The 72,089-nt window shown below is 37.2% G+C and overlaps 4 protein-coding genes across 4 annotated transcripts; all 4 read right to left on the bottom strand.

Annotated features, from left to right (window-relative positions):
- Positions 1 to 6,603: 6,603 nt before the first annotated feature.
- Positions 6,604 to 13,236, bottom strand: LOC136251688 (synaptotagmin-like protein 4). The gene is made up of 8 exons (XM_066044133.1): positions 13,085 to 13,236; positions 12,813 to 13,028; positions 10,164 to 10,650; positions 9,564 to 9,854; positions 9,193 to 9,353; positions 8,636 to 9,098; positions 7,596 to 7,741; positions 6,604 to 7,111 (listed from the first exon to the last, which is right to left on the bottom strand). The coding sequence occupies exons 1-8, from the start codon at positions 13,192 to 13,194 to the stop codon at positions 6,766 to 6,768; spliced, it is 2,220 nt and encodes a 739-aa protein (XP_065900205.1). The 5' UTR covers positions 13,195 to 13,236; the 3' UTR covers positions 6,604 to 6,765.
- Positions 13,237 to 25,128: 11,892 nt separating this feature from the next.
- Positions 25,129 to 29,844, bottom strand: LOC136251835 (synaptotagmin-like protein 2). The gene is made up of 7 exons (XM_066044241.1): positions 29,840 to 29,844; positions 29,625 to 29,724; positions 29,409 to 29,570; positions 28,060 to 28,167; positions 27,645 to 27,962; positions 27,170 to 27,312; positions 25,129 to 25,500 (listed from the first exon to the last, which is right to left on the bottom strand). The coding sequence occupies exons 1-7, from the start codon at positions 29,842 to 29,844 to the stop codon at positions 25,305 to 25,307; spliced, it is 1,032 nt and encodes a 343-aa protein (XP_065900313.1). The 3' UTR covers positions 25,129 to 25,304.
- Positions 29,845 to 34,338: 4,494 nt separating this feature from the next.
- Positions 34,339 to 46,642, bottom strand: LOC136249175 (synaptotagmin-like protein 4). The gene is made up of 8 exons (XM_066041124.1): positions 46,502 to 46,642; positions 43,456 to 43,668; positions 37,956 to 38,436; positions 37,348 to 37,638; positions 36,983 to 37,143; positions 36,426 to 36,888; positions 35,391 to 35,536; positions 34,339 to 34,907 (listed from the first exon to the last, which is right to left on the bottom strand). The coding sequence occupies exons 1-8, from the start codon at positions 46,609 to 46,611 to the stop codon at positions 34,562 to 34,564; spliced, it is 2,211 nt and encodes a 736-aa protein (XP_065897196.1). The 5' UTR covers positions 46,612 to 46,642; the 3' UTR covers positions 34,339 to 34,561.
- Positions 46,643 to 63,060: 16,418 nt separating this feature from the next.
- LOC136249176 (synaptotagmin-like protein 4) lies at positions 63,061 to 70,362 on the bottom strand. Its single transcript, XM_066041125.1, has 8 exons — positions 70,223 to 70,362; positions 69,951 to 70,160; positions 66,646 to 67,126; positions 66,046 to 66,336; positions 65,675 to 65,835; positions 65,118 to 65,580; positions 64,086 to 64,231; positions 63,061 to 63,601 (listed from the first exon to the last, which is right to left on the bottom strand). The coding sequence occupies exons 1-8, from the start codon at positions 70,330 to 70,332 to the stop codon at positions 63,256 to 63,258; spliced, it is 2,208 nt and encodes a 735-aa protein (XP_065897197.1). The 5' UTR covers positions 70,333 to 70,362; the 3' UTR covers positions 63,061 to 63,255.
- Between the last annotated feature and the right edge of the window lie 1,727 nt (positions 70,363 to 72,089).

Raw genomic sequence — 72,089 nt, 5'->3', positions numbered from 1 at the left:
GTAAATTACAGCCACTCAGAGACTTCAAACCTCAACTTAGATAACTACAAAGTGATACACATGCATTCATTTATGCCCTGCAACATGCTTTACATTATTATAGGTAAAGATGTCTAATATGGGTCATGACTTATGTGGCAAGAATGATTTACTATCCTCTAATGTATACGTATTGGTAGCTAATTTATATTTAACTGTTTCGGCACACAGCAAGCCTGTTTTAAAGACTTCCAAACACTGTGTCTGTCACTGGAGGTTTATTCACCAGACATCTGGAACCTATAAATGACAACAGTCGTAGGACTGCTGTGCAGGACCACTTCAGAATGGGAAAATGTAAAGGTTCACATACTGCCAAAGTACAACTATTACACAATGTTGACACAACATGAGTCATGAACAAATAGAGAATTGTTTATATATAAGAAATGTACATATAATGTCACTTTCTCCACAGTCTCATAGTCACTATTGTAGAATGACTGTGGGTTTGGATTTCATCTTGGATACTTGACTCATCAGTTACATATATACACCATATACATAGGTATGGATCATAATTCCTTTCTATATAGCTCTTTAGGATATTTAGTTACCTTCTCATTTGCTTTTAAAACATTAAATTCTTGTACAACTAATCTATCGATCAATCTCTACCATGCCAATGTATCGGTCCTCCTGATTGTCTGAAATGACCTCACTTAGAACAATGCAAATTGCAGCTAACAGTCATGCATGTATACACAAGTCGTAATGAGCTTCTACTAGTGTTCTAAAATGCTCAGTGAAAACAACGTCTAAGCCAAAACAGCCAAGCTTTAAAAGCCAGGGTGAAAAATAATATGAAATCAATTGTGACGGTCAAGAAATGGCTGTAATGATGAAAGGAATTAACATCATTTTAGCCATTCTTGGCCGCCACCTTTGATTTCACATATTTTTCACTTGGGTGCTACACCATGGCTTGGCTGTTTGGGTTTAATTAGATATCACTTCTTTTGTAATAGCATACACTGGAGTCTAGCTTTAAAGCTTCCTTTTTAATTGTTTTTTTTTATAAAGATGTGCATTTGACTAAATGTGTAATTTTAAAACTTTTTTTGTATGTACATATACATATACATAATTTATTGTTTTTCAACGGGACTTATTTGTGGCTAAACTTGCTACATGGTGACTTGATTGTAGCTGAACTCTCTACATGGTGACTTGATTGTATATACGTAGCTGATCTCTCTATAGGGTGACTTGTTTGTAGCTGAACTCACTATTCAGTGACTTGATTGTAGCTGATCTCTCTATGAGGTGACTTGTAATTTGACATGGTGAATTTTTGTAGCTGAACTGCCTACATGGTGACATGTTATGACTGAACTCTTTATAGCATGGCCTGAGCTCTCTAGGTTAACTTGTCGTGTATTTTAACTCTCTACAGGGTGGTTTGTTTAAAGCTGAACTCTCTACATGGTGATATAATTGAACTCTCTACAAGTTGACATTTTTATAGCTGAACTCTCTACAGGATGGCTTGCTACTTACTGAATATTCTTCTAACAGGGTGACTGCACTATTGGAGTATCTCGATTGAGCATATGTGGTTTTCACAGTATAAAACTCAGTGGTTATTATCATTATCATATTTGTATAGAACTCAATGTACAAATTAATTAGATTATTTGTCCTTGAAAATTTTGTCCTAACTACTGATATTGGTAGACTGTTTGTTCCACATACCAATTGTTGCTGGGAAAAATAAGTATTTGCAACAATCAACCCTGGTGGCTGGCTGGATGAACTTATAGGAATGGCCTTGGGAGATGTTGTTGTTTTTAGGGTTGGAGTATGTTAGGGGCAAGTTTTGCTGGATATAGACAAGTCCATGAATTATTTTGTACATCATCATCACTTTTAGCTGGTTTCTTCTGTCATATAAGGTGGACCAATGAAGTTGCTGTAACATACTTGTAACTCTCTGGTATTTTGAATAACAGTTAACAGAAAATCTAGCTGCTCTCCTCTGTATACAGTTCAATAAGTTGTTTGTCATTCTTACACAGTGTGGTTCCCAGATAGTACATGCATATTCTACTTATGAGACTTTTGTAAAGTGAGCTCTTTTTTGGACAAGCATTGAAGTTTTGCATTGGTTTTATTCTAAAGCTATTCTACAATGATTATTCCACCTATGCACCAATTTCAGCTCATTCTTATAAGTAGTGTGTGGCACTTAAGTGTTCTTTATTAACAAAATTCGATTGTGCGATTGTTACACACTGTTGGTATTTGCATTGTATCTCCATAGTCTTTACCTTAAAAGGCACTCCCACAATGGTTACTCTAACTACAGATTACTCAAAGCAGTTTACCCTGTAGGTGTGACTGAAGTTTGATACTATTCAGTTTACATGAGTAATTGGTCATAACTCCGTGAATCTTGATTGAACTTTCACCAAAATTGGTACTGAGATTTTCTTTAATAGCTCTTTTAAGTATGCTAAACTTCAGCTTGGTTAGAGTGCACATTTGTGTTTTATGGTGGATTTTGCAAAGTGTGAGAAAAAGTAGAAGAAAAAATTAATTATGACGACAAGCCAAAACTTTGGCCACTTGTATCTTGGAAATAGCTTGGGCAAATTTGTTCAAATTTGGTATGTGGATTCCCCTACCTGGCAGGCATGTCTATATACAGTAAATATATTAAGAGATCATGGAGCTACATATGTGTGAACATCACATTTCTTTCTTCCTATATATCAATATACAGTGTTGGGAGTAACGCGTTACTTATGTAACGCGTTACGTAATATTATTACTTTTGTGGTAACAAAGTAATATAACGAAATACGCTATGAAAACAGGTAATATAACGCAAGATACTTTACTTACAAACGTAACGCGTTACCTAAGTAATATAATTACTGTAACGAGTCTAATATGACGTAAGGCTACTACAATGAGATAACTTGTTTCTCATCAACCGCCCGCATCAAATTTTCTTGTGTACATGTGAACTCATTATTGCAGATTCAGACATTACTCGTGAGTTTTTTCACTATTGTGCTGGTTCCAATGCTTTCTAGAGCATCAACAACCACTGAGGCACCATCAGTGAGTGCTATATGAGAATATTAGCATTAGTACCGTGACCTACCCTATGTCTACGAATGGGTTATCATCTCTAAGAGTCATAGTAGCTCTAGTGTTTCTTTTGTTACAAGCCTGCAGCAGCCCCTCCCCTAATAGACTAATCAGCCTGCAGATGCTAGCTAACACGGCATCGGAAGCTTCTGCTTGCTGCTGCTACTGAAGATATGCCACCGGTGGGGTCTATTCTACGGAATGGAACGGAACGGAACGGAACGGAACGATGGACTAAACTGCGGAACGGAATGCTTTCTCAGATTGAAGCTTGCAGCTTACCGTTGCTGTACAAGTTATCAGTGGCACTTCCAGCAGGTAATCAAACGTACCCCAAGAAAGATAAAAACGAATTTAAGGATCGATTGTGGGTTCTTGTTGGTTGTCATTAGTAACGAAGTAATAATTGTGGGAATAGCTGACTCAGTGTGTTCATCTTCGGATATATCAAGTAGGGAACTTAATGCATGACTTGTTTTTACTAGTATGTGGGTTATTTTTACTTACTTGACTTTAGAATGTACAGTCTGAGGCCCAGCCTTTCTAATCGGCATAAATCAGTATGTGTATAGCTACACTACAAAGGAAACAAGTATGGTGACAAGCTGAATCAACTCAGTCTAAGCAGAATCTAAAGGAATTTTGTGCAGTGTGTGAGGAGCAAACATTCAGATACCTCAAGGAGGCTATATTGTGTGAACATCAATGATTCATTAACAGAGTAGTGGACTATTGTCAGATATCTCAGCCTGAGTACTGAGTTGAATTCTGGATGGGGTCTATTTTATAGAATGGAATGCTTCCTGAATCAACTTGCAGCTTGGCTAGCTGCTATCATTGCTGAAATTGCATTTTATCAGTGGAACCTCCAGGAAAATGGAATAGGATAATTATAAAACATTAATTAAGTGATTGTTTAGGTAATCATGACTTTATTCAGTCTAATAAACAGAATATATGGTTGATTGAGTGAGGTATCACTTTCAGAATGTTCAGACGACCAGTGATGAGATGCATGGATTCATCAAATTTTTGTTGTGGTTGGAGACATTAAATATCCAACAGCAAACTGACTGTATAATATTAATTCACTTTATATTTTCTCAATTTTGAGCCTGTATACAAATAATTGAATTTTCCTTGTCAATAAAAATCTTAGAATAAGATGGGAGAGAAACTTATCTTTGTTTACCTATATTGTACAACCAAGAATTCGTAATGCTGATTTGTATGGGGGAGAGTGTCTAAGTCTCAGTATGGCCTGTACAAACACCCTGCGTAAAGTTCACTTTTCATCAAATCAACACCTTTACTGGGGGATAGAAAACTGTTGATTAGTGTTGCTGAAGAAGGTAAAGCCTTTGTTCTGAAATAAGGCCGAGGTGTTACTTTAAGCAGGGTGTTTGGTGAATGCATTCAAGTTAGACACTCTCCACCTTATTATGAACTCTTGGTACAACTTCAAAGGAAAATGAAGAAAACATACAGATGAATCAATAAAATCACTACAGTAAGGTGAATTACAGACTAGTGAGATCTTGGTTAATTAATGACAGTGGTTGGAGATTAAGTGTGGTAGCTTCTTGCTCTTGAATATGTTGCAAAGTGGAAGTACAAATCAAAATGGGATATCAATTTCATTATGAAAAATTTGTATACATAAATAATCTAGCATTACTATTTCATTTGTCCTCCACTTAAACATGCTACAACAGTACTAGTGTCAGTACATTGGCAGTGAGTCTACCTTGAAATCTCAACTCTAGAGTAGATCCAACACAGAACAGCCCGCACTGTAACAAATACATGTGATCCCATTGTAATTTCATGCATCAGCTGGACTGGGAATCACTTGAAAATAGACGAACAAATTTAACCTGTTTTGTTTGAAGTGAAGCATGTGAAATGTTACACTTAAGAAATCCTAGGATTCTTAGGTGGTATGTAATTAATGTGAGTGTTCCATTTCAGGTCTGACTACTGAGATACATTGAAATTACACACATCCTGGTCCAAATCACGTTTGCCTGGTGGCTACGGGCATGGTTTCACATGCGGCTTATAATAGAGATTTGGCTGATCTTGGAGTTTTGGCATTTAGCCTGATTCAAGGCTAGCAGTCAGACACATCCTTGAATTGTGCAACAGATAAAATCAGCTCACTATTGAATACGGCATTAGTCCACTGCACCAGCTGTTAATATATAAATAACTCCATGCATACACTTCAGTGATGTTTGCAGAATATACCCTCCTTGCGGTCTGCCAAAATATTTGCTCCTCACACACTGCACAAAATTCTTCAAGTTTTAATTCAGCTGGCTCTTTCCTGTTACCAGTATCTTCCTGCTTGCTTTATTTATACACTGACTTATGACTTGAAAGACCGGCCCAGACTGTTTTCTATAGTCTAAATAAGAAAAACAGCTCACATAAAGTTCCCTTCCGTATGGATGAACATCACTGATACAGCTCATCCCACAATAATACTTCGTTACTAATGACAACCAACAAAAACCCACAATCGATTCGTTAATTCTTTTTATCTTATGTTTAATCACCCACTGGAGATGCCACTGCTAACTTATAAGGGAAGTTTCAGCAATGGTAAGTTGCAAGCTTCAATTTGAGAAAGCGTTCCGTTCCGTGGTTTAGTCCATCATTCCGTTCCGTTCCGTTCCGTTCCGTTCCGTAGAATAGTCCCCACCTATGCCACCCCAAGACTGCATGGTGAAGGTATACTAACTACTGTGGAGTTCTCTTAAAGGACTCTCTGATTTAGAAAGCCTTGTTATTACTGTGGTGAAGAAGCTGAAGTATATTTGAATTCTGAACTGCACGCCAAACACCTAAAATTCTAAAATAAAAAGGTAGACCATTATTATTGGTTTTGTCATAGATTCTCTAGTGTAGCTATAGTAGTAGCTACATTAAACTTCTGCAATTTATATGACTTAAAAAATAATGAGATAACCCTCCCGCCCGCATGTGTGATTCTATGAGAAGCTGATGAGAAACAAGTAATCTCATTGTAGTGGCCTAATATTATTACTAAAAGTAACGAAGTTACTAATCTCGTTGGTAATCCTCTGAGTAACGCCTAACCACAACAAAGTAACGAGGCCTACTGAATGAAGCTTATTCTACTTTTAACCAAGATTTGCACATTGTCCAACAACGCAATCATGTCATGTGATGAGGTGGTAGTTTCACACGTGACAGCTTAAGGCTGTGGACACAAAGTAATATAATATGTAATATTATTACAGTTACTTTATTTTATGGGTAATATGTAACTGTAACTAAATAGTTCTGTTGCAAGTAATATGTAATATGTAACTAGTTACTTTTAAATACTGTCAATATATGCACAGTGTGGCGGGCATGCCAGTTTCTTGGGCCACACTACATACCGTGTGTCTTGGTATTCAAATAAAAATATATTATAATTGTTCAGTCCTAAATATCACCTTACAAATTTACTAAAACACTTTTAATCTGTTTCTGTAGCACAATGTGACAACATGCAGACATATACACATACATAAGTACAATTTAGAAAATAAATTATGGCAGAGTAATGTTGTATTTATATCTTGTACGTATATAAAATGTCTTTTATAAATTTTAAACTTTTTGCGGTTTATTCAATAATCGTAGTGGATGCCATTCATCAATCCATTCTTTGGGACGAGTCATCATCATCTCCCATTGGCTAACTTCATTCCCAACACTATCCATCCACTTATTCTTATTACCAGCATGTGGTTTGGGTCCAAGTCTAATGCCACCTACAAATTCATTAGTGTTACGATGTGGTTCCCATATAGAGATCTCTAGCACTCTATCATATGATAACTTCACTTCCGTCACTTCGTCAAACTGGAACTTGGCATTGTAAAGTGAGTTCTCATCATTATGAATAACTAATGGTGACTTTAACTTCTGGTGTTTTCCCTTAGGCAGTAGAGTGCTGTAAAGAGAACAATACATAATATGCACACAGTGATGCAGGATATAGCTAGCTACTTTTAAGGGGAATATTTTGTGTGTTTACTTTGTGAAATCCTTTCCAGGTACTCATGCAATGATGGATCCCACATATACATGGGACAAATATTTCCTTTTCCACTTCCATAGCTACAGTTCTTTGAGCGGCGGCATACGTGCATGTGTGGTTCTGTACAAATTGCAAACTGTGTCTATCTTAAAAATTGGCACATTAATATATTATAATAATACTGATCACTGACTACATTTTAATATTGTAGCTGTAATTGAGCGTACAACTTTTCTCCCTGATCACTTATACCTAGCTTGGACTGGGTATAGCCCTCCCCTGGCCGATATGTCCCCTGATTATAATATATACAAGTCACAACATAATGAAAGAATGAATACTTCAATTCTAGTTATAGACTACTATCATAACATGGGAACAAACAATTATTACTAACCAGACTACAAATGATCCATTATCATAACGTGTCTTTAACCTGCTAGCCTGCCTGATCCAAACTTTGAGCTTCCCTGACTTGTCAGCTATTTCAGGTACAAATTGTAACATCACTCTCAATTCTCCAATGTGCACTGGTGTATCAACCTGTAACAACAGTACAATAGTACATAATACAAACACCATGCACTAACGATACGTTGGTAGGTGTGTATCAGTTATACAGGCGTACATGGTGTAATTGAACATAAACTGATTGTTGTGTGATCTATTAGAATATTATACCATTAAACTTTTACTTTATGACCTGACATTTTATGAAGCCATTTCAAATTGCATGGCAGGAGTAATCCAACTAATGCTACCAATGGGTTGCCTAGAAGTTAACTCTTAGAATTCCTCTCAAACTACATGAGGCTGTAGTAGCTGGTTTTTGGGGGCCACCTATCTTGGGTATTGTATTGGCCTGGTAAGGACCTCAGGAAACAGTGGTACACAAGTGGATGGCCTTGAACAACTGGGTGAACCTTTTCTATGTTGATTCTACTGCTTTCCAGCCATTAAGGAGCCTGTAATTAGTCATCTCTATCCACTTAAGTCCATCTGTTGCTCACCCAACCACATTCCACTCCAGCATGAGCCGTAAACACTCATAATGTTAATAAACTCCTCAAAATTTCTATCTTATTTGTTAGTAAACTCTACAGGTAGCTACTGTCACAGGAAATGATCTGAAGGGTAGCAATTCCATATGTGTATATGCTCTACCCTTGGCAAATTATAATAATAACCTGAAATCTTAAAACTATTTTATTTATTTTTATTTCACAACCTCTGATACGCAATTCAAGAAAATCCAGTACACAACTCTAACTTTGATGTATCAAACTTGTCAGTAGTCAAAGTTTTGGTGGTATGATTGTTGCACATTTATAGCATGCATACTCTGGTACATTTGTTTTGATTAGTGCCTAGGCAGGTACTACAGTTGTGATTTGCTGCACATGTAGTAATGATATATTATATAGAACGACAACTTACCAGTTGTCTGCTGCTGTACACCACCATACTGGTGTTATCAGAATCAGATCCACCACTAGGAGGAGTCTTAGTAACAGTCTTGAAAGAGTTTTGTACTGTCACTTCCTGTTGTGATGTCACTCCCATGGGTAGTGGATCCATGCTGTGTCTCAGTATGTGTAATTGTTCCACACATTGACCGGGGGTGTTGACAACACTCATCCAATGTGATAACTCATTTTCTGAACTATCCATGTAACTTAACTGCTTTTTGTGATTGGGAGGTGGTCCCAACCTTAGGCCACCAATGAAATAATAGTGTTTGGTGTTTGTTGAATTCCACACTGTCAGTTCAATCACTCTATTTTTACTAAGGTCTTCCAGCTTTAGGTGATCAAACACAATTTGTTCATTCCATTCTGGATCACTACTATCCTTCAACACTTTGGTCTTGAACTTCTTTTTGTGGTCTGGTAGAAGATGACTACAGCAGGAAGATTAGGAATTTTAATCATGTATTGTATTACTCATTACTCTAGCCATTTACTACTCACTATACTAGTCAGTAAACTACTTACCATTTCACTACAGGGTTACAGGTCGATTCAGTTTGCAGCAGATTATGACCACCAATAATGGTGACCACAAGATCTCCCATCTGTTTTTTGTAATTGGTAATGTTGAACTGTAGTGACACCTTTAACTGTCCACAATCTGTTAACCGACTGGTATCATGCCTCTATATGACAAAGCATTAAAGATAGTATATTGTGATTGGTTAGTGTATGATGTGTATTAGTTATGTGTACATCTGTGTGTACCCCATCAGTGAGTATACTTACTAAACACTTTTTGTCATCATGCAGGCAGACTAAGACTATATATGGTCTGTGAGTTTGAAACACAATACGCTTGTTTGTTACCAACATTGTACTCAAAAAACTCTTACAGTTAAGCTTCTCAATGAAGAAGTCACATTCACACGATTCCTCAAGGTGTTTTGCTTAGTTAAAGCTCTGAAATCATCATCATCCAATTCAAATGAAGCTTTAATTTCACATTCTTGAGGAAACATAAGATTAATAGTTTCTCCTCCATCATGGTTGCTACTGGGGTATACCAGGATTGGTTTAGGTTGATTAGAAGTATTCCTCTCTTGATCATCATCATCACTGGTCTCACTATAATCCTCAGAACTACTACTTGAGTCCTCATTGTCTGCAGTAATCTCAGTAACACCCTGGAACAATGTATTTATGTGCACAAGATGAAAATTTTATGATGCTAAATGTGAATCACATGCATGTGGTCTGAAGCTCCCACTTATCTCAGGTCACTGAAATTCTTAAACTATATATAAGTGGAACCTTAAACACACTATCTCAAGCTCCTAGTTTAGCTATATCTCTAGCTCTCATTTGTGCTCTAACTCCCAGCACATTCAGTGTGTGACAACTAAAACAAGAATCAGAATAATCGTACTCAGACTACATAGTAGTTTTCCCATTACTCATGGTCACATATAGCTAACACAAAACTGCAAGCTTACATGATCATTATCATCATTATCATCATCTAGGGTGTCAACTGGATTCATAATAGCTAAGAAAGATTGTGTAATGATTTTTATGCTGGGTTTTTCTTTGAATGTCAACTTCTTGGACGATTGTGAGTGTGTACATGTTACAGGTTGCATTTGTTGTTGCTGTTGTTGTTGCTCTGCTCCTTCTTTCTTTTGACTATGCTGACAATTTTGTTGACAAGTCTCTTGTTTATTACTGTTGGAAAAAGCTACAAAGTTTGCAGTATCACCATTGTCTTTTCTTTTTTCTTCACTTTCCTTGCCTGTTTCTAATTGTTGAAACATTTCTGGGTTCTGATAGTCCTGTCCTGTTTCTTCTTTTTGTAGTAGGCAGTTTTGTTGTTTGCAGTGAAATTGTTGTTCCATTTCACCATCTCTTGTTCTGAAGGACACACACAACACACTAAATGGATCAAGGGAGACATCCAACATCTTCTCATTGATGTGCAACTCCCTATAAATGACATATAAGTATACACAATAGCACAATATATTGCATAGTTTAGGACATTATATAGCTTACTATTACATAAAACTTATATGAATTATACTATATAGCTATATATATAATTATAGTGAAACTACACATCAAAGACCATGCGCACTTTTTTTGAGCCCATGCAGCTTTACAACTTGAGGGGTACATGTGCATGCAGCGCTGCACAAGTCTGTTTGAAGTGCTTTCCATTAGCCATAAAGAGGTTTCACATTAAATAGCCCAATACCACAATACAAAATATGTGACTGGGCCTGCGAAAATAGGGCATGTGGGCACAAACTACACCCTATGACATAACATCTCATATCTCAGTACTGGAATAGAATATCTTCCTTGTTTCACCACCTTTTAGCTATTCCCTTGTTTTACTACTTTTTTTTCTTTGATCCCTAATCCAACCTAAAACTCCTAATTTTCCTAATTTTCATTCTGTAACTTTTATTTTGAAGCCAACTAAATCTTTAATAAGTACTGAAACTTTCATGGCCATACCACAATGGAATTCAAAGTTATGTCACATTTAAGTTGGAAAAAGTAGTCAATTTTTATGTGCCCACATGCCTTATTTTCGCAGGCCCTGTGACATATGTTGACATGCCATAACAGAAACAGGGACAGTAAATTCACCATGGTCAAACAATCATTATCGTCAGACATTATAACATACTAGCTATATGGTAGCAGAATAATGAAATACACACTCCACCTGTATGCAAATGCCAAGTTTCAGTTTAATGCTGTATGTGCACCCTGTGATGTCACTTGAAACCATTTTATAGGATCAGAAAATAGACTAGCTACTACATATGAGTCTATAGAACTAATAAATAAACCAACTCAGTAAATCCATTGGTGTATGGTGTCTTAGTATGATTCTTCAGTCATTGCAGGGACTTAGCAGGAGACCAACAATACTTATACACTGACTGAAGCAAAATTTAGGAACATATTATAGTATAGACAGCAAAATATATAACTAAGCAGTAAACACTAGTAATATGCACATGTAAACAAAAGTTTAGAAGATGGTAAAATAACAAAATACAATGAATGTCAATAACTTAACACATTTTATTTGGTTTCTACAGCTAAATCTTGTGTGACTGATCTATACTTAGGCCCCCACCCAAAAAGAAAAATGAGCTTCAAGTTTTTATAACTTCTACAGGCTGAGACCATAGTTATTACATAATGCAGCATGTAGGGCACAGGGAGAGTGGAGCAGGCCAAAGTGTGCCGGAGGGAGCCAATTATGGCAACGCAGCTTACATATATTATAGCAAGGTAGTGCGAGTTTGAAGCCATCAACGGCTATTTTGGGGATTTGGGGCATGCCCCAGATATTTTAGAGCTCTAAGATATCAGATTTCTACACCTAAGCCATAGCTTCATATAGCTATATGTGACTGTTCTATTGGACTTAGAGAGATTTTGAGGTAGTTGGCACAATAGTATTACGCTTGTGCAAATTATGCTGCTTAAATTTCATTGGCTATATAGCTACTGGCATGCGCGAGTCATGTATCAAGCCATGCAACCTCAAAACCTCTGTATACAGGTTGCTTGATACACGATTACGTCGCGCATGTGCAGTAACTAGCCAATGAAATGTAATCAGCGTATTTGAATTTCATGAAGAGTAAATTTCATTGGATCTGTTCAGTGCACATGTGTGAAACGATCGTGCCAATATTATCAAGCAACCTCAAGACCTCTGATTTGATTTGATTATATATTTTTTTCTCTGTACAAACATTGCTCCCCTCCCCCGTTTCCACTCCCTATACACCGGTTTTCTTTGTTCTTGCAACAGTGTTCGTGAAGCGATTCCACGCATGCGTACGTGTTATTGAGTGTACAGGGAAAATATGGCGTCTAGTGCAACTACAAAGCGAGATAATGCTACGAATAATGAAAAGGCTGCTGTAACAACGACGATTCAACAACTGTTTCCTCTGCTGGTGGTTGTATTAGACGCAATATTTGCCCTGTACACTCACTGTCATGTACGCATGCGTGAAATCGCTTTCACGAACTCTGTTGCAAGGACAAAGAAAACCGGTGTAGACTATATGCTAGCCTAGTGCCAGGACGCATGGCATGCCATGCTGGCTTACATTCGGTCGTTGCAAAGTTTACAAATCCACTGATTATTGTCCGAGCGATGGATCTGGTCACGTTTGCATATCCACTGGGAGCAGGTTGGGCACATCTTCCCGGAGTCGAATATCCAGCAAAACAGGACACCACAGCAAGCGCAGATTGTCCTACTACTAGCGTGACTTCTCCTACACTTCAGCGTGAGGCTTGCGATAATATCATCACGTAGTTTCCTACAGGCAGAATATACATGATGTATCTACTAGCTACAAGGTAATCCAACACATACTGGATACGCCTTTCTTCTTCCTTTTGAAGCTTGAGATCTTCTTCGATCACGGAAAGGATCGCTTCTTCCTCCTTTTCAGAGAGGAACGACAACTGGACTATCTGAGACATGAGTGATCATATGAGCTCGAGTATGAGCTCCACGTTGTAACGAATTATCTTACTCTTTACCTCAAACTAGCTATTATATATAGCTATATCTCGCCTTAAATCAGCTAACATGGCATGATTTCTTTTGGTTTCAATTCCTGTGTTTGAACACTTTCGTCCGCGTTACAAGTTCCCAAGTTTTGTGACGTAAAGATATCGCTCTGGCGCGCGGCGCGGACGGAAGACAAACGGAACTGAACTGAATCAACAGTATGCACTTACGCACTTACAGTATGCACTTACGCACTTACAGTATGTACTTATACTCGTGTTTCAGAGGCTTTTCCTGAGATTTCCCTTTGGGTGTTAGCTATAACCAACCTGCTGAGCTGCATGAGTTTTGGTCTATGTAATCTGTTGTCTAGCTAGTACTGAGTAGCTAGCTATAAAGGGAAATTTTATTAGTGATTAGCTATAATATTATATTATGCTATGCAACTGAAAAGCATACTATAGTTATAACTTACATATAAATTTAAAATATTCTACATTTGACTTGATGATGTGTTAATTAAAGATTCCGGATGATCATTGAATTGTTGAAGTGAAAAAGGAGTAGTGGTAGGAGTTGATTCTGGTGGGAAGTAGTAAAAATCTCAGTCAGTGCCTTCTTGCATTACGTATAGATGGTCGAGGGAAAGGAATGTCAATTGTGTGAATTTCTACTAAATTATGCAGTCTTGTACAAAAATATATAGCTATCTTAAAATCAACATTTTCGTATATTATTAAAGATAAACCTCATGCACTGATTTCAGGCTGCATATACAGCTATAGTAAAGGTCAGCTTGATGAAACTGAGCTTCTAATAAGGATATTCTTCACCATTCACTGAACAGCATCATGGATCCAGCTACAGCTTCTGAAGATTTTTTTCATTCAGTTGGTGAGCTTTTATTGGAACAAAGAATCAAAAGCCACCACTACAAATTTTTGACTTGTAGCTGCTGTTTCAATCTCTTCTCAGTTCAAGAATATCAGTATTCATTATATTAAATATTACCCTGCTAGCTCACCAGTAAACTCAAACTATTCTTGTACTTAATTCAGCAGTACCGGTACTTATTCTTATTTTTCTTCTTTTCTTGCCATCTGTGGCTGTGTGTGACTGAGGAGGACTCACTTATTCAACAATGGCTCCTCTCTCTAAGCCTCATGCAGGATTGGTATATTGCCTATACATAGCTATTTTTCCTGCTGGAAGAATGTCGCAATTGTTTTTAAGTGAATAGATAGATGTGCTGTTATGTCAATTGTAGTAACCCAATCAAGAAGTGATTAGGAAAACATTGCCAGGGTACTCATTCTACCACTAGGACAACATGATGTGTATAATTGAGTGCTCAAGTGTTTGTCCAGATAGTAACATATGTACCTGTTTATACTGTAACATTATAAATAGCAAATTTTCCTGTCCAACAGACTTTTCTGGTTTCAAATGCTAGCTGAGGAGGACATGCTGACAGTAGTCAAATAATTAGAACTAGTGGTTTTCTTGGCAACCTCATCCATTGAGCATGCACTTGCAGACTGAGGATTTAATTTACTGGGTATTTAGGACTAATCACATGGAACAATATTCCTAGCTCTATTCCTGCAAGAAGTTTGTATAGCTACATCTTTGAAAAGTAGATATCATAGAAACTTTCTAATATTATAGAATTCATAGATATGCATGGGTGTACGTATATTATATGACATCATCGAAAATATGTTGGTGGTGTGTGCAGTGCTGTGTTACTGTAACAGCTCAGTGTCATTATAATCACTAAATATTTTGTGACTGAATTTTTATGATTATACATTGCCACAAGTCTCTTCTGCAAGCTCATCATATGTGATTGTCCACACAATAACTTGAATGTTACTATACATACTAACAGGATGGATTCTTACATGATATTTTGCCACATTCCTTTTGTTGGTAAAAACAGCACATTTTATATTGCACATTCCTTTTATATTTTCTGATGAACTCAACATAAAATATCATTGGTTTTCTGTAAAGTGTCATTGATGAACACTGATGAACTCTACTTATTGGCTTAAGTTTCAGGTGATTGATTGATTGATTTAATTGATTGATTGATTGTGTACTAGGATAGGCAGCTTGAGCTGATGTTATCTCAGGGAACTGAAACATCACATGCAGCTCCTGAAAAATCTATGTACATATATACATGTTTATTAACTGTAGTGTAAAGTAAAACCATGACATAACAATCTGGTAGAGAACATATATTATGACTTCATGGGAAAATATTATTTTTCCAATCACGGATGGTCTTAGGGAAAAAACTCTTCTGATAGTAAGTTGCTGTACTATATGTGGTGATAGCAGGTGTAATGAGCAGAAGTAAGGGGTGGTAGTATTGTGGCATGTCAATGAAGGTGGCTTTGTTTACAAGATTATAAAGACTTCGTTAGTCTGCCTTGTAGGTAACATTGTTCTAGTGAAGGCCATTTCAGTACAGATATCATTTCAGATACACTATACTTATCAATTGATAGTCAGTCCTCCATAACCCATCTAGCAACTCTTCGTTGAATTTTTATCAATCAAAATATTGTTGGTAGCTAGGGATCCCAAATTATTGCAGCATATTTAAAAAACTGGTCTTACAAGGATAAAGTAGGTTCTTTAACGTCCTTGGTGCACTTGTGATGATTGTGTTCTCTACAGAGTAATTAGATTTCCTGAAGACCACCTTACCTTACAACGGGACTTAGTACAGAGTTGGCAGATGAAGTTAATGACTACCTTGGTGTCTGGTTCCACAGTTCCATGACATACATGGTCCAATCATATCCAACTAAAGTGAATAAAGCAACCAAAGTCCTAAACTGTGTATCGCATCTTTAATATACAGTAGAAACATAAGAGGCCCAAGAACAATGCCTTGGGGCACTCCTGACAGAACTTAGATTTGCATCCTTCAACAGAAACTCTTTGTGTTCTGGAGGTAAGCCATTTGGTAATCCATTTATGGGTGTTAGATATTGTATACCATAATGCATGGGTGAGTTTATGTACCAAACAGCACTAAATCGACTAGATAATGAGAATCCATTACTTTTGAAATGTCATCAACAAGAAGTATGTTGGGTGTTACATGTTGATTAGGATTAATAACATTGTGGGTGTTTAAATGGTCCATGATCGAATGAAATATGATGTACTCCATACCTTTACAGCAGACAACAGTTAGTGACATTGGTCACTAATAATTGGCGGGATTACTTTTGCTCCTTTTTCTTAAATACTGGAATAAAGCCACTCAGATGGTAAGAAACCCAAATTAAGTGACTAAGTGAATATCACTTGTAATACTGGAGCTACTTGTTCTGCACTATTTTGAGGATCCATGTGGGTATATCATCTGGGCCAGCAGCCTTACCAGGCTTGAGGCTATTTAGTAGGGTTTCAATGCCACTGGTGTTAAGTGTTATGTTGGGCATACTGGCTGGAAGATATTACAGGAATGTTGTTATCTTTCTGGTGAACACTAAGAAAAAGTATCCTTCGAGTGTTTACACTTTAGATGTCGATGTAGTTTTAAGCTGTTATTAACTTCAAGTGGTGCTACTGACTGGAAAGTTTTACAAGATCTCTTTACTAGTGACCAAAATTATTTGTAAGGAATTATCATCATTGACAATAATTTTCATGCCTGATGTGCTTGCTTTAGAGCTTTATTGTGTGAAGTCTTGTACTGCATCCAGTCAGAAGGGGATTGTGTACATCTAGTAACCTTGTTGTATAATCTCTTTCGTTTCCTCATTTGAGCTTTAATGTTTTTGTTCATCCATGACAGGTCTTTGTATGGGTTGATGGTTTTATGGGGAACATGTAAACCAACTATGTGCAATAAAATGTTTTTTAAAGTCGTTCTCAATTATTTTCAACAGAATATTGATAGGGATCTTGAGAGAATAAAAATTATTCATTTCTTCTAAGATTCTATTGATTGATGCTACTGAGTGCTGTGGTATCGATAAACTTTCCTCAGCTGTTTTGCTGTGGAGTACACTTTGATTTTGAAGGTGACTGCTTCGTGATCAGAACTATACTTGGCACATCATTGATTAGGTCAGGATGTGTAGTGAGAACTCAGTCTATAATATACGATTGTTCCTGGTCACTTGAGTAACAAATTGTTCTAGTCCGGCCAGAGTCATTAACTTCAATAAACAAATTAACCATAGGTGGGGCTTGACTGTATACATCAATAGCAGGGAAGTTGAAGTCACCAGCAATGATGAGGTCTGGATTATGAATAGATATTTGATCCAGGATATGTCACAATATATAAAAGCCATGTAGGAGTTGCAAACCCCAGAAGTTGACTTGGTGGCATAGCTACAAGTCTTGAATGTAAAGACTGCTTGGTCTTGCATACAGGATACTATAGTTCCTTTAGTAGGGCCCAGGCACTTTTAGATACATCACTTTGCCAGGCATCATTCATGTTAGCAACCAGCAGCTTCTCCAAGTGGAACTCCTTCTATATCGTTTCTGACAATGAGTGAACAAAGGAAAGTAACTGAAATATGATGAAACCTTGCTGAAAGCGCCATCATATACTGCTCAAGACTGGAATGTTTTATCCTACAAAAATGGCAGAGCGGTTGCTATAGCTAAATGAGAGAATTCAGCAACTCGCAACTAAATAATTATATTCTGAATGATTTTACCAGTGACTATCAACAACAACCAAACTTTTACCAGTTATGTATCAATATGAAATCTCTGACATACTTCATCAAATCTTGGCCTTGAAAAATCCAACTGTCAGTTTGACATTAGTTAACACTAGAGTGAGTTACATTACCTTTTTCTCTGGAACTACTTTACTTGCTAAAGCTCAGTAATTAAAACACACACTATCTTTGAACAATGCCACAAGACATTCTCAGTTATTTCAATAGAATTCCTCACCTATGGAATGCCCTACCAATTATCAATCTCAATCAATCAGTGTATATTATCAGAAGACAGCTGAAACCTTTTATATTTACTCATTTTCTCACTAATTTTGATCCTCAATATTTCATGCAATCTACATTTTCTATACCAATATTGAAGATGCCAATCCTGACAACTTTGATAACATAAGTAGAAACTTTAGTAGCTATTTGTTAAGTTGTGATTAGATAGTTGTAATCAAGAGTACATAATATATATATTTATGAACTCTTGTTGTAATTGATTACAATTTGTAATTATATGTGTGTAGCTAAGTACTGTAGTTGCAACTACTGCAAACATTTTGTGATCAAGCACATCTCACATTCTTCAGACACCATGTGGCAGTGACTGGCTTAGGCTTTGCTATTCCCCCTCATGAATTTCTCCCCTCAGCTATTCCTTCATATGATGGCAGTACAGGCTGCTATGATGAGTGACAATTGTAACCACAGTCAATATAATTATTTATGTTTTGAATGTGGCTACAATTAATATCTTTCATCGTAGGTAGCAGCCTGCTGGTACTGTGTGCTAAAGATTAGTTGAACCAAGAGGGGGAGAGGGCAGGAGAGTGTCTAATGCATGTATATATAGTCATCAGTCACATTTTAGCCATATTCATTTCAAAGAAGCCTATGAAGGTATCAAAGGGTATAAAGGGCTTCTGTCAAATATTAAAACAAATATAACTGTTGTGGTAATAGATCACTTTACCAGAAGCCATGGAATGTTGATTAGATATATTACATCTCTACTGGGGATAGATCACCTTTTAGAAAAATGCTATTATTTGGCCTATACTTTACCACAAGTCTATGAAACCACTTTCATCAATGCATTAGGTTAAGGTCAATCAGAGCCTTGATCATTACTTGTATGGGTGCACTTGGTCACATTATTGGCTTGTAACTAAATGATAGTATGTGCATGAGCCTCTTGTGTATGAATGAGATTGTGATGCACTTATTTCTACAGAACAAATTGTCTATATGATCATTATCTGTGGGAATTCTGGGAAAATTGTTGAAATTAGCTTGCTGTGTCAGTAAGAACTTTAATGAACTGACCCATGACACTATCCATGCAGTGCCTAAATAGTAGATTCAATATTGATATCTCATACCAGCTCATGGCAGCTGGAACAGAATCGGTCCCAGTAGTTATCTATAACCTCATCAATTTTGCTAAGCACATATTCAGACAACTTACTGCAATACAAAACCATGTTCACATCATTGTACACTCAGATACTTTATATCAGCCACCTGATAAGAATGCTTCGTATGAAGAAGTTTCCAGATATTTGTTATACTTTGTTCAGAGACAAAACTGCCAGCTGGAACACTCAGCAGGCATGTCCAATACATTTCTATTGCTGGAAAAACTATTAAAAATGAAATTAATTATTTGATTATTGTGTACCCTACCTCGTGTCTGTTTAGCAACTTTCCGGGTGTGATACATGTAGAGCATCTCGCTGCAAGCACAATGATGGTACAAGAAGCCCAATTTGCAGAAATTTTGGGTATCCAAATGGACACAAAAATTCACTCTGCATCAAAAATTTTAGTTCTGAAACATATGAAATAGCTTTAGCTTCTGGGGGGCTGCACCCCTCTAGTCTTCCCCTGCTTCATACCTGGTGCACCCCCCATCCTGGATCCGCCCCTGTAGCTGTAAATGTGCTGTCATCATTTTGATCTGTATATTTAGCCATTCAGTAGCTATCTGTGAGTTCTTCTTAAACTATGGTTTTTGAAATATATATATATATATATATATATTGCTAACCCTTTTCTTACATTGTAGCATTGCCACAAACCACACAGGATAGCCAGCTGATCAGGTCAGTTGTAACAGTAAATTTCTTTGCCGATATAGGCTCCAGCAATACTCACAGAATCAGAGTATAGCACTCAGTGGCTACACAGTCGTTAAATTAAGGCTTGACAGTAGGACTGGATTATAATGTCTAATAAGTACGAGGCTTATTCTTCACTCCAACATGTACTACAGTCTTGAAACCATAATCTTCACCTAAGAACTTTCAATTGTCATTCTGTTTGTACTTATTTGTATGATTACAATGTATGATTAGACTTTCAAAATGATATAAATTTGTCACAGTATGGGAACCGATGCGTGGTTTAGCACTCTCAATAATTCCTCAAGGTTTTAAGTGGTATATTACCACTATGCACTTGATGGGTTCATTTTTGATAGAGATGCTCTCTTCTATGTCACAGCCAGTGAGCAATAAACTCAACTGCAAGTGGTTCCAGAGGCTAAAAAAGGGTTAGTTGTGGCCAAATGACTAGTTCAATGTAAATTTTGTCTAGTTGAAAATGCTATTTGATCTAGTTATAAGATTCTGGCTGAAGTATATATGTAGCTAGTTACATCACTGAACAGTATTAAAGTCAAAATTAATTTATAGCCACTTTTGTTTAATCAGCATAAAAAATGTCCGTATGTTCTGTGAGTATAATTATTTCTATCCATGCAAAAGCAACCAAGCTGTAAAATAGGGTGTGGCCTTCAAAACACCTGCATCTTTTAAATAGTTGCAAAATTGAAAGTAATACAGAGTACCTATATATATATATATATATGTAGTGTGTATAACCAACCATAAAAAAGAAAATACATTTCAGCTTGTTACGTATGAGTTAAACACAAGCATGTATGAGTGTAATATATTTCTTTACCCCCTCCCCCCCCAACACATACATATTTTTAGGATTAGCTGCAAAACAATTAGCCCGGCATACTTCAATTACAAGCCAGTTAAGTGTATGTATCAATTTCTTCTCTACTATTAGCTAATACGTAAATACTATTGTTTATAGTGTTATTATGTTCTGTAGCTATAGCTCCTAATAACACCATCCTGTTTATGTATAGCTATGCACTTCCTGCATGGCTTCTGTGAAATGTGAGCTCTTCTCTTACATATACACAACCCCCCAATCACCATCATCTCATTGGCTTCTTACTAACTACCATTACCATAGATATCTATGGTACATATGTATTATAGTCTGGCACTTGAGTTGCTTGTTTTCTTTTATAATTTTATTAAGCCTTAACAGCACATCTGTAGGACACCTGGCCCTACAACCTTATTTCAAATCCAAGTGTTGTTTGCAAGTATGTATATAAGCAATCCTCATAAATTATGTAGCAAATACACAAGAACAATCAAAAGAGAAAATTAGGGACCATCACAATAGAATGCAGATCATACCTGATTTGCAAATTTAATTCTTATTTTAGCCAGTATAAATGCATATATTCCTAACTCACTAAACCACCAGGGCTAAAGTATAGATATTAAATTTGCACATCAGGTGTTGTTTCGTCTCCTTTTATTGTAATGTTTTCTACTAGACTACAAAACTCTTGTTGGCAGTACTGTACATGACAAAAATCACTTTTGCTGAATATTATCCAGTGTTGAAATAAGCAAAATGGAGGCTAAATATTGATTTTTTTTAAACTGCCAAAATCTGACTTTTGGTCTTTCTGCACTCAAGGTAAACAATAGTGGATGTTATAATTATTATACTCAAAAGTTATCTCAGGGATCAGGAATTTGTCAAATAGAATTTGCAATCCCTACCTCTGCTGCAACAGTCACAAGGCTAGAGGCCAGTGCATGGCAACCATTTCACACCACAATAACAAACTTACTTGCATCATAACTATTGACACTTTACTGTTACATGTAGCTCTCATACCTACTACTTACACACTCAGTCTTGATACTGATAATTGCTGGTGGTATGTACCTTTTCTGAAGTGCAAGTCTGTGCATGCCTTCTATGCTTTGTCTTTTGTTTATCTTTAACTACATGGTCATCTTCTTCATGAACGAAAACCATAAACTTTCCACATCAACACTTTAGATGAGCATATTTAAACATCACAAAACTGCTTTTTGAAACACTTAAAAGAAAGTAGATAACTGTAGCTGCACTTACAAAATAATTGCATGGTGACTACTGCCTTAAAGGATCTTAACAAGTTGCCAGAGCCTTATTGATCAGAGATAAATGACCCCTTAATGATTGAGCTGCAATCAGCTACAGTTTTGCTGTAGAAATTCAGACAATCTCAAGGCAACCATTCTTCTTAACGTATTACATAGCTCACTTGAGATAAGCAGTGTGATCAAGATACTCTAATAAAGTATCACAGCCACAAGCTCCTGTATAGGAGCATAGAGAGAAAGTTTCCTTGGTTGTGAAAGTTCCTAATGAAAGTCGTTTTTACTGGTAGCCCAAAAATCTGAAAAGTAAAGTAATAAAACTTATTTTCTCAGTGGATTTCAGTAAATGTGCAGATGAAATTATATTTAATTTGGCCAAACATCTGACCAAGAAGATTCTTGAATGTTGAATGCAGTAGGAAACAATTGTGTGTATATATGTAATTTATTGTTATGGCAGCACACCCCACTTGTGCATGGGGTTGTATTACATCATCTATGATTATACATGTCCGGGGACCCACCTCATTACTCACAGTAATGTTAAATTTGACAATGATGGTTCTATCACAAAAAGCAATCTAAAAAAATAAAGCATAAAGTATTGTCAGGATGCACTTGCAGCCAAGAATATAGTGTGGATGCTGTGTGCATTTAAATGAAGAAGATTAAAAAAACAACAACAACAAGGAACCAAGAAAATGTCATTTTCACATATCCATAGCTCAAACGAAAATTTTCTGTGGAAACTCCCTTGGAATAGGACATCTCCTATTTCAAATTTGATCCAAATCCGCCCAACCATCACTGAGATATATGCCTTCAAAATTCAATTTTATTTTCATCGTATTGCAAAGAAGTCACCATTCAACCATGTAAAATCACTCTGTAGATAGTTCAGCTATACATAACACCCTGTACTGGCAAGGTGTAACAATCAGGGGAGGAGAACAGTACTCGAAAGTGGGGGTGGGGGTGGGGCAAGTCATGTGGGGTGGCTGTAAGTTACAAAGTGTTTCAAAGTCATTAACTAACCGTAGTGTACAAGGTATATTACAGTGTAGCATGCAAAGCATGTTAATACTAGGGGGTCTGGGGGCATGCCTCCATAGGAAATTTTGAGAATTGAGCAGTGGTACATGTACATGTGTACTTGAATAGGATACTTCTATAATATTATGACAATGGCTATCATCAAGAGCTCCTCTCTATTATTAACTCTTGCTATCATTAAGATACTGTACAATTAGATGATCCAGTAAATGAAGGTATTTCAGATAGACTCATGCTCTTGATTATATGTATAGATATATGTGTTAATGAAGACAAATTGAATTAATTACATAGCAGGACCAACCTGATTCCACTGAATGTTCTATTAGAGTAGTTAGGTGACTGCATTTCGATCTCATGCACTCGCAGCACAGGTTCATGTAGTATTCCATTCTTGCATAACCTTTAGCACACATCCCAGTAAATCAAGTCTAATGACCATGGTAGTTGCTTTACTTTGGAAAGTGACACTTCTGAAAGTGATGGGGCAGTTGCCCCCTCTGGTCCCCCCCCCCCCCCCCCCCCATTTCTCCACCCCTGGTTTATGTACACGATTGTGATGACAACTGTGTTATTTGCTGATGATTAGTCATATTATATATATTAAAGGGCATAACATTTACACAATGCGTGCACAGATAAGTTTGTTTCATAGTATTCTCTCATTTTTTCCAGTACTTGTGTATACAAAGTACAAATTTAATCACTACATAACCATGCTAGTTTACTGCCAAGTACGTACTTAAATAATAGTTATGTGGTATCTTTCTTTGTAAATCAAATACTTGCACTCCTACTTGAGATGTTCATATGACTCATGTGCTCAACCTGTTGATAAAGTAGCAGTTCACATTTGCAGTCTTGTAGAGTATCATCACTATAAGTGCCTTTGTATTTGAGCCGTGGATTCCATAAGTGAATCTTTGGCTTTCTCTCATCATACAAAATACTAGTTAAATCCACAAAAAGTCCCTAAGAAGAAGCACAACAATTCCATACTTAAAGCTTATAGCTCTTGATGGTCCACAGCGCATAAAAGATTATTAGATTAATCAAAAGCATTACTAACACAAAGTTAATGCCAAAACATCAAATTATACAATGTGGAGATTCGGTAGCATAAGCTTACATCTGATCCATTCCTTAGGCAAGAATTGAGAGGGCAATATAAGCCCTCAGGAATTTTTTTGGAGAGATAATACTCCAATAGAACATTCTCCATTTAGCTATGAACAGATTCTTGGTAAAAAGGAACTCTATTTTGTAAAAAGATGATGTGGAATTTTGAATTTAAGAACTTATACTAGTATGTCTCAGCATCAGTAACTCGGTTGCTATAGTAATGATGTAGAAAAACCCCAATTAACATTCTGGATGTGCCCCGGGAATGTGCATGATCATGAAATTCATCTGTGAGGGCTTCATACATGGGCAATGTCTGTCTACTGTAGTGCCACATGGAAAAGCACTAAGAACAATATAAGTAGCCATTGTGATCTACTGATTATACAGTGGAACCTGTTAATCAGGACACTTGAAACTGAGGATACCTATAGACACTTGGTAGTAGTCCCAAAATATCAATTGCTACAGTTAGCATACGGAAAATCAGGACAACTTGATAATCAGGACTCCGTATCCTTAATACACAGGTTTCACTCTAGAACAATGTTCTTTGTATGAGTGTCCTGCCCCAACTTCTGTGGTCACAATGCACTTGTATTAGTGTTCTAAAATGCTACTGTGAAAACATATAATTGCTCAGTCCTAGATCATTGATAAACACTTTAAAGTCCAATAATTCATGTATACAACATGCAGACATATATACATACATAATACGACTTTAAAAATAAATTATAATTTGTATTTATATCATGTGTATTAAAATGTCTTATAGATGTGTTCCTTGGGATGACTTTTAAACTTTTGTGGTTTATTCAGTAATACTAGTGGATGCCATTCATCAATCCATTCCTTGGGACGAGCCATCATCATCTCCCATTGGTTAACTTCACTCCCAATACTATCCATTCTATTACCAGCCTGTGGTTTGGGTCAAAGTCTAATACCACCTACAAATTCATTAGTGCTATGATGTGGTTCCCATACAGTGATCTCCAGTACTCTATCATATGATAACTCCACATCTGTGATTTTGTCAAACTGGAACTTGGCATTGTAAAGTGAGTTCTCATCACTATGAATAACTGTTGACTTGAACTTCTCGTATTTGCTCTTAGGCAGTAGAGTGCTGTAAAGAAAACAATACAGTAATGATAGCACAAGTACAGCACTGATGGGTAGCACTGATGGATCCCACATGGGACAAATACTTCCATTCCACATTCATAGTTACAGTTCTTTGAGTGTTGTGTGCATTTTTTTTGTACAAACTGTGTAAATCTTAAAATTGGCTCATTGATATGTAATGCAGTAGGACCTCGCTTATCCAAATCCCAATTATCCAAACCCTCAATTATCCAACAGTATAAGTGACTGCTCTCTATTAGAGTATTTCGTCATTAGGTGAATGTTCTATTAGAATATGTGTATGTTCTATTAGAGTAGTTGAGCACAACTCTGTATATTAATGAATGGGCTTTTCATTTATCTGAACAAATTCAGTTATCTGAACACTTCTATGATTGAACTGGCACACAGGTGTTTGGATAATGGAGGTCCTACTGTAGTTGTAGCATGGGTATGAGAGCCTTGCCTGTTATGTATGCCTGACTGCCTGAGAGCAGCAGCTCGAGAGTTGAGGGCATACATATCAGGCAAAAGCCCATAGCAGGCTAGTAGCCCACATCAATTATCCAAGCCAATACGAGTGCAACCACTGGATATATTATATTATGTACATGCGTGAAAGATTTGATTATGGGTCAGCTGCTGGTACTTTCAGGCTACTTTTGGCTATGATCAACAGACAAATCCTAGAGATATGGAGAATAAGGTTAAGTGAGTTTAATGCTTTAATCAGGCTAATACATTTATGGCATAATTATGGAGTTTACTAAAGGTCTACATGGGTAAGGTTGCTTGTAGAGTGGTTATTATGTGTAGAGTAATAATTTTGTGTAATCAGTAATGGGGTGTGGTCTGTATTCAAAAGTATGCAAAAATGCTTGCTGTAGCACTAGTTATTTGTTTAGTCACAACAATAACAAGTAGATTACAAAAAGGCCATACCTATAGAAGTAACACCTACTGTTTACATACAGAACAAAACATAAATAAATAAATAAATAGTAATAAAAAAAAACCCATCAAAAAACAGATAGCCTAATGTTTTTCAACTCATAGGATAGCGAGAATAACAAAAATGCTTTATGTCTGAGTGGTTTTCACACACACACACACACACACACACACACACACACACACACACACACACACACACACACACACACACACACACACACACACACACACACACACACACACACACACACACACACACACGCACACACACACACATGCACACGCACACAGGCACACGCACATGCCGCACACGCACACGCCGCACACGCACATGCACACACACATGCACACACATATAATAGCAATTAGCTCTGCTGTAAAATTGGGTGTACAGGCTTTCTCCCTGACCTCCTACACCTTGGACTGGGTATAACCCATCCCAAGCCAGATCCCCTGATTAATAGTACCTACCTAACTCCCTAAGTGTCACATCATTAACAGTTATATGAATTTTGTTTTTTATATCATACACTGTCTATAGCTAACAATACAGACGAAGAGCTACACGCATGCACTTTGCTAAAATCAGGTTCAAAAAAGTTCAATATACAAGTCACATACAAGCTACTAAGGATATGATGAAGGAATCAACTTTATTATAGACTAACTCTGTTACTATCACAACATAAGAAGCTGAACACACAATTATTACTAACCAGACTACAAATGATCCATTATCATAATGTGTCTTTAACCTGCTAGCCTGCCTGATCCAAACTTTGAGCTTCCCTGACTTGTTAGTGTCAGGTACAAATTGTAATATCACTCTCACTTCTCCAATGTGTACTAGTGTATCAACCTGTAGCAACAGTACAATAGTAATACAGATATATCTGTGCTGCACACTGATTAAATTAGTATATATCTCGCTGCAGAATATACTAGAATAAGTTTGGGAATAGCAGGTGGCCAAACAATTCCAGAGTAATAGAACAATTTACAAAAATAATTACTTAAAACTACTTGCAGCGTAATCTAAAATTCTCTAGCATAAATACCAATCAAGACTGTATTCACTTACCCTAATAAAGCATTCACCTAAATGTAATGTGACTGCTCTATTGTAGTACGTATCTCAAATTATTTGCTACACTTGTAGTTCCCATATAATGATATAGAACAACAACATACCAGTTGTCTGCCACTGTACACCACCATACTGGTGTTATCAGAATCAGATCCACCACTAGGAGGAGTCTTAATAACAGTCTTGAAGGAGTTTTGTTCTGTCACTTCCTGTTGTGATGTCACTCCTATGGGTTGTGGATCCATGCTGTGTCTCAGTGTGTGTAATTGTTCCACACATTGACCGGGGGTATTGACAACACTCATCCAATGTGATAACTCATTTTCTGAACTATCCATGTAACTTAACTGCTTTTTGTGATTGGGAGGTGGTCCTAACCTTAGACCACCAATGAAATCATAGTGTTTGGTGTTGTTTGTTGACTATTCCACACTGTCAACTCAATCACTCTATTTTTACAAAGGACTTCCAACTTAAGGTGGTCAAACACAAATTGTTCATTCCATTCTGGATCATTACTATCCTCGTGACCACAAGATCTCCCATCTGTTTTTTGTCATTGGTAATGTTGAACTGTAGTGACACCTTTAACTGTCCACAATCTGTTAACTGACTGGTATCATGGCTCTAAAAAGTAAAGCATCAAAGTTGGTATAGTGTGATTAGCATGGTTAGTGGATGGTGTGTATTTATGTGTACATCTGTGTGTGCCCCATCAGTGAGTATACACTTTCTTCAGTACAATCATGCAACTAGGGGATTAGTCAGACATATACTTTATAATAACATTATTTCACTTTAGCAATCTCTTAAGTATACACAAGGTTGTACAGTTCATTGGGTGAGGTTGAAATGGGGACAATTGTGTTAGTGGGCCACACAGAGAAGGAGCATGTTTGTTGTTGTCTGGACAACCACTTAAGCACAACTTGAGCACAACTGATAAAAGTACAACTGTACAATACAGACGGTTGCTAAGTGATACACAAAATGAAAGTGACTTAAGTGAGGTATGTGCATGAGTTCAATAATGACCTCTGTGATACTGAAAACATCAGTTGGCTTCTGTTTGTATGCATTGGGCACAAGATCTTGGGAATGTGTAATAATATATTCAATATAGTAATTCTTAATTTGGTCATACTGTAATGTTTAGAGCATTATCTCAAACTGTTTGGTTTTTTAAATCAAATATTAAGTCTATAAGTGTCTGATGTATTTTTAGTGGCAGAAGAAGCAACTATACTAACAATGTCACACAGCAACATTGATGCTTTATGGCAACTGGAGTACAAGAATTTGATCTTCCCACATGACTACAATATCTTCTACATGCTGTGATCACAATTATGCAATTATCATGATGTGTTTACATTGAGTCATAATGGCACCAGCCTAAATTCCATGTAAATGGCTTGAATCCCATACAATGTAATTAACACTTTGTTCCTGCATATATTTCTGAGAAAATCTTTCATGAGGAGAATTGAGCTCATTTATAAGATATGCTTACTCATGTTCACACATTTATTGAATTATCATGAATTGATGTCAGCATGTGTGTATAGCCATATTAGTGAGCATGTGTGGTCCTACAGTATACAGCATTGAAATTCTTCACGATAACTATGATCATGATTACACTATGTAACAATCATTCATTATCTGTCATATCACTAGGGAACCGTAGAGGCTAAAGTTTTCAAGTATAGCGAGTGAGAAACTTTAGCTAACAAAACATCAAAACTCATTTGAATACACAGAGAGACCAGGTGGTGATTTGATACTGAGACAACTTGCATTCTATAGAAATACCAAAGGAATCCTGGATATGGTATTCCCATTCAACCTATATGCATAGCACTCACTAGTTCTTTCAGTCCATACCACTTATCAGAAGGATTGGACCAGTCAACTTTGTCCAATGGTAGCATAACCTCTCCCACGAACATGTTGTGTCTCCAAAAGTCATTATGCCAAACCCCCACCTTGAGGGTGTGTTTGGACAGCTCCTGACGTTTGATTGGATACTGATAGCGTGACATCAAATAATATCTACTGGTAAACATCACCACATGTTCTACCTTAATAATTTCATTGAAGATGGGGTCAACTCCTTTCTTAACTGAAGTCTTCTTCTTAGTTGTCTTACTCCAATCAGGTAGTAGATAAGTTTTCACATAGCTATAGTAACATGGGATGTAAGAGCATTACACAAGAGGGTTTTACATGCATTAGTATACATAGACCACCATGGATTACACTCTTTATAGAAGAAACAAGACATCAAACATAATACTTCATGACAGTGGAAGATTGTTTTGTGGATGCTGTTTAGCACCAATAATAACATAGGTAGTAATGCATATTATATCATATAGGGTTACTGAAGGCTACAGTCTGTTGAGTCTTGTTAGAAGTTTATCAAATTATAAAGTGAATGTGTGCTATTATAATATCTGATGGTTCTGTTTAAACCACATGTTTTGTTTTCTATGCCCAAATTCTAAATACATGGGATAAGTGGAGATTAGTCATAATCCAGTGAACTATTGGGTGGTTGGTTTAAGATGCTAATGTCACTGGTACTAACTGTCAAACAGGATGGGCATCCATCAATATCCCAAATACATACTTCAAAAACTGGGTACAGATCTTTATTTGAGTGTTCTTCTCAACATGTTTCTGCCCACATGTATATGGGTTCAGTCATATAACTGCCCCCTTATTAACTGGTTTAGTAGCTGGACACCAGAAAGGAATTCCAGGTGGATTTGCTAATAGGCCTTTTCTCTTGATGGAGTCTCCCGTATTATGGTACGTAATTCTCATGAAAAATAACAACATAAGCACATTTATGCCATGGGGCAAAGTAGCAATACCAAAACTACTAACAATTATAATCATCCCTGTGCTGCATTTGCTGGACCAGAGCCTCCAAGTTTTGTGAGAGAGCAATATAAGCCCATTTTGTAAATAAGATTATTCATAAAAAGTTTCCATGTACTATAGTGTAGCTATGAATGTACTAGAGGAATTCTATTGTTAGAAGACAAAATGGAGGTTTGAATTTCAGAATTTTCCACAAGATCACCTCTGTATCAGTAACTAAGTAGCTAGTAATATTGGGAAGCATCAAGTAAGGGTACGCTCCAAGATACATCTAGAGTATATGTCTACATGTTTTGCCAACTGATGTAAATTTATCGTAAGACTGCCTATAACACTAGCTATCTGCAAAGAACAGGGGAGTATTTACACTTCACAAGTGTTTTCATTGCACTTCAGGTGATGATCTCCCCTGTTAAAGATAATGATTCATACTGGCTTATAAATCCCATACACAACTGCAATCACACCCAAGCGTTTTCGTTGATTGTGAGAACATGGCTTCCTTACACTGCAGATATTATCTACCTTCATGCATTACATAGTACAGTCTGCTTTCTCCATAACAAAGTGACTGCTGTAATAATATTAGATTATGAACCTGAATCTGACTGTTTATTAAAGTATAAATGACTGCTCTATTAGAGTATTTTAATTTATATCCTTGGAGTGTTTCAGACAAGATATTTGCATTATGCTGCAATTAACTTTGTACCAATTACTCATAGAAGGCATCCAATTATTCAAGAATATTTTCTAATTATTTTTACTATACCAAAATTTTAATATTCTCAAAATTATTCTAACATTGCCTCATCAATCCATCTTCATGTTGTTAATTTCTGCTTTACACCCTTGCTTGTGAAATAGCAACCACTGAAAACTATGAAAAGGCACAAAAATCACAAGGTATAAGTATTTTTATACAGTATGCTTAGATGGTTTATGAATAGCTGTACTTGTGATGTGAATTTGCATGTGCACTACAAGCCAATAGTGAATTACAGCTACTCAGAGACTTCAAACCTCAACTTAGATAACTATAAAGTGAAATTAGATGGCGGGTTTTGACTATATTATATAGTGGGTTAATTGTTTCTAGTGATACACATACATTCATTTATGCCCTGCAACATGCTTTACGTTATTATAGGTAAAGATGTCTAATATGGGTCATGACTTATGTGGCAAGAATGATTTACTGTCCTCTAATGTATACTTATTGGTAGCTAATTATATATTTAACTGTTTTGGCACACAGCAAGCCTGTTTTAAAGACTTCCAAACACTGTGTCTGTCACTGGAGGTTTATTCACCAGACATCTGGAGCCTATACATATGACAACAGTCATAGGACTGCTGTCCAGGACCACTTTAGAATGGGGAAATGTAAAGGTTCACATACTGTCAGAGTACAACTATTACACAATGTTGACACAAACATGAGTCGTGAACAAATAGAGAATGGTTAATATATAAGAAATGTACATATAATGTCACTTTCTCCACAATCCCATAGTCACTATTGTAGAATGACTGTGGGTTTGGATTTCATCTTGGATACTTGACTCATTACACCATCAGTTACATATACATAGATATGGATCATAATCCCTTTCTATACAAATGATATATATATAGCTCTTTAGGATATTTAGTTACCTTCTCATTTACTTTTAAAACATTAAATTCTTGTACAACTAATCTATCGATCAATCTCTACCGTGCCAATCTATCAGTCCTCCTGATTGTCTGAAATGACCTCACTTACAAATTGCAGCTAACAGTCAGCATGTACACACAAGTCCGTAATGAACTTCTACTAGTGTTCTAAAATGCTCAGTGAAAACAATATCTAAACCAAAACAGCCAAGCTTTAAAAGCCAGGGTGAAAAATAATGTGAAACCCATGATCAATTGTGACGGTCAAGAAATGGTTGTGTATTAACATCATTTAGCCATTTCTTGGCTGCCACCTTTGATTCACATATTTTTTCACCTGGGTGCCACACCACGGCTTGGCTGTTTGGGTTTAATTAGATATCACTTCTTGTGTAATAGCATACACCGGAGGCCAGCTTTAAGCTTCCATATTTATATATGTTTTTTTATAAAGATGTGCATTTGACTAAATGTGTGATTTTAAAACTTTTTTGTATGTACATATACATACATAATTTATTGTTTTTCAACTCTCTACAGGGTGACTTGTAATGTAGCTGAACTCTTTACAGGGGGCTTATTTGTGGCTAAACTTGGTACATAGTGACTTGATCGTAGCTGAACTCTCTACATGGTGACTTGATTGTAGCTGAACTCTCTACATGGTGACTTGATTATATATACATAACTGATCTCTCTACAGGGTGACTTGTTTGTTGATTGTAGCTGATCTCTCAATGAGGTGATCCATGACTTGTAATTTGACATGGTGAATTTTTGTAGCTGAACTGTCTACATGGTGACATGTTATGGCTGAACTCTCTATAGCATGGCCTGAGCTCTCTAGGTTAACTTGTCATGTATTTGAACTCTCTACAGGGTGGTTTGTTTAAAGCTGAACTCTCTACATGGTAATGTAGTTGAACTCTCTACAAGGTGACATTTTGTAGCTGAACTCTCTACAGGACGACATGTTTATAGCTTAACTCTCTACAGGATGGCTTGCTACTTACTGAATGTTTTTCTAACGGGGTGACTGCACTATTGGAGTATCTCAATTGAGCATATGTGGTTTTCGCAAGTATAAAACTCAGTGATTATAATTATTAAAGGTGGACCGATACCGATTCCAGTATCGGTATCGATGCCGATACCAGTGGTATCAGTAATACTTATTATTATTTGTTTACTGTACAGAAACCTCCATATGGAGTATATATAGTACAACAGATTAAATTAAGAATAAATTGTAGTGGTTGTACTTAGCTATAATTAATACATTGTTTAAATGTGCTTAAGGTAGGTGATTCCACAGTACTACTAGATAGGTTATTCCATAATTTAATTGTAGAGGGGTAATAAGAGTAAAGGTAAGAATCAATTCTGGAGTGTGGCTGCAAAAATCGTTGATCGTGACCTCGTGTTTGGCTTGCTGTTGGGTTCCATTATCGATGTGAACTTGTCTATGCACCATTTTATACATCATAACTAACTTCAAATAGCTACCACAGTAGACACTCACCATTTTTATTTAACCACCTCTAAGCTAAGTTTCCAGTAGCTAATAACTTAGTTGAGCTAATCAGTAACTTAGTTGAGCTAACAAAGTAGCGAAACAAAGCCTTTGTTACTCTTTTCCAAGTATTGCTGTAATTGCTCCGTGTGTATTCTAATATATTAGAACACGTGAATCCTTTGTAATTAAACGGTAGTGCAGTTGTTCCTCAAGAAATAAATTTATGACTACTTGGCTTGCTATTTCATGAAAAGGTTTGGTTGAAAAGCTGTAACAAACATTGTACAATTATCGTCCGCCCACGCAATTAATTGCCTTATCAATAAGCTTACAAGAAAACTACCTCGAATCAAGAAATTAGTAATCTACCAAGATATTTATCATGTTTAGCTGTTATACAATGAATATTTTAAACTTGATTGAACTGATCATGAGATCAATCAATTATTGTGATATTTTAATAGCTAGCTATGTATCACAACAATGAAATTTCTATAATAAACTTGTCTAGGCTACAATGTATAGTATCGGTATCGGTATCGACAAATAATTTCAGTACAAATACTCTTATCAGAAATATCGGTAAAAAGTGGTATCGGTCCATCTCTAGTCTATATACAGCAAATATATTAGGAGATCATGGAGCTACATATGTGTGAACATCACATTTCTTTCTTTCTATATATCAATATGTGCACAGTGTGGCGGGCGTGCCAGTTTCTTGGGTCACATTACATACCGTGTATCTTGGTATTCAAATAAAAATATATTATAATTGTTCAGTCCTAAATAACACCTTACAAATTTACTAAAACACTTTTTAATCTGTTTCTGTAGCACAATGTGACAACATGCAGACATATACACATACATAAGTACAATTTAGAAAATAAATTATGGCAGAGTAATGTTGTATTTATATCTTGTACGCATATAAAAAGTATTTTATAAATTTTAAACTTTTTGCGGTTTATTCAATAATCGTAGTGGATGCCATTCATCAATCCATTCTTTGGGACGAGTCATCATCATCTCCCATTGGCTAACTTCACTCCCAACACTATCCATCCACTTATTCTTATTACCAGCATGTGGTTTGGGTCCAAGTCTAATGCCACCTACAAATTCATTAGTGTTATGATGTGGTTCCCATACAGAGATCTCCAGCACTCTATCATATGATAACTCCACTTCCGTCACTTTGTCAAACTGGAACTTGGCATTGTAAAGTGAGTTCTCATCATTATGAATAACTAATGGTGACTTTAACTTCTGGTGTTTTCCCTTAGGCAGTAGAGTGCTGTAAAGAGAACAATACATAATATGATTGTACATGCACATGGTGATGCAGGATATAGCTAGCTACTTTTAAGGGGAATATTTTGTGTGTTTACTTTGTGAAATCCTTTCCAGGTACTCATGCAATGATGGATCCCACATATACATGGGGAAAATATTTCCTTTTCCACTTCAATAGCTATAGTTCTTTGAGTGGTGGCATACGTGCATGTGTGGTACTGTACAAATTGCAAACTGTGTCTATCTTAAAAATTGGCACATTAAAAATATATTATATACCGATCACTGACTACATTTTAATATTGTAACTGTAATTGAGTGTACAGCTTTTCTCCCTGATCACTTATACCTGGGTATAGCCCTTCCCTGGCCGATATGTCCCCTGATTATAATATATACAAGTCACAACATAATGAAAGAATGAATACTTCAATTCTAGTTATAGACTACTATCATAACATGGGAGCAAACAATTATTACTAACCAGACTACAAATGATCCATTATCATAATGTGTCTTTAACCTGCTAGCCTGCCTGATCCAAACTTTGAGCTTCCCTGACTTGTCAGCTATTTCAGGTACAAATTGTAACATCACTCTCAATTCTCCAGTGTGTACTGGTGTATCAACCTGTAACAACAGTACAATATATAGTACATAATACAAACACCACTAACGATGCGTTGGTAGGTGTGTATCAGTTATACAGGCGTACATGGTGTAATTGAACATGAACTGATTGTTGTGTGATCTATTAGAATATTATACCATTAAACGTTTACTTTATGACCTGACATTTTATGAAGCCATTTCAAATTGCATGGCAGGAGTAATCCAACTAATGCTACCAGTGGGCTTCCTAGAAGCTAACCCTTAGAATTCCTCTCAAACTACATGAGACTGCAGTAGCTGGTTTTTGGGGGCCACCTATCTTGGGTATTGTATTGGCCTGGTAAGGACCTCAGGAAACAGTGGTACACAAGTGGATGGCCTTGAACAACTGGGTGAACCTTTTCTATGTTGATTCTACTGCTTTCCAGCCATTAAGGAGCCTGTAATTAGTCATCTCTATCCACTTAAGTCCATCTGTTGCTCACCCAACCACATTCCACTCCAGCATGAGCCGTAAACACTCATAATGTTAATAAACTCCTCAAAATTTCTATCTTATTTGTTAGTAAACTGTACAGGCAGCTACTGTCACAGGAAATGATCTGAAGGGTAGCAATTCCATATGTGTATATGCTCTACCCTTGGAAAATTATAATAATAACCTGAAATCTAAAAGCTTTTTTTTTTAATTTCACAACCTCTGATACGCAATTCAAGAAAATCCAGTACACAAGTCTAACTTTGATGTATCAAACTTGTCAGTAGTCAAAGTTTTGGTGGTATGATTGCTGCACATTTGTAGCATGCATACTCTGGTACATTTGTTTTGATTAGTGCCTAGGCAGGTACTACAGTTGTGATTTGCTGCACATGTAGTAATGATATATTATATAGAATGACAACTTACCAGTTGTCTGCTGCTGTACACCACCATACTGGTGTTATCAGAATCAGATCCACCACTAGGAGGAGTCTTAATAACAGTCTTGAAGGAGTTTTGTTCTGTCACTTCCTGTTGTGATGTCACTCCCATGGGTAGTGGATCCATGCTGCATCTCAGTATGTGTAATTGTTCCACACATTGACCGGGGGTGTTGACAACACTCATCCAATGTGATAACTCATTTCCTGAACTATCCATGTAACTTAACTGCTTTTTGTGATTGGGAGGTGGTCCCAACCTTAGACCACCAATGAAATCATAGTGTTTGGTGTTTGTTGAATTCCACACTGTCAACTCAATCACTCTACTTTTACGAAGGTCTTCCAACTTTAGGTGATCAAACACAAATTGTTCATTCCATTCTGGATCATTACTATCCTTCAACACTTTGGTCTTGAACTTCTTTTTGTAGTCTGGTAGAAGATGACTACAGCAGGAAGATAAGGAATATTAATCATGAATTGTATTACTCATTACTCTAGTCATAAACTACTCACAATAATAGTCAGTAAACTACTCACCATTTCACTACAGGGTTACAGGTCAATTCAGTTTGCAGTAGATTATGACCACCAATAATAGTGACCACAAGATCTCCCATCTGTTTTTTGTAATTGGTAATGTTGAACTGTAGTGACACCTTTAACTCTCCACAATCTGTTAACTGACTGGTATCATGGCTCTAAAAAGTAAAGCATCAAAGTTGGTATAGTGTGATTGGTTAGTGCATGATGTGTATTTATGTGTACATCTGTGTGTACCCCATCAGTGAGTATACTAGCTAAACACTTTGTCATCATGCAGGCAGACTAAGACTATTATATGGCCTGCGAGTTTGAAACACAATACGCTTGTTTATTACCAACATTGTACTCAAAACTCTTACAATTAAGTTTCTCAATGAAGAAGTCACATTCACACGATTCCTCAAGGTGTTTTCCTTAGTTAAAGCTCTGAAATCGTCATCATCCAATTCAAATGAAGCTTTCTCTACACATTTTTGAGGAAACATAAGATTAATAGTTTCTCCTCCATCATGGTTGCTACTGTGGTATACCAGGATTGGTTTAGGTTGATTAGAAGTGTTCTTCTCTTGATCATCATCATCACTGGTCTTACTATAATCCTCAGAACTACTACTTGAGTCCTCATTGTCTGCAGTAATCTCAGTAACACCCTGGAACAATGTATTTATGTGCACAAGATGAAAATTTTATGATGCTAAATGTGAATCACATACATGTGGTCTGAAGCTCCCATTTATCTCAGGTCACTGAAATTCTTAAACTATATATAAGTGGAACCTTAAACACACTATCTCAAGCTCCTAGTTTAGCTATATCTCTAGCTCTCATTTGTGCTCTAACTCCCAGCACATTCAGTGTGTGACAACTAAAACAAGAGAATCGGGATATATGTTTAACCATACTCAGACTACATGCATAGTAGCTTTCCTATTACTCATGGCCACATATGACAAAACTGCAAACTTACATGATCATTATCATCATTATCATCATCTAGGGTGTCAACTAGATTCATAGTAGCTAAGAAACATTGTGTAATGATTTTTATGCTGGGTTTTTCTTTGAATGTCAACTTCTTGGGTGATTGTGAATGTGTACGTGTTACAGGTTGCATTTGTCGTTGCTGTTGTTGTTCTGCTCCTTCTTTTCGACTATGTTGACAATTTTGTTGACAAGTCTCTTGTTTATTACTGTTGGAAAAACCTACAAAGTTTGCAGCATCACCATTGTCTTTTCTTCCTTCTTCACTTTCCTCACAAGTTTCTAATTGTTGAAACATTTCTGGGTTCTGGTAGTCCTGACCTGTATCTTCTTTTAGTAGTAGGATGTTTTGTTGTTTGCAGTGAAATTGTTGTTCCATTTCACCATCTCTTGTATTGAAGGACACACACAACACACTAAGTGGATCAAGGGAAACATCCAACATCTTCTCATTGATGTGCAACTCCCTATAAATGACGTATAGTTATACACAATAACACAATATAATTTTATTGCATAGTATAGAGTATAGAACATTATGTAGCTTTCTATTACGGCGTACATAAAAATTATATGAATTATAGTACCTATATATAATTATGGTGAAACTACACATCAAAGGCCACACTTTGTTTGAGCCCAGCTTTACACCTGAGGGGTACATGTGCATGCAGCGCTGCACAAGTCTGTTTGAAATACTTTCCATAAAGAGTTTTCGCACTAAATAGCCCAATACCACAATACAAATATGTTGACCTACCATAACAGAAACAGGGACAGTAAATTCACCACAGTGAAACAATCATTATTGGCAGACATTCTAATATGCTATAGTAGCGGAATAATGAAATACACACTCCACCTGTATGCAAATGCCATATGCCACATGTTTCAGTTTAATGCTGTATGCATGTGCACCCTGTGATGTCACTCGAAACCATTTTATAGGATCAAAAAATAGACTAGCTACTACATATGAGTCTATAGAATTAATAAATAAACCAACTCAGTCAATCCATTGGTGTATGGTGTCTTAGTATGATTCTTCAGTCATTGCAGGGACTTAGCAGGAGACCAGCAATACTTATACACTGACTGAAGCAAAATTTAGGAACATATAGTTGTAGACAGAAAAATATATAGCTAAGCAGCAGTGTTGGGAGTAATTACATAATATTATCACTTTTGTGGTAACCAAGTAATATAACAAAATACACTATAAAAACAGGTATTATAACTCAAGTTACTTTACTTACAAATGTAACGCGTTATCTAGTTACTGTAACGAGTCTAATATTATGTAATGTTATTACTACAAGTAACGAAGTTACTAACCTCATTAGTAATTCACTGAGTAACGCCTAGCCACAATGAAGTAATGAAGCCTACTGAATGAAACTTATTCACCAGCTTCTTACTTATAACCAAGATTTGTACATTGCCCAACAACGTAATCATGTTACATGATAAGGTGGTAGTTTCACACGTGACAGCTTAAGGCTGTGGACACAAAGTAATATAATATGTAATGTACCACTCTGCATGGGCAGTTCAAAGGCACCGCCAGTGCCATAATTTGTATATTGCACTGCTGCAGACCGCAGCGAGTGCATTATAACACACTGGTTGCGGTTTTGTAGACCACAACGAGTGCATTATAAGTTATAATGCACCGACCGCAGTGCAATATACAGATATTGCACTGGCTGCGGTTTTGTGCAGCATAGCACAAGTGCCGGTGGCGAAGACCACTACGACACCTCACCTAATAGGTGGAAAGACACTTCACAGATCACTCGAATTCTTTTATAGCCTGACATGTAAAGGTCGATTGTGGGCCATAACGTCACCAATATGTATAATGTTTTCAAGCAGCCAATGGCGATTGAAAAAGCCAATGCGGGTGGCCACAACTCTAGTCTACATATATAAACGTACTTATACACCTTACTAGTCTGGTGCCATCTTAGCCCAGATTAAACTGTAGTCCACTTTGACAATGACTCAATAAAACAAATATATTCTAAATAATACTAACCTTTATGTTCGATTGTGGGAACCAGTTTTGTCATGCCACCAGATTCGAGTTTAGCCAGTGTAAATAGTAAGAATTAGACTAGTATTGTTTAGTAGTTAGGTTTTGTTTATTTAAACCGTCTATTTAGCTGCTTTTTTTCGCTCGAGAGAATCACTATGGTGATTAGTCTGGTGCTTAGTCTATATGGCACGCTGGCATGCTGAGCACTACATGATGAGAGTCGAACAGCAAATGTAGGTTAGTGATATAACCCATAGCGTACTAGCTTTCAATATCTCAGGTGGCTGCAGTACTGCAGGGGGAACGTCATCGCAACGTCCGGCTTGGTTACCCACAATCGATGTTAGAAACCTGGCCTTTATAAGTGTTACAGCTGTCTTGTGAGACTCTCCCCACCTATTAGGTGAGTGGTACATAACAGTTATACAACGTGCACTCGTGCTCTGCCTGTATAAACGCACTTACCTTTGGGCCTAACGGCCCTCAGGCTCGTGCATTTATATCAGGCAGAGCACTCGTGGCCGTTGTATAACTATATAATATACCACTTTGACACCTCAGATCAAAGAAAACCGGTTATACATCATATATTGCCCTGACCACAGGGCGATATCTAGATATTGCCCTGTGGTTAGGGCGATATCATGATATAGCCCTGACCACAACTGCCTTTGATATTGAGGCAGCTACAAAGCATCAGTTCCCTTTGATTATTTATATAGAGCTGCAAGTTTTGCATAGTGGATTTGAGTTTAACATGTTGGTTTAGTTAGGGGCATTGTTGTGAAGCAAAAAGAATTGAGTGAGTCAGCATTGCATAGTTCAGCTACTAAGCATCACTAAATAATCATTTTTGCAATGTGGGAATTGTTTTTCTACAGAGTACATTTCAACTGCATGAAAAGATGTCTCAAATATTCCAGGCCCAACCTATATATCTAAGTGTTTATTTTAGCACCTTAGGTTACTTTATTCATCCACAAAGTGGTTATTTGGTTTAAAATAGTATCACTACAACCAGTGAAACCCACAATCATTTCTTTTTGTGCCCAAAATTTAAACCCACAATCGATGCTTACAAACCTCTGTATAAAAGTAATGTGGTGAATGCAGTTTTGTCTTCTTTCGCCTATTAGGTGAACATACCAGAGTGGTATATATTACTTATACCATGGCCACTCGGGACTTGCCTGATATATATGCCTGCGCCCTCAGGCCTGGGCATATATATCAGGCAAATCCCTTGTGGCCATGGTATAACTATTAAATATATTATTATAGTTACTTTATTTTTGGGTAACATGTAACTGTAACTAAATAGTTCAGTTGCAAGTAATATGTAACTAGTTACTTTCAAAATGTAACTAGTTACTTTTAAAAAGTAACTGTCCCATCACTGCTAAGCAGTAAACACCTCAGTAAACATTAGTAATATGCACATGTAAACAAAAGTTTAGCTACTTATCCTGAAGATGGTAAATAACAAAATACAATGAATGTCAATAGCTTAACACATTTTGTTTAGTTTCTATAACTAAATCTTATGTGACTGATCTATACTTGAGCCTCCACCAAAAAGAAAAATGGGTTTCAAGTTATAATTCTACCCTAGCACAGGCTGAGACCATAGTTATTACATTACACAGCATGCAGGGCACAGGGAGAGTGGAGCAGGCCAAAGTATGCCGGAGGGAGCCAATTATGGCAACGTAGCTTACGTGTACATATATTATTACAAGGTAGTGCGAGTTTGAAGCCATCAACAGATGGGATTTGGGGCATGCCCCAGATATTTTAGAGCCTGCAAGAGCAACTTCAATTAGCCAATCATTTGTTTGAACTTCCTCCTAACATGTGTTCCTCAGTCAAGTAGGCTCAGGAGAAGGGTGCATCCAATTGGCTTTCTTGTCTTCTATTGAAGTCACATAATTTTGTTCTTCATAAAACTGCTTTTTGTGATGCAATTGTGCTTCACTATCATTGGCTACCATCTGCCTTCCCTACTTCCTGTACCTGTGGTCACTCTTTTACCATAGAACATGCTCTGTCTTGTCCAAAGGGCAGGTTTTCTTCTTTGAGACATAATGAAGTGCGCAATCTAACTGCCAACTTACTTTCTGAGGTGTGTAACACTGTTGTCATTGAACCCCACCTTCAGCCTCTTTCTGGTGTACAAAACAACTAACCATGATGATAACGCAAGGCATTATCATCACGGTTGCAGCTAATGGTTTATCATGATAACGCATTGCAGCTAATGGTTTTTGGGAAGGATGATTTGAGAGGTCATACTTTGATGTCAGAATTTTTAACGCTAGTGCACCCCCTACATTCTGCATACTGACATCATGATAAGGAAAAGAGATGTGAACACCAACATCGGGTTCAAGAAGTAGATAATTCCTCATTTACTTCTTTAATTTCACCACTACGGTGGAATGGGTGATGCTGCCACTCAGTTTTATAAGAGATTAGCCAACCTTTTGAGTACTAAGCACAGTCTTTCTTATGGAGTAGTGATGGGATGGTTGAGATGTAAATTAAACTTCTTCTTGTTGAGATCTGCAATCATGTGCATTCGTGGTGCCAGGTCCAGTTTGCGCTGTCCTGTTGCTGAGGCACCGATTGCTGTGCAGGTCACTGAGGTTTGTATTTAAGTTCACTTGTATTTGTTTATTATGTATAATGTACTGTTTTCATTTAAATATTTTACTTAAAAAAAGATATTTTAGAGCTCTAAGATATCAGATTTCTACATCTAAGCCAGGTATGTATAGCTTCATGTCACTGTTCCATTGGAGTAGTTGAACGCTCTATTAGAGTAACTCGATCGATTTTGCGTAACTTATAGAGAGGCTTTGAGATCGGTGGCACGATAGTATTACACTTGTGCAAATTCAGCTTATATTGGCTATAGTTACTGCACATGTGTGACATAGTCGTGTATCAAGCATGCAACCTCAAAACTAGTCTCGCGTAGCCAGACCCACTCTTCGCGCGGAGCTTATCGATTGATAATTATAAGCGCCTAGCTGGGTATAGTTCGAATAGCAAAGTTGTTCTGACACCCTGAGCTTTTTCAGGGTGATAATGAAACACCTGGTTAACTTTCATCACACCACGTCATATTGTGGACTTGTCAACAGAGAAAGGAATTTGTTAATAACCCGCAAAATGACGTGGCGTGATGAAAGTTAACCAGGTGTTTCATTATCACCCTGAAAAAGCTCAGAGTGTCAGAACAACTTTGCTATTCGAACTATACCAGACCCTCTCGTAGCTAGGCGCTTATAATTATCAATCGATAAGCGCCGCACGAAGAGTGAGTCTGGCTACGCGAGACTACCTCAAAACCTCTGTACTGTATGCAAACATTGCTCCCCTTCCCCGTTTCCATTCTCTATACTGTATGTAGCCTAGTGCCAGGGCGCATGCCACATTGACTTACATTCGGACGTTGCAAAGTTTACAAATCCACTGATTCTGATTGTCCGAGCGATGGATCTGGTCACGTTTGCATATCCATTGGGAGCAGGTTGGGCACATCTTCCCGGAGTCGAATATCCGGCCAAACAAGACACCACAGCAAGCGCAGATTGTCCTAGCGTGACTTCTCCTGCACTTCAGCGTGAGGCTTGCGATAATATCATCACGTAGTTTCCTACAGACAGAATATACATGATGTATCTACTAGCTACAAGGTAATCCAACCATAGATAATACACGTAATAAAGGATTGGCAACGCGCATAGCAACTATTAGACAATCCTCGTTACGGTCGCGTGACTTATTATGTAACTTATGCGCGTCTATTGTCATAGATACGGCAACCCGACATGAATGCTCCGCTTTATCGTTCCCAGTGCTGTTATTTCGCTATCCAGTAATAGAGAGAAACTACTCATGTAACCAGTACCGATCGTAGTGAGCTATCAACCAGCGGATTTTGGGCGCGGCAGCAACTTGGTGAGTCGTGGAGTCTTACCGTTTCACATGAGCATCGAATTCTATCAAGGATTCGATGCGCTCCTGGTAGCCAGCTACAGTAGGTCATAATAAGGATGGACTATGTAAACCAGGATTTAAGCCGATTGTATGCTCGTTTAGGGCTTCAGCAGCAAATACCTTATGTATCCAGTGGCAATGTTTTTTTTTAATGGAGAGCTCGAGGTGGATATTGTATGTATATTGGGAATTTGCTTCCCCAGTAAACGCCAGGTACCCATTGATGTTGCTGTGACAGCTCACCAGGTCCCCAACTGTATACAGCTGGAGCAATGTGAACAAAGTTTCTTGCTCAAGGAAACACTAAATTTGCAAAACCAGGAACCAAACCTGGAACCTTTCAATTACCAGGCTAGTACTCTAGCCACTTGGCTATGCTGCCTCACTGTCCTTGTCCCAACTTAGTGGTTGTTGTGGAACTTTGGGTTCTGCGACCTCTCCCTGTGAGATCTATATAGTCCCAGGAGGATTCTGCACAAGACTATAGTGCCTGAGTGGTGCACAGGCATCCCAGTGTTGGTTTTTTGGGCGGCAATAGGTACAGCTGCCGGCTTAGGCTGTGTGTATGTGTGTGGTGGAGGACAAGAGTTCACTGAACACTCCATTCTGTTTTTGTCGTGTTGTTCACATGTGTGTCGTATTGCATGGGTGACTAGGGTCACCAATGCCAGGAGTCAGTCACTCAGAAAATCCTCGAAATTCAGCTATCTTAATAATGCATGTGCTGTTGACAACTGTTACTGTGTGCTATGACCATGTAAAGTGAACAACTAAATAGTGCAGTAAGCAAATTTCAATGGTGAGGTTTCCTTTTATATCTGGGGCTAATTGTTTGTAGGAAACCATACCAAGGGGGCCATATTTACATGAAAGATCTCGCAATGACTGTTGTTTTAGGTATGTGGAAAGTATCTGAAAAAAGTAATCGTTTGACAAATTTCTGAACTTTGATCAACAAAATTTCAATGAGTGACAGACCTCTCAACCAACATCTCTAAATTGTGTAATGTTTAGGGATTTCAAGTGTTTGTTAGAATTTCAATAATATAAATCTTTATCTAGGTTTTACTTGGATTTCACACTTCTATTATTGCACAAAATGGAGTAGCTGACAGCCTCAATGGAGATGCAGGTGTGCTTTGCACAGATCAATTAATGGAACATCCATCAGTCATTTATCTAGCTAACTCCAAGCCATCCTGGACCTGGAAGCCTCACTGATTTTGTGTGATTCCAGAGTTCAGAATTTAAGATTTCTTTATGAGATTGTGTGAGAATCCCATGTCATTTATGACTCTGAGGGTTGTGATGTTGCTGCTGTTTTATCTGATATGAATACTACTACTAGTGCTTGAATTCAATGAATATAACACAGTCATAATTACCTTGACTGCTATACACTGGGATGTGGGACCTACTGGAAAATGCTCTACAGGTGTACAGTGGAATCTCCGTTATCCAAACCTGTATGACAAAATTGAATACTCCATTAGAGTAGCGAGTGTTCTATTAGAGAAGTTATTTTTCATACTTTGCAATTGACTAACATTGTGTAAAGAGATTTTGTACAAACTTCAGTTATCAGGTATCTGAGCTGCAGGTGGTGCCTAGGAGTTCAGATAACTAGTATAATATGTGTCCATTGTTTATATCAGTTATTATAACAAAATGAACTAGCTATAGACTTAGTTTCCAGCACTTGAAGGGAATGTCTATTTTTGTGGACGTCACTTGATATCCAGTGGATGGTGTTTGCTGTGAGCTGCTACATTTATAGATATGCTCATCATTCCCTGTCTAAGCTTGAAGTTCACGATACACTACTCTTTACCACCAACAGCTCCTTCATGTTGATAACATGCTCTGTTCCACTACACCTTTTATATCCCATTTTCACATACTTTGATGGCTAATGCCACATCTGAATTTGAGCTCATGCATATTTGCATAACACCACCATAACATTGAGCTCTCTTGTGCTGAATAGTAACTTGATGCTTCTCCTCATGGTACCACGACAAAACTCCAAAACCCAGCACAATGAAACAGCTTCAAACCATAGTTTGGGTAAGTGGTACGCCTACACAAAACAAAGCATGACACTCCACTAATGGTTACGATTAATTCTTTATATATTGTTCGGAAAAAAGCACTTTAGTGTCCTTGTTAAAACTCCAAAACTGTGAAAAGCCATGAAGCAGTGAGCCTTATCTTGCGCTGGGTTAAAACTGACAGTGCGTTTCACTATTTTATTACATCAGATACTCACCTTAGTAGTTGCACGTTCGTTTGAACTAAGCTTTACGTCTTTACTCAGTAGTACCCTGCTACGGTACAAGGAATGAAGCAGCCTAGTGCGTTTAGCAACGGGTGAGAGGGCGCGTTAACTGGATGACGAACCGTAACGAGGATTGTACGTGACGTCACTACAGGTTTAATAGGCGCGTTGCCAATCCTTTATTACGTGTATTATCTATGATCCAACATACTGGATACGCCTTTCTTCTTCCTTCTGAAGCTTGAGATCTTCTTCGATCACGGAAAGGATTGCTTCTTCCTCCTTTTCAGAGAGGAACGACAACTGGACTATCTGAGACATGAGTGATCATATGAGCTCCACGTTGTAACGAATTATCTTACCCTTTACATAAACTGGCTACGCGTCCCTTATATATAGTATAGACTTATATCTTAGTGACGCTTTTGGGGTTTCAGTTCCGGCATTTGAACACTTCCGTTAGCGTAATTTTATGACGTAAAGATATCGCTCTAGCGAACGGCGCGGACGGAAGACAAACGGAACTGAACTGAATCAACAGTATGCACTTTCACACTTACAGTATGCACTTACAGTATGCTTCCGTACCATCACAATGTATAAAATAATTAACAAATTAATTGACATTAATCCACCTGAAGGATGCTTAGGCCACTCCAAATAAATTCTCTGTTTCCCGTCCTGGACTCAAGCATATTTGCATGCGGGCGGGGGTAATTTCCATTATTCATTATAAGATTGGCAGCTTTTCAAGCCATTATTTGCCTTGCCCAATCATAAAAAGCTGCATAAAAGTATGCTTAAGCTTGTTCCTTCCTTTTGAGGTTGCAAAAATAACACAAACGTGAAGTTTGTGCAGACTTGATAGCACTGCTGACACGTGAGCTGACGTGGTTTCAAATGAGCCTGTCAGTATGCAACAATAACCGGAAAGTAATGGAAGAATACGGAATAATGGAATATAATAAAGCTGACAGTAACTAGAATTTATTTGGAGTGGCCTTACAGCTAACTATAACAATATTACCAGGGGTCATCCACTCCGATTCACAGTTGCAAACCAATGCAGACTCTTATAAATATTCATTTTATCCTCATGCTATTAGACTCTGGAACAGCTTGCCAACTAATGCAGTAACATCAACTAGCCTTGAAACTTTTAAAAGTAAATTGAACATGTAACTACCTTAATTATTTAACTACTCTTCCTTTTGTACAATTATACTCAATTTTGAGTTTTTACAGACTCTAGATAGAGCCAGGGCCGCCCAGAGAAATTAAGGGGCCCAGGGCAAAGAGTTAAAGTGGGGCCCCAGAGGCAAGGAGGTTTCCATTCTGAATCACAACTTCACCCAAGTTCATGTTGTAAGTTGAAGACCAAAAAAAAAAAAAAAAAGGTCATGACTTGCTAACAGTGACAATAGGTATCCCTCACCAGCCATATCTCCTTATCTATAACCTTGTTACACTGCTCTATTAGAGTATTTATATCTGACTGCTCTATTAGAGTATATCGATCTTTCAAACAGGTATTCAAGGGGGCCTCCTGGGGCCCCTTTCAGGCTGGGGCCCGAGGCAAAATGCCCCAATCCCCCCCGTGGACGGCCCTGGTCTAGAGAGATCAGCTAGAAGTAAGTCACCTTGTAGAGAGTTCAGCTACAAAGAAACTGACCATCCCGTATAGAGTTCAGCTATATACAAACAAATCCCCTGCATAGAGTTCAGCTGCAAATAAATTACCCTCAGCTACAAACAAATTACCCTGTATTTATTTATTTATTTATTTTTATTATTATTATCAATTTACCACAAGGGAAGGAACAGTACAAAAGGCAAGCCTGTACAAGGTACTGTCATAATACAAAACACGTACAACCACTAAACAAAACACGGTACACACAAAATAACACTTACAAAACAAAACAAATCAACAACAATTATAATTACATCTACAAAACAACAACAAATAAATTACATTTAAAAATTACAACAGAAATGTCTGTAAATAGCGTGGCGAGAAACAGAATGGCTCTCAATTCCCAGAATACTGATTGGTACTTTGGTGATTGGCTCTCAATTCCCAGAATACTGATTGGTCAATTCCCAGAATACTGATTGGTACTGTAGAGAGATCAGCTAGAGGAAGTAATTTGTAGAGAGATCAGCTAGAAACAAGTCACCTGATAGGGACAAAGAAACCATCCTGTAGAGAGTTCAGCTACAAACAAATCAACGTGTAGAGAGATCAGCTAGAGGAAGTCACCTTGTAGAGAGATCAGTTATAAACAAGTCACCTTGTAGAGAGTTCAGTGACAAAGAAACCATCCTGTAGATAGTTCAGCTAGAAACAAGTCACCTTGTAGAGAGTTCAGTGACAAAGAAACCATCCTGTAGATAGTTCAGCTACAAACAAATCACCCTGCATAGAGTTCAGCTGCAAATAAATCACCCGTAGAGAGTTCAGCTACAAACAAATCAACCTGTAGAGTGTTCAGCTAGATAAAAGTCACACTACAGAGAGATCAGGTAACCCTACAGAGAGATCAGGTCACCCTATAGAGAGATCAGCTAGAAGAAGTCACCTTGCAGAGAGTTCAGCTATATACAAGTAACCCACTCTGTAGAGAGTTCAGCTAGAAACAAGTTACCCTGTAGAGAGATCTGTCATCAACTAGAAACAAATCACCCTGTAGAGAGTTCAGCTACAAACAAATCGACCTGTAGAGAGTTCAACTACATTTCATGATCAAGTCCCTTAGTAGAGAGATCATGCTGCGCACAAGTTATCCAGTAGGGAATATTATACATGTAATAAATATATGTATATAATTTGTATAATTACTGATAAAACCAAAAACAGTTGGAGTATTAAAAACCCAATGGCGGATCCAGGATGGGGTATTTGGGGCAAATCCACCCCCTCCCCTCACCTTGTGGTGGAGCCAGCCATACTTCTGATTAAAATAGCTAGCTACTAAACTTTATGTCAGTCCAAGATCAGTTTGTAAACTCATGAAAATATGCACATTTTAATAGCATTTATTACAAATCCACTTGAAACCAAAGCGAACCAAAGCCAAAATAGCTCTGAAATTATCACTTAGTGCGTGCTAAGTGCTACTAAAATAATTATCGTGTTGCTGTTGTTTAATACATTCAGAGCCTTTAAACAGCTTTTAACACTTCACAACCACCTGAAAAGATCAAAATGGCAAAATCAACAGTGAGACACTACTAAGAGGTGATTATATGCTGCTTCAAAAATGCAGCAACTAACAAGAGAATCTGGCTCTCCCCAACCATCTACAACTTGGCCTGTATGTGCCCCTCCCCTTTCCAACTCCTGGATCCGCCCCTCACATCTGTTTTGTCTTTTATTCTTCCTGTGGTAAAGAAAAAGGATAGGTTAAAAAATCCCCAAAGCCTATGGCCGGCTTTGGGGTATACAAATACAAAAAGAAGTGATATCTAATCAAAAACAGCCAAGCTGTAAAAAAAGATGCAACACAAATTCACCTGAATTGTCGCTATTAAAATTTTTTACCATTAACCTACCATCACAGCCATTTCTTGGTCGCCACCTTGGATTTCACATCTTTTTTCACCATGGCCTTTTTAGGGGCCGCACCTTTTTTTACAGCTTGGCTGTTTTTGATTAGATTCTATTAACAGCAGCATTTTGGTTGGCACCAATTATTTTAGGGGAAACCTACTAAACAGTATTAGGTACAAAAGTAGACAAAAGCAACTGCAAACAAGAATTTTGTAGTCTAGTAGAAAACTTTACAATAAAAAAAAGATGAAACAAGATCTGATGTGCAAATTTAATCCCTACTTTAGCCATGGTGGTTTAGTGAGTCAGGAATATATACATTTATATTGGCTAAAATACTAGTAAGAAATTAAATTCACATTTTTGGTATGATCCACATTCTATTGTGATGCATGGTCCCTAAATTTCTCTTCCGATTGTTCTCTACATAATTTATGAGGATTACGTATATACATATATACTTGCAAACAACACTTGGATTTGAAATAAGATAGCCAGGCTGTAGGGCCAAGTGTCCTACAGACCTTCAGCACTTGTGCTGTCAAGCCTTAATATAATTAATAAAAGAAAACAAGCAACTCAAGTGCCAGCCTATAATATGTAATACCATATCTATGTACCATAGATATCTATGATAATACTGAGGCCATTGAGATAATGGTGATTGATGGGTTGCGTATACGTAATAGAAAAGTTCAAGTGTCATAGAAGCCAAGCAGGAAGTGCATAGCTATGCATAAACAGGATGGTGTTGCTAAGAGCTATAGCTATAGAACATAATAACACTATAAACAATAATAGTATTTACGTATTAGCTAATAGTTGATTAGAATCTGATACATGCACTTAGCTGGCTTGTAATTGAAGTGCACCACTCAGTGACTAATTGTTTTGCAACTAGTCCGTGTCTACGTGTGTGTGTGTGTGTGTGTGTGTGTGTGTGTGTGTGTGTGTGTGTGTGTGTGTGTGTGTGTGTGTGTGTGTGTGTGTGTGTGTGTGTGTGTGTGTGTGTGTGTGTGTGTGTGTGTGTGTGTGTGTGTGTGTGTGTGTGTGTGTGTGTGTGTGTGTGTGTGTGTGTGTGTGTGTGTGTGTGTGTGTGTGTGTGTGTGTGTGGAGGGGGGTAGAAAAATGCATGACACTCATACATGTTCTATATATAATCTCACAACTCACAAGCTGAAATGCATTTTCTTTTCTATTCATGCATGGCTGGCTATACACACTACATAGCTACTCTGTATTATTTTTAATTTGCAACTTTTTCAATGATGTAGCTGATTTGAAGGCCACACCCTAGTTTACAGCTTGGCTGTTTTTTGCATAGATAAAAATAATAGTACTCACATTATAACTAGCTCAAATACCATTTTCAACTAGCCAAACCTTACATTACCTAGTATTTTGGCCACAACTAACAATTTTTAGTCCCTGGTACCACTTGCAGTTGAGTCTCACTGGCTGTGATATAGAAGAGAACGTTTCCATCAATAATGAGACCATCAAGTGCATAGTAGTAATAAGCCATTTTTAAAGCCATGAATTTAATTAAAGATTGGGGTACATATTTTATAAACCACATAATCGCTTCCCGTATTATTTTGAAAGTGTCTAATCATACATTGTAATCATACAAATAAGTACAAACAAAGTGACAATTGAAAGTTCATAAGTGAAGATATGGCTTCAAGAACATAATACGTGCATGTTGGAGCGAATACTCACAGAAACACTTGCTTAAAAGATCATCAGAATCTAGTCCTACAAGATGAAATAACCAAACTCAAGCCTTAATGGCAGTGTAGTCACTGAATGCTATACTCCTGTTAGTACGTAGATAGTTTGCTGGCTATACCTGCAACTTACTGTTACAATTGTTTTTCATTTGATCTGCTGGCTGTCCGGTGTTGTCTATGGCACTGCTAATGTACGTAAGATAAGTTATATACGTAGGTTTAATTTTATCAAAGTCACAGTTTAAGATGAACTCACTGCTAGTTTCCAGATCAGTCAAAATGATGACAGCACATGTACAGCTAGCATTAAGACTACACTGCTGCTGGGTATACCGTATAGTTGGAAATGTTGCACTTGACCATAACTATAAAATTTTGTCAAAATCCGATTGGTGAAAAAACTTTGGCATGCTTGACACTACACATTGCATAATTTTGCATATATACCTGTAGATAACGATGGCTGGAAATATAGCTACTTTGGCAGAAAAAAACTTCGGAAAATTCACCAAATTTTCAATGTTTTGTACTGCCACAGTTTTCTACTATACGGCATGTTAAGTAGTTTGCCTAAGTGATGTAGAAAAGCATTAAAGTTCATTGCTAATAAAGTAGTGTTTACTATTGCTGAACCCTTAACGTGAGGCAGCAGTTTTGAACTTTCTGTAAGTTTATTTTTTTATTTATATCTGTGTTTGTCTGCAACAGAAGTAGATGATGGGTGTTGTTGTGTTTGTGATGTAACTGATGTGGTAAAAGTTGTTGTATAATCCAACAGTATGCGATGGGTCTTTGGAGCCATGAATAATGCCAGAAAGCAGCCTTATAAAGGCAGTGTTACTTGTAATGATTTGTGGTGCCACAAGACTAAACTTTGAGGTATGAACAGAAAATGCAAATTAATGTGTTTAACTATAACTATGTTTACCAGTGTTGCCTTATTGACTTGTGGGATGCAAGAAGTGCTGTAGTTTTAATAGCACCTCTCTTGGCCTCCCTGGTGTCTCTACCAAATCATGAAGATCACACAGAATGAAGTAGTGTTGTACCGATTCCCACTTCTTAGGGAAAACTGATATCCGATATATTTTTGCCCTGTTGTACTGATAGTTAACCGATTCCCAATTGTAGGTCTCTACAAGTTATACTTGTGTATACTCCACTAAAATTAGAGCTAGTAAAGCCAATTCTGTGAGATTGTACCTCAACTCAAAGTTGCTAGTCAGACAAGTGGGCTAGGGCCTGAACCATCACTGTTTATCTTTGTGGTTACCACAAAACATACACAAAGTACTTAAGTACATAGCAGAGCCTTTGACACCAGCCCTGCAGTTGCTAAAGCTGAATAGACTAATAGTCTGCTGGCCACAGCCCATTACAACCAATTTCCGATTATAGTAAAAACAGCTAATTATCGACTTCTACCAATTACCGATCCGATTATTGGTCATACAACTTTAGAATGAAGTAATTGAGAACTGTGGGACTGGCCAAAGTATGTTCCGTAAAGAAATTATCTCGCAATGACCGGTGGTGTTGTTCACCATGAATTAAGCAGAGTTTTGACAAGGTTATGATGTTAGAATGCGAATAACATTATTTGTATCAACAATATAGACTGACAATTCAATAGATTACATAGTTATTGTAATACTTCATAGTGCTTTGTTTTGATCTGTAGTTTTTCGTGCATGATCACAAACATACTGTCCCATTATATTAGCTTTGTAACAAGAGTTCATATAATAATACATTATGAACTCTTGCTTGTATAGCTTTCTATAATTCTGTTGCTTGACTAGAAACAGTGTACACATTATGTTATGACATTCAGTCCTTAGCTATTCCATGTATTATTACCCTGGTGTATGGGTCAGACTAGAAAACATTCTTATCATATGGCTGAGTATATAGTGATAAGTGTAAATGAAGCTTGATCTTCAATGGTGTGAACATGGTTTTGCATTGTAGAAAGCTGTCTAAGATATGTAGAACCAGTCTCCATCAATCTTACTAAACAATGTTTAGAAAGATTGATGGAGGCTGGTTCTGTGCCATTGAATCTATTATTTACAAGGCACTGCATGGATGGTGCCATGGGTCAGTTCATTAAAGTTCTCAAAGACACAACAAGCTAATTTCAACAATTTTTAATATTTCCCATGATCATATAGACAATTCTAAATTCACATCCTGTAGAAATAAAGTCTAGAAATAAGTGCATATAACAATTTTTAATTTATTATTTGAAAAACAATCTATATTACACGAGAGGCTCATGCACATGCATATGACCTAATTACAAGTCATTGATATAACTGAGTGCACCCATAATGAGCAAGGCTCTGATTGACCTTCACCTAAATGTATTAATTATGAAAATGGTTTCATAAATCTGTGGCAAAGTATCAAATAATAGCATTTTTCTAAAAGGTGATCTATCTCCAGTAGAGATGTAATAGCCAAATTATTATCCAATCAAGATTCCATGGCTTCTGGTAAAGTGATCTAGAGTTTTCTTTACACTGTTTGACACCTTCATAGGCTTCTTTGAAATGTGTTAGACACCCCTCTTCCCCTCTTGGTTCTAATCATTGGCAGTGCTACCTGACACAGTACTAGCAGGTTGCTACCTTTAATGAATGTTATTAATTGTAACCACATTCAAAATATAAATAATTATATTATTTAAATTCTATCATAGTAATTACCAGTATAGTTACTGAAAAATTAACCTAACTCTAGCCAAGAGCTCAGTTAAGTTGCTATGATAGTCAAATGTTCATATGTCTTGTCTTGATTTATCTTGTTTGCCCACAAGTTTATGAGACAGTCTTGAGTCATCTGGGATGGCCACATCAATCAGAAAGACTTCCTTACGATATTTGCTGACAAAGTAATATATTATCAGATCAATTATGTGGGATATTATGGTTTACTGTGCAAAACCCCTTACTAAAAGTATATACAAGCACAGGTAAAAGTGCAATTAACCAACAAAATATATAATTGACTGTGGTTACAATTTAAAAATCATCATAGCAGCTTGTGCCAGCTAGTGCTGTCACATGAAGGGAATAGCTGAGGGGAGAAATTTACGAGGGGAAATACGTAGCAAAGCTTAAGATTTTTGTGGTAATGCTTTAAGCCAGTCACTGTTGCATGGTGCCTGAAGAATGTGATGAGGCAACAAAGATGTACTTCATCACAAACAGTAATTACAACTGCAGTACTTAGCCACACATATAATTACAAATTGATTACAATTATATACTTATAACTTAACTAATAGCTACCAAAGTTTCTACTTATGTTATCAAAGTTGTGGGGAGTAGATCGGGGTTGGCATCTTGAACACAGGCATAGAAAATGTACACTGCATGAATTATTAGGATCAAGACTACGTAGTTAAAGAAAATAATTAAACATGAAAGATTTCAGCTTGATTGATTGAGATTGATAATTGATAGAGCATTTCTAGGCAAGGAATTCTGTTGGAATAAGAATGTCTTGTGGCATTGTTCAAAGATAGTGTGTGTTTCAATTTCTGAGCTTTAGCGAGTATATAGTTCCAGAGAAAAGGTAATGTAATTGTATAACTAATGTTAAACTGAAGGCTGGATTTTACAAAGCCAAAATTTGATGAAGTATGTCAGAGATTTCATATTGATACATAACTGGTAAAAGTATGAGTTTGCATGATTAGCCGCTGTCAATAGTCACTGGTAAAATCATTCAGAATATAATTATTTAGTTGCAAGTTGCTGAATTCTCTCATATATAGCTATAGCTACCACTCTGCCATTTTTGTAGGGCAAAACATTCAAGCCTTGAGCAGTAATGACTTTCAGCAAGGTTTCATCATATTTCAGCTACTTTCCTTTGTTCACTCATTGTCAGAAATGAGAAATAGAAGGAGTTTTACTTGATCCTTGGAGAATCTGCTGGTTTCCTAACATGGAATGAGCACTAGCTGTCTGGCAAAGTGATGTATCTAAGAGTGTGCCCAGTCGGCCTGGGCCCTACTAAAGGAACTGTGGTATCCTGTATACAAGAGACCAAGATCAATCAAGCAGTCTTTAATTTACATTTAATCTCTTTTTGGAGGGGGCGCTTATAATCTCTAATCGATAAGCGTCACCGCGGAGAAAGGAGGGGGTGCTTATAATCTCTAATTGATAAGCGCCACCCCGGAGAATGGGTCTGCGAGGACGAGACTACAATCAATCAATCAATCAATCGATTGATCGATCAATCAACCAATCAATTACTGAAACTAAAGCCAAGAGTAGAGTTCATTAGTGTTCATCAATGACACTTTCCAGAAAATCAATGATAATATTTTTATGTTGAGTTCATCAGATAATTATTCTTGCACGTTCAGTATAAAATGTACTGTTTTTACAGACAAAAGGAATGTGGCAAAATATCATGTAAGAATCCATCTTGTCAGTATGTATAGTGTGGACATATGATGAGCTTGCAGAAGAGACTTGTGGCAATGTATATTCATTAAAATTCAGTCACAAAATATTTTAATTAGTGATTATAATTAACACAGCACTGCACACACCACCAGCATATTTTCGATGATGTCATATATACGTACATCCATATCTCTCTCTATGAATTCTATAATATTAGAAAGTTTCTGTGATATGTACGTACTTTTCAAAGATGTATATACAAACTTCTTGCAGGAATAGAGCTAGGAATATTGTTCCATGTGATTTATATAATCCTAAATATCCAGTAAATTAAATTCTCAGTCTGCAACTGCTCAATGGATGAGGTTGCCAAGGAAACCACTAGTTCTAATTATTTTGATCACTGTCGGTATGTCCTCCTCAGCTAGCATTTGAAACCAGAAAAATCTGCTGGACAGGAAAATTTGCTATTTATAATGTTACAGTATAAACAGGTATGTATGTTACTATCTGGACAAACACTTTTGAGCACTCAGTTATACACATCATGTTGTCCTAGTGGTAGAATGAGTACCCTGGCAATGTTTTCCTAATCACTTCTTGATTGGGTCACTACAATTATGACATAACAGCACATCTATTCACTCAAAAAACGATTGTGACATTCTTCTGGCAGGAATGATAGTTACATATATAGGCTATATACCAATCCTGAGGTCTAGAGAAAGGAATCATTGTTGAATACAATAATAATTGAGTCCTCCTGAGTGACACACAGCCACAGATGGCAAGAAAATTGAGAAGAAAAATAAGAATAAGTACCGGTACTACTGAATTAAGAACAAGAATAGTGTGAGTTTACTGGTGAGCTAGCCGCTAGCAGGGTGATATTTAATGTAATGAATATTTTCTTGAAGAAGAGATTGAAACAGCAGCTGCAAGCTAAAATTCATAGTGGTGGCTTTTAATTCTTTGTTCCAATAAAAGCTCACTAACTGAATATGAAAAATCTTCAGAAACTGTAACTGGATCCAAGCTGCTGTTCCCAAGTGAATGGCGAAGAATATTCTTATTTGGAGCTCAGTTTCATCAAACTGATCATGACCTTTACTATAGCTGTATATGCAGCCTGAAATCAGTGAGGTATATTTTTAATAATACGTAGTTCTAGTGTTACAAAAATGTTAAACAAACAAACTTGATTTAAGACTATAGCTAGCAGAGAGAAGAAATGAACTAAAATTTATATTTTTGCACAAGACTGCATAATTTAGTAGATATTTACACAATTTACATTCCTTTCCCTCGACCATCTATATGTATTACAAGAGGACACCGACTGAGATTTTTACCACTTCCCACCAGAATCAACTCCTACCACTACTCCTTTATCCCTTTAACAATTCAATGATCATCCGGAATCTTTAATTAACACATCATCGAGTCAAATGTAGAACTGGCATTGTAAATCTATATGTAAGTTATAACTATAGTGTGCTTTTCAGTTGCATGGCATATAATCACTAATAGAATTTCCCTTTATAGCTAGCTACTCAGCAGTGCCATAGTGCTAGACAACAGATTATATGGGCTCAGCAGGTTGGTTATAGCTAACAAACACCCAAGGGGCAATCTCAGGAAAAGCCTCTAAAACACTAGCATAAGTACATTTTATTTATTTATTTATTATGAAGAGAGAGAGAACCATCATTATTATAAATGAGAAAATACAATAAGTAGAGTTAGCTTACAGTATGTGCGACCTCGGTCTCGTGCGACCACAATCAGATCCGGTAGCAAAAGATCTGTGTGGGCACGGCAAGGTAAATACAAGAACTAAACTGACATACATACATACAGAAAACAAACAAACAAAAAAAGTGATTAGTAGTTAAAAATTTAAGGAGACCACTCACTGCAGTTCCTAGCCAAGAAAATTCGTTGTGAGCATGTAATGCAAGTGTTGGCTGCTCTATCCAGGGCCGCCCACAGGGGGGGGGCAACTGGGGAATTTTGCCCCGGGCCCCAGCCTGAAAGGGGCCCCAGGAGGCCCCATGAAGGGCCCCTTGCGCGGATCCAGGGGGGGGTTCCAAGGGTTCCATGGAACCCCCTTTTGAAAGGCCTCTCTCACTCGAGATACTCTAATAGAGCAGTCAAATCGAGATACTCTAATAGAGCAGTCACAGTAGTCTTTTGAGGAGCAGTGTAGCAAGCTATATATCTAGTTATAAATAAGGAAGGAAATATAGTTGGTAAGGTGGCAGCTATTGTCAGCTGGTGATGACCTTTTTTTTTTTTTTTTTTTTTTTTTTTTGGTCTTTAACTTATACAGCTAGGCTGAAGTTGCAATTTCAAAGTGGAACCCCCCTTTTTAAAAGTCTGGATCCGCCCCTGCCTTGAATACCTGTTTGAAAGATCGATATACTCTAATAGAGCAGTCAGATATAAATACTCTAATAGAGCAGTTACAGTATTCTTCAGAGGAGCAGTGTAGCAAGGTTATAGATAAGGAGATATGGCTGGTGAGGGATAGCTATTGTCATTGTTAGCAAGTCGTGACCTTTTTTTTTCTTTTTGGTCTTCAACTTACAACTTGGGTGAAGTTGTGATTCAGAATGGAAACCTCCTTGCCTCTGGGGCCCCACTTTAACTCTTTGCCCTGGGCCCCTTAATTTCTCTGGGCGGCCCTGGTTAGAAGTTTATCAAATTATAAAGTGAATGTGTGCTATTATAATATCTGATGGTTCTGTTTAAACCACATGTTTTGTTTGCTATGCCCAAATTCTAAATGTATGGGATAAGTGGAGATTAGTCCTATAATCCAGTGAACTATTGGGTGGTTGGATTAAGATACTAATGTCACTAGTACTAACTGTCCAACAGGATGGGCATCCATCAATATCCCAAATACATACTTCAAAAACTGGGTACAGATCTTTATTTGAGTGTTCTTCTCAACAAGTTCCTGTCCACATGTATATGGATTCAGTCATATAACTGGTTTAGTAGCTGGACACCAGAAAGGAATTCCAGGTGGATTTGCTAATAGGCCTTTTCTCTTGATGGAGTCTCCCCGTATTATGGTACGTAATTCTCATGAAAAATAACAACATAAGCACATTTATGCCATGGGGCAAAGTAGCAATACCAAAACTACTAACAATTATAATCATCCCTGTGCTGCATGTGCTGGACCAGGGCCTCCAAGTTTTGTGAGAGAGTAATATGAGCCCATTTTGTAAAAAAGATAACTCATAAAAAGTTTCCATGTACTATAGTGTAGCTATGAATGTACAAAAGGAATTCTATTGTTAGAAGATGAAATGGAGGTTTGAATTTCAGAATTTTCCACAAGATCACCTCTGTATCAGTAATTATAACCAAGTAGCTAGTAATGTTGGGAAACATCAAGTAAGGGTACGCTCCAAGATACATCTAGAATATATGTCTACATGTTTTGCCAACTGATGTGAATTTATCATAAGATTGCCTATGATACTAGCTATCTGCAAAGAATAGGGGAGTATTTACACTGTACAAGTATTTTCATTGTACTTCAGGTGATGATCTCCCTTGTTAAAGATAATGATTCATACTGGCTTATAAACCCCATTCACAACAGCAATCACACCCAAGCATTTTCATTGATTGTGAGAACATAGCATCTACCTTCATGCACTACATAGTACAGTCTACTTTCTCCATAAAAAAGTAATAATATTAGATTATGAACCTGAATCTGACTGTTTTATTAAAGTATAAATGACTGCTCTATTAGAGTATTTTAATTTATATCCTTGGAGTGTTTCAGACAAGATATTTGCATTATGCTGCAATTAACTTTGTACCAATTACTCTTAGAAGGCATCCAATTATTCAAGAATATTTTCTAATTATTTTTACTATACCAAAATTTTAATATTCCCAATATTATTCTAACATTGCCTCATCAATCCATCTTCATGCTGTTAATTTCTGCTTTACTCCCTTGCTTGTGAAATAGCAACCACTGAAAACTATGAAAAGGCACAAAAATCACAAGGTATAAGTATTTTTATACAGTATGCTTAGATGGTTTATGAATAGCTGTACTTGTGATGTGAATTTGCATGTGCACTACAAGCCAATAGTGAATTACAGCTACTCAGAGACTTCAAACCTCAACTTAGATAACTATAAAGTGAAATTAGATGGCGGGTTTTGACTATATTATATAGTGGGTTAATTGTTTCTAGTGATACACATACATTCATTTATGCCCTGCAACATGCTTTACGTTATTATAGGTAAAGATGTCTAATATGGGTCATGATTTATGTGGCAAGAATGATTTACTATTCTCTAATGTATACGTATTGGTAGCTAATTATATATTTAACTGTTTTGGCACACAGCAAGCCTGTTTCAAAGACTTCCAAACACTGTGTCTGTCACTGGAGGTTTATTCACCAGACATCTGGAGCCTATAAATGACAACAGTCATAGGACTGCTGTGCAGGACCACTTAATTCAGAATGGGAAAATGTAAAGGTTCACATACTGTCAGAGTACAACTATTACACAATGTTGACACAAACATGAGTCGTGAACAAATAGAGAATGGTTTATATATAAGAAATGTACATATAATGTCACTTTCTCCACAATCCCATAGTCACTATTGTAGAATGACTGTGGGTTTGGATTTCATATCTTGGATACTTGACTCATTACACCATCAGTTACAGATACATATATGGATCATAATCCCTTTCTATACAAATGATATATATAGCTCTTTAGGATATTTAGTTACCTTCTCATTTACTTTTAAAACATTAAATTCTTGTACAACTAATCTATCGATCAATCTCTACCATGCCAATCTATCAGTCCTCCTGATTGTCTGAAATGACCTCACTTACAAATTGCAGCTAACAGTCATGCATGTACACACAAGTCCGTAATGAATTTCTACTAGTGTTCTAAAATGCTCAGTGAAAACAATATCTAAACCAAAACAGCCAAGCTTTAAAAGCCAGGGTGAAAAATAATGTGAAATCAATTGTGACGGTCAAGAAATGGTTGTAATGATGAAAGGCATTACCATCATTTTAGCCATTTCTTAGCCACCACCTTTGATTTCACATATTTTTTCACCTGGGTGCCACACCACGGTTTGGCTGTTTGGATATCACTTCTTGTGTAATAGCATACACCGGAGGCCAGCTTTAAGCTTCCCTATTTATATATGTATTTTTTTATAAAGATGTGCATTTGACTAAATGTGTAATTTTAAAACTTTTTTGTATGTACATATACATACATAATTAATAATTTATTGTTTTTCAACTCTCTACAGGGTGAATTGTAATGTAGCTGAACTCTTTGCAGGGGACTTATTTGTGGCTAAACTTGCTACATGGTGACTTGATTGTAGCTGAACTCTCTACATGGTGACTTGATTGTATATACATAGCTGATCTCTCTACAGGGTGACTTGTTTGTAGCTGAACTCACTATGCAGTGACTTGATTGTAGCTGATCTCTCTATGAGGTGACCTGTAATTTGACACGGTGAATTTTTTTAGCTGAACTATCTACATGGTGACATTTTATGGCTGAACTCTATATAGCATAGCCTGAGCTCTGTAGTTTAACTTGTCATGTATTCGAACTCTCTACAGGGTGGTTTGTTTAAAGCTGAACTCTCTACATGGTAATGTAGTTGAACTCTCTACAGGGTGACATTTTGTATGCTGAACTCTCTACAGGATGGCTTGCTACTTACATGAATGTTCTTCTAACAGGGTGACTGCACTATTGGAGTATCTCGATTGAGCATATGTGGTTTTTGCAGTATGAAACTCAGTGGTTATAATTATCATATTTGTATAGAACTCACTGTACAATTAATTAGAGATAAGATTGTCCTTGAAGATTTTGTCCTAACTACTGATATTGGTGGTTTGTTCCACGTACCAATCATTGCTGGGAAAATAAGTATTTGCAACAATCAACCTTGGTGGCTGGCTGGATGAACTTATAGGGATGGCCTTGGGAGATGTAGTTGTTGTTAGGGTTGGAGTATGTTAGGGGCAAGTTTTGCTGGATATAGACAAGTCCATGAATTATTTTGTACATCATCATCACTTTTAGCTGGTTTCTTCTGTCATATAAGGTGTACCAATGAAGTTGCTGTAACATACTTGTAACTCTCTGGTTTTTTGAATAAAAGTTAACAGAAAATCTAGCTGCTCTCCTCTGTTCAGTTCAATAAGTTGTTTGTCATTCTTACACAGTGTGGTGCCCAGATAGTACATGCATATTCTACTTATGAGACTTTTGTAAAGTGAGCTCTTTTTTGGATAAGTATTGAAGTTTTTCATCGGTTTTATTCTAAAGCTATTCTACAATGATTATTCCACCTATGCACCAATTTTCAGCTCATTCTTATAAGTGGTGTGTGGCACTTAAGTGTTCTTTATTAGCTAAACTTGATTGTGCGATTGTTACACACTATTGGTATTTGCATTGTATCTCCATAGTCTTTACCTCAAAAGGCACTCCCACAATGGTTACTCTAACTACAGACCAATTTTCAACTGATTACTCAAAGCAGTTTACCCTGTAGGTGTGACTGAAGTTTGATACTATTTTACATGAGTAATTGGTCATAACTCCGTGAATCTCAATTGAACTTTCACCAAAATCGGTACTGAGATTTTCTTTAATAGCTCTTTTAAGTGTGCTAAACTTCAACTTGGTTAGAGTACACATTTGTGTTTTATGGTGGATTTTGAAAAGTGTGAGAAAAAGTAGAAGAAAAAATTAATTATGACGACAAGCCAAAACTTTGGCCACTTGTATCTTGGAAATAGCTTGGGCAAATTTGTTCAAATTTGGTATGTGGATTCCCCTACCTGGCAGGCATGTCTATATACAGCAAATATATTAAGAGATCATGGAGCTACAGTGAACATCACATTTCTTTCTTCCTATATATCAATATATGCACAGTGTGGCGGGCGTGCCAGTTTCTTGGGCCACACTACATACCGTGTGTCTTGGTATTCAAATAAAAATATATTATAATTGTTCAGTCCTAAATAACACCTTACAAATTTACTAAAACACTTTTAATCTGTTTCTGTAGCACAATGTGACAACATGCAGACATATACACATACATAAGTACAATTTAGAAAATAAATTATGGCAGAGTAATGTTGTATTTATATCTTGTACGTATATAAAATATCTTTTATAAATTTTAAACTTTTTGCGGTTTATTCACTAATCGCAGTGGATGCCATTCATCAATCCATTCTTTGGGACGAGTCATCATCATCTCCCATTGGCTAACTTCATTCCCAACACTATCCATCCACTTATTCTTATTACCAGCATGTGGTTTGGGTCCAAGTCTAACGCCACCTACAAATTCATTAGTGTTATGATGTGGTTCCCATATAGAGATCTCTAGCACTCTATCATATGATAACTTCACTTCCGTCACTTCGTCAAACTGGAACTTGGCATTGTAAAGTGAGTTCTCATCATTATGAATAACTAATGGTGACTTTAACTTCTGGTGTTTTCCCTTAGGCAGTAGAGTGCTGTAAAGAGAACAATACATAATATGCACACGGTGATGCAGGATATAACTAGCTACTTTTAAGGGGAATATTTTGTGTGTTTACTTTGTGAAATCCTTTCCAGGTACTCATGCAATGATGGATCCCACATATACACGGGACAAATATTTCCTTTTCCACTTCCATAGCTACAGTTCTTTGAGCAGCGGCATACGTGCATGTGTGGTACTGTACAAATTGCAAACTGTGTCTATCTTAAAAATTGGCACATTAATATATTATAATAATACTGATCACTGACTACATTTTAATATTGTAGCTGTAATTGAGCGTACAACTTTTCTCCCTGATCACTTATACCTAGCTTGGACTGGGTATAGCCCTCCCCTGGCCGATATGTCCCCTGATTATAATATATACAAGTCACAACATAATGAAAGAATGAATACTTCAATTCTAGTTATAGACTACTATCATAACATGGGAACAAACAATTATTACTAACCAGACTACAAATGATCCATTATCATAACGTGTCTTTAACCTGCTAGCCTGCCTGATCCAAACTTTGAGCTTCCCTGACTTGTCAGCTATTTCAGGTACAAATTGTAACATCACTCTCAATTCTCCAATGTGCACTGGTGTATCAACCTGTAACAACAGTACGATAGTACATAATACAAACACCATGCACTAACGATACGTTGGTAGGTGTGTATCAGTTATACAGGCGTACATGGTGTAATTGAACATAAACTGATTGTTGTGTGATATATTAGAATATTATACCATTAAACTTTTACTTTATGACCTGACATTTTATGAAGCCATTTCAAATTGCATGGCAGGAGTAATCCAACTAATGCTACCAGTGGGTTGCCTAGAAGCTAAGCCTTAGAATTCCTCTCAAACTACATGAGGCTGCAGTAGCTGGTTTTTGGGGACCACCTATCTTGGGTATTGTATTGGCCTGGTATGGACCTCAGGAAGCAGTGGTACACAAGTGGATGGCCTTGAACAACTGGGTGAACCTTTTCTATGTTGATTCTACTGCTTTCCAGCCATTAAGGAGCCTGTAATTAGTCATCTCTAAGTCCATCTGTTGCTCACCCAACCACATTCCACTCCAGCATGAGCCGTAAACACTCATAATGTTAATAAACTCCTCAAAATTTCTATCTTATTTGTTAGTAAACTCTACAGGTAGCTACTGTGACAGGAAATGATCTGAAGGGTAGCAATTCCATATGTGTATATGCTCTTCCCTTGGCAAATTATAATAATAACCTGAAATCTAAAAACTATTTTATTTATTTTTATTTCACAACCTCTGATACGCAATTCAAGAAAATCCAGTACATAAGTCTAACTTTGATGCATCAAACTTGTCAGTAGTCAAAGTTTTGGTGGTATGATTGCTGCACATTTGTAGCATGCATACTCTGGTACATTTGTTTTGATTAGTGCCTAGGCAGGTACTACAGTTGTGATTTGCTGCACATGTAGTAATGATATATTATATAGAACGACAACTTACCAGTTGTCTGCTGCTGTACACCACCATACTGGTGTTATCAGAATCAGATCCACCACTAGGAGGAGTCTTAGTAACAGTCTTGAAAGAGTTTTGTACTGTCACTTCCTGTTGTGATGTCACTCCCATGGGTAGTGGATCCATGCTGTGTCTCAGTATGTGTAATTGTTCCACACATTGACCGGGGGTGTTGACAACACTCATCCAATGTGATAACTCATTTTCTGAACTATCCATGTAACTTAACTGCTTTTTGTGATTGGGAGGTGGTCCCAACCTTAGACCACCAATGAAATAATAGTGTTTGGTGTTTGTTGAATTCCACACTGTCAGTTCAATCACTCTATTTTTACTAAGGTCTTCCAGCTTTAGGTGGTCAAACACAAATTGTTCATTCCATTCTGGATCACTACTATCCTTCAACACTTTGGTCTTGAACTTCTTTTTGTGGTCTGGTAGAAGATGACTACAGCAGGAAGATTAGGAATTTTAATCATGTATTGTATTACTCATTACTCTAGCCATTTACTACTCACTATACTAGTCAGTAAACCACTTACCATTTCACTACAGGGTTACAGGTCGATTCAGTTTGCAGCAGATTATGACCACCAATAATAGTGACCACAAGATCTCCCATCTGTTTTTTGTCATTGGTAATGTTGAACTGTAGTGACACCTTTAACTGTCCACAATCTGTTAACCGACTGGTATCATGCCTCTATATGACAAAGCATCAAAGATAGTATATTGTGATTGGTTAGTGTATGATGTGTATTAGTTATGTGTACATCTGTGTGTACTCCATCAGTGAGTATACTTACTAAACACTTTTTGTCATCATGCAGGCAGACTAAGACTATATATGGTCTGTGAATTTGAAACACAATACGCTTGTTTGTTACCAACATTGTACTCAAAAAACTCTTACAGTTAAGCTTCTCAATGAAGAAGTCACATTCACACGATTCCTCAAGGTGTTTTGCTTAGTTAAAGCTCTGAAATCATCATCATCCAATTCAAATGAAGCTTTAATTTCACATTCTTGAGGAAACATAAGATTGATAGTTTCTCCTCCATCATGGTTGCTACTGGGGTATACCAGGATTGGTTTAGGTTGATTAGAAGTGTTCTTCTCTTGATCATCATCATCACTGGTCTCACTATAATCCTCAGAACTACTACTTGAGTCCTCATTGTCTGTAGTAATCTCAGTAACACCCTGGAACAATGTATTTATGTGCACAAGATGAAAATTTTATGATGCTAAATGTGAATCACATGCATGTGGTCTGAAGCTCCCACTTATCTCAGGTCACTGAAATTCTTAAACTATATATAAGTGGAACCTTAAACACACTATCTCAAGCTCCTAGTTTAGCTATATCTCTAGCTCTCATTTGTGCTCTAACTCCCAGCACATTCAGTGTGTGACAACTAAAACAAGAATCAGAATAATCGTACTCAGATTACATGGTAGTTCAGTTTCCCATTACTCATGGTCACATATAACACAAAATTGCAAGCTTACATGATCATTATCATCATCTAGGGTGTCAACTGGATTCATAATAGCTAAGAAAGATTGTGTAATGATTTTTATGTTGGGTTTTTCTTTGAATGTCAACTTCTTGGGTGATTGTGAATATGTACATGTTACAGGTTGCATTTGTTGTTGCTGTTGTTGTTGCTCTGCTCCTTCTTTCTTTTGACTATGCTGACAATTTTGTTGACAAGTCTCTTGTGTATTACTGTTGAAAAAAGCTACAAAGTTTGCAGTATCACCATTGTCTTTTCTTTTTTCTTCACTTTCCTTGCCTGTTGTTTCCAATTGTTGAAACATTTCTGGGTTCTGGTAGTCCTGTCCTGTTTCTTCTTTTTGTAGTAGGTAGTTTTGTTGTTTGCAGTGAAATTGTTGTTCCATTTCACCATCTCTTGTATTGAAGGACACACACAACATACTAAATGGATCAAGGGAGACATCCAACATCTTCTCATTGATGTGCAACTCCCTATAAATGACGTATAATTATACACAATAGCACAATATATTGCATAGTTTAGGACATTATATAGCTTACTATTACATAAAACTTATATAAATTATACTAATTTTGGAAAAACGATCCAAATCGCACATTAGAAGTTCTGAGATAAACGGTTTTAATGAATTGAAGCCAGCATAACTCTTCAAGGATAGCAAGTACGCGTACGAAATTTACACAAAAGATGCATCAATCTGTTACCTTTCAAGCCACTTCCAGTACTTGTAGCTGCTTGTACAGTTTCCCGCCAAATAAGATAGAAAATCTGAGCAGTTGGACGAGCGAAGTAGTATCACGAGTGCTCACAAAGGGGTGGAGGCTGGGGGGGTGGAGGCTGGGGGGGTGGAGGCTGGGGGGGTGGAGGCTGGGGGGGTGGAGGCTGGGGGGGTGGCGGGGAGGGCAAGAGATAGACCTCAAAATGGAGGCAGACCACGATTGGAGTCCAGACACGAGATTACAGGGCTGTGCTGGCCCCTTAGTGGCTGATATGTAGCAAAATCAACAGAGAACACGTCTAGCCAACATTATAAGGCTGTCCACCAGTAAACCACTGACTCTTGCCAAGCCAGGTCCTTCACAAGGCCTGAAACCGCCATTTGAGCACTACACACCACCCAGAAAAGACATGTGTAAAAACCAGCCTCGTGTAGTTTGAGTAATGCTGAGGGTCAAAACTTGTAGTACGATAGTGTAGCTATCCACTGGTGGTGTTAGTTTGATTTTGCCTGATGTGCGATTTGGATCGGTTCTGTAAAATCTGGTCACATATAGTTTATATATAATTATAGCCGGTGAAACTACACATCAAAGACCATGCGGATTTTTTTTAGCCCAGCTTTACAACTTGAGGGGTACATGTGCATGCAGCGCTGCACAAGTCTGTTTGAAGTACTTTCCATAAAGAGGTTTCACATTAAATAGCCCTGCTCCTTCAGTCTAGTTCTTTTGACTTAAATAACGCTTAAGTCTGGTTTCGTCTGGTGGGACTATTTCGCATTGCCACATCACGCTAACTAGCTTTTTACCTTTATCATCCAATAGTTGCATGTCGTGAAATCCGCAAACAAAGCTCATTTAGTGATTATGTACGAAGTGCTCACACTAAACACGGCCATTTTGTCAATTATGATGTCATTGCGGATAAGGTCCATTGGCTACATCGGTTGCATGCGTAAAACGATCGTGCCATAGTATTAGGTATTCCAGCCCGATTGTTAAATTTTAGGAAAAATGGGTTTTTTATGTACTCAATAGATAGAGTATTGATTGCCGATCTCAGAAATATATAGTTTGTTGGGTTGAAATTAGCTACTTTGGCATGCAGTGCTTAAAAATTGAAAAAAGGTACATTTTTTTTCTCCGGGGCTCCCCATACATTTTAAAGGGAAATATGGCACAATTGAATCAGGAAGCCATCTAGCAATCTGGACTATCTTGAAACTGCAGTTGCTTTTAGCTGCAAGTTTGTACATGTAATGAGAATAACTTCAGATCATATCGCCTCACCACAAAGCATACAAAGATCGCTGAGATCCGAATCGGATCTCAGCGATCTTTGTATGCTTTGTGGTGAGCAAATATGTTTCACCTACTATATAGGTGAGTGGCTATCTCAAGTAAGTAAAAACACCAAGTTAACAACTTATAAAGGTAATCAACTACAGTGGAGGTGCCACAATGATGCAACAATACTTAAGGTGGAGTTGTGGTTTCAATTATGGCATTGTTATGCAGACTTTGAAGTGGTTTATATTTTTGAGCTGATGACACAGCCATCAGAAAATTACTCTGGAGCTGCTAACCCGAGCGAAATAACTACGCACTTTAAAGTAAGCACCAGCAGGAGCACCAGTGACTACCTTCCACCCGACAGTACGTTTTTAAAAGTCACATACATTGCATGGCTTGAAAAGATTACAAAACAACACAAAACTTACTTATATGTAACGCGCACGATAAGGCCAATGAAACTTGATTAGCAGTTTCGCGTCATCGCCCGCATGTTTTTGATACACCCGCATGGAATTTCATTATTGGTATTTCAGATCGAAATACTCTAATAGAACAGTCACTTTTACTCTAATAGAGCAATCAGTTATACTCTAATGGAAAAATCACTTGTTATAGATTAGTAACATACTTTAGCTATTTAATACAAGAGTAATCAGTGTAGATCTCACTGTTTTTTGGCAGAAATCTTCATGTTTGGATGTGTGTTGTGCTTTTGGAAAAATAATGAATAATGAATAATAACCGCCCGCCCGCATCAAATTTTCAAAAATCTGAGCGAGAAACTGGTAATCAAGTTTCATTGGCCTAAAACTAAGATTTTCATGATCAACGTGTGGACAAACTCCACAGCGATTTTCATCTTCATTGGAGCTCGGACGAAGGAGCAATCCCAAGTTTAAACACGAGTTGTTATTTTGTGCCAGGGTTCTATTGGGGAATAAACGGATAATTTTTTTATTAAAAAATTTATTAAAGCTTTACAGCACAAGTGCTGAAGGTCTGTAGGACACTTGGTCCTACAGCCTGCTCAAAGACATTAGACACTAAGACATGTACATTAGCTACTTAAGGAGTTTGAAAAGTTGCAGAAAGGAGAAAAAATCCATGACTGGACCTATTCTATAGTATTATCAAGCAACCTCAAGACCTCTGATTTGATTTGATTATATATTTTTTCTCTGTACAAATATTAATTTCTCCCCTCCCCCGTTTCCACTCCCTATATATGCTAGCCTAGTGCCGGCCAGGACGCATGCGCATGTCACACTGCATGACTTACATTCGGACGTTGCAAAGTTTACAAATCCACTGATTATTGTCCGAGCGATGGATCTGGTCACGTTTGCATATCCACTGGGAGCAGGTTGGGCACATCTTCCCGGAGTCGAATATCCAGCCAAACAGGACACCACAGCAAGCGCAGATTGTCCTAGCGTGGCTTCTCCTGCACTTCAGCGTGAGGCTTGCGATAATATCATCACGTAGTTTCCTACAGGCAGAATATACATGATGTATATCTACTAGCTACAAGGTAATCCAACACATGCATACTGGATACGCCTTTCTTCTTCCTTCTGAAGCTTGAGATCTTCTTCGATCACGGAAAGGATCGCTTCTTCCTCCTTTTCAGAGAGGAACGACAACTGGACTATCTGAGACATGAGTGATCATATGATCTCCACGTTGTGACGAATTATCTTACTCTTTAGCTACCTCAAACTAGCTACGCGCCCCGTATATATAGCTATATCTCGTCTTAAATTAGCGGCTAACATGGCACGATTTCTTTTGGTTTCAGTTCCGGCGTTTAAACACTTCCGTCCGCGTTACAAGTTCCCGACTTTAAGCGTAATTTGTGACGTAAAGATATCGCTCTGGCGCGCGGCGCGGACGGAAGACAAACGGAACTGAAATCAACAGTATGCACTTACGCACTTACAGTATGCACTTACGCACTTACAGTATGCACTTACACACTTACAGTATGTATATGCTCGTGTTTCAGAGACTTTTCCTGAGATTGCCCCTTGGGTGTTAGCTATAACCAACCTGCTGAGCTGAGTTTTGGTCTATATAATCTGTTGTCTATAGTACTGAGTAGCTAGCTAGCTATAAAGGGAAATTTTATTAGTGATTAGCTATAATATTATATTATGCTATGCAACTGAAAAGCATACTATAGTTATAACTTACATAAATATAGATTTAAAATGTTCTACATTTGACTTGATAGTGTGTTAATTAAAGATTTCGGATGATTATTGAATTGTTGAAGGGAAAAAGGAGTAGTGGTAGGAGTTGATTCTGGTGGGAAGTGGTAAAAATCTCGGTCAGTGCCCTCTTGCATTACCTATAGATGGTTGAGGGAAAGAAATGTCAATTGTATCAATTTCTACTAAATTATGCAGTCTTGTTCAAATTAAAATATAATTTTTAATTCTTTTTGCTATAGTCTTAGAATCAAGTTTGTTTAGCTAACTTACATTTTCGTAACACTAGAGCTATTATTAAAGATAAACCTCACTGATTTAGGGCTGCATATACAGCTATAGTAAAGGTCAGCTTGATGAACTGAGCTCCTAATAAGGATATTCTTCACCATTCACTGGGAACAGCATCATGGATCCAGCTACAGCTCCTGAAGATTTATCTCATTCAGTTGGTAAGCTTTTATTGGAACAAAGAATCACTTATTCAACAATGGCTCCTCTCTCTAGACCTCATGTAGGATTGGTATATAGCCTATACGTAGCCATTTTTCCTGCCGGAAGAATGTTGCAATTGTTTTTGAGTGAATAGATAGATGTGCTGTCATGTCAATTGTAGTGACCCAATCAAGAAGTGATTAGGAAAACATTGCCAGGGTACTCATTCTACCACTAGGACAACATGATGTGTATAATTGAGTGCTCAAAAGTGTTTGTCCAGATAGTAACATACGTACCTGTTTATACTGTAACATTATAAATAGCAAATTTTCCTGTCCAGCAGACTTTTCTGGTTTCAAATGCTAGCTGAGGAAGACATGCTAGCTGACAGTGGTCAAAATAGTTAGAACTAGTGGTTTTCTTGGCAACCTCATCCATTGAGCAGTTACAGACTGAGAATTTAATTTACTAGATATTTAGGACTATATAAATCACATGGAACAATATTCCTAGCTCTATTCCTGCAAGACGTTTGTATATACATCTTTGAAAAGTAGATATCACAGAAACTTTCTAATATTATAGAATTCATAGAGAGAGATATGGGTACTGGTATATGACATCATCGAAAATATGCTGGTGGTGTACAGTGTTGTGCTGTGCTACTGTAACAGCTGTCATTATAATCACTATATATTGTGACTGAATTTTACTTATTATACATTGCCACAAGTCTCTTCTGCAAGCTCATCATATGTCCACACAATAAC

This window comes from Dysidea avara, chromosome 3 (assembly GCF_963678975.1).
Source record: "Dysidea avara chromosome 3, odDysAvar1.4, whole genome shotgun sequence".
In the NCBI taxonomy this organism is placed as follows: Eukaryota; Metazoa; Porifera; class Demospongiae; order Dictyoceratida; family Dysideidae; genus Dysidea; species Dysidea avara.
The sequence above is the reverse complement of the archived record's forward strand: the minus strand, read 5'-3'. Positions and strand labels throughout refer to the sequence as shown.

Bases quoted from the DNA above. Each gene is read 5' to 3' on its own strand.
- LOC136251688 (XM_066044133.1), bottom strand. From the start codon at position 13,194: ATGTCTCAGATAGTCCAGTTGTCGTTCCTCTCTGAAAAGGAGGAAGAA. The intron at 9,354-9,563 runs GTAAGAGTTTTT...TTTGTCATATAG, and splicing joins CTTCATTGAGAAGCTTAACT to AGGCATGATACCAGTCGGTT. The intron at 7,112-7,595 runs GTTAGTAATAAT...TTCTCTTTACAG, and splicing joins AATGGATCATTTGTAGTCTG to CACTCTACTGCCTAAGGGAA.
- LOC136251835 (XM_066044241.1), bottom strand. The intron at 27,963-28,059 runs GTAATGATCCAG...AGTGTGGAATAG, and splicing joins ATCTTGTGGTCACGAGGATA to TCAACAAACAACACCAAACA. The intron at 25,501-27,169 runs GTTAGTAATAAT...TTTTCTTTACAG, and splicing joins AATGGATCATTTGTAGTCTG to CACTCTACTGCCTAAGAGCA.
- LOC136249175 (XM_066041124.1), bottom strand. From the start codon at position 46,611: ATGTCTCAGATAGTCCAGTTGTCGTTCCTCTCTGAAAAGGAGGAAGAA. The intron at 37,144-37,347 runs GTAAGAGTTTTG...TTTACTTTTTAG, and splicing joins CTTCATTGAGAAACTTAATT to AGCCATGATACCAGTCAGTT. The intron at 36,889-36,982 runs GTGAGTAGTTTA...TTCCTGCTGTAG, and splicing joins TGTAACCCTGTAGTGAAATG to TCATCTTCTACCAGACTACA.
- LOC136249176 (XM_066041125.1), bottom strand. From the start codon at position 70,332: ATGTCTCAGATAGTCCAGTTGTCGTTCCTCTCTGAAAAGGAGGAAGAA. The intron at 70,161-70,222 runs GTATGCATGTGT...TTCTGCCTGTAG, and splicing joins GAAGAAGAAAGGCGTATCCA to GAAACTACGTGATGATATTA. The intron at 67,127-69,950 runs GTAAGTCATGCA...CGTCATTTATAG, and splicing joins AAACTTTGCAACGTCCGAAT to GGAGTTGCACATCAATGAGA.